The sequence below is a fragment of the Ixodes scapularis genome, unplaced genomic scaffold (genome assembly GCF_016920785.2).
Source record: "Ixodes scapularis isolate PalLabHiFi unplaced genomic scaffold, ASM1692078v2 PGA_scaffold2__306_contigs__length_199485367, whole genome shotgun sequence".
NCBI classification, from domain to species: Eukaryota; Metazoa; Arthropoda; class Arachnida; order Ixodida; family Ixodidae; genus Ixodes; species Ixodes scapularis.
Genome location: NW_024609857.1, coordinates 90,166,249 through 90,227,196, shown reverse-complemented (window position 1 = coordinate 90,227,196; position 60,948 = coordinate 90,166,249). Strand labels below are relative to the sequence as shown.

The following is a 60,948-nucleotide window of genomic DNA, read 5'->3' as shown; positions in this document are numbered from 1 at the left end:
GAGAACCCCTGATCTAGAACTCTGTATCATGTTACTATCACAATACCTTTGGCAGCCAATAATTGCAGAGAAAACATCTTATGGCAAGCTCAGGAATTAGTAATGGATACCATGACCTCTCATTAACACTCAGAATATATTTAAAAAAAAACAACACTTAAACCACCAATTGTACTAACATCAGAACTCATCAGAATATGTTTATCCCATGATAGGATCACATATCCTAAAGGGTTACAGTACTTGACAAAATACTTGCTACAAATACTCTGGAAGAAAACAACAATTTCTTAATAGGTAACACATAAACACACTGCAAACACTGGCCATATTCTTGGAAGGTTCAAACACTGTTTTATCTAACAGGGTTCCAGATGAAAAGGCCCGACATCCTACATGCTCTGCTTGACTTCTTCGAAGCACCAGTCCTAGCATCCAGGCACCGGCCGGGCCTATTTGTCCAACACCTGAAATTGTAAATAGTACATTCTTACGGGATAGATTCTGAAAGATCGGGTCTTGGGAACCTCTTTTCGCAGCCCTGGTCATACCACGTGTGCTTGGGCCTCGGCAGTTCTTCCAACAGGGGCCAGCCAAGAAAGAACCGCTGTTACCTGATGACAATGTTTGATGCACTATACTGTGAAATCCTCTGAGGACGCCCGAGCAAAATGAAGAGATAAATGGTGAAAAACATGGGGCGGGCCATCTTTTGGGATGCGGCAGCAAAACTGTAAAAGAACACAGCGATAAAACACCAAGGCATCCGCTGTAATCCATGTGAAACGGGAATTGATATAGTGAATTGCGGACACGGAAAATTTGCATTTCCCGATGCCATAAACACGCAGGAATTCGCTACAGACTCCTGTGTCACGGCGAACGATAACGTGGATTGCGGATGCAACAGATTCGTCTTACGTGGTGCGAAGGACACGCAGGAGCTTGCCGCGAACTCCCATGTCATGGGGACCGATACCGCGGAGAGCGGACACAGCAGATTTGCATTTGACGATGCAAAAACCCGCGGGGTCTACCCGCGTGTTACGAGAACCAATATCGCACGCGCAGATCGCGGACAAAAATCCTTTGAACCCGCTACAACTCCTTGTCAGACGTACCGGTACCGCAGATTACAAGGTTGATGGGATTCCCGTTGGACGTTGCATGATGTCTGATGAGAATGGGGGGTGGGGGATTTTTCGGAATATTTTTGTTCTAGGGAGGATATTTTATTGAGTGCATGCCTACAGCCCAGTGGCCTGGGCAGCAGCAAAAAGTCATAAATATATACAGTAAGATTAAACAAAAATGTCTTCGACAAGAAAAAAGGCGTTATATGTTTGTTGCAGGCATGTTATAAGCAACTTGGCATTTCACGGTGCGAACTCGCATGTAATGGGAACCGATACCAATACAGTAGATCGGGGGTGGCCAAACCACGGCTCGCAAGCCTCATGCAGCAGGGGCCCAAGCATGGTTCGCGGCTCCCTGGTAAACCTAACCCAATACCAGACATATAGAAAAAAAGGCAGCTCTCACCTTGTCAGCTTTAGGTCATAGTGCGCACATCGGCCAAGGTCATTGTCTTCCAAACGGAGACTCCCAATAACGAAACATACTGAGCAATTGCTTTATGAGTCAAATTTGCCATAGCCACCGATTGAACGGTAAAAAAGATGGAAACAGTTCCCCCCCACCCCACCCACCTTTTTATTGTGGCTCTTCACTTAAAAATGGTCACATTGTATGGCTCTTTCAATTTGTTCACCTGGCCACCCCCATTATAGATATATGGCCAGAAAAATGGGATAAGCAATATCTGGAGGGGAGCTTGCCTTTATGGGATTATACAGTAGTCAGAAAATTTGCCGCCAAAACGGTCTTGAACAATCCCTTGGGTTTGTTTGTTTGTTTGTTTATTTTGAGTGCCCAAAAACAGCCAAAGCCTATACATTGGTGCACTTGTTAGTAACATTTCAGATAGCACATAAACGCAAACAAGAAAAGTATGGTCGCCTCACACAGCTCGAAAGGAAAAACACAGGAATTGAATAGTTGCAAAGCATGAACATTATTTCAATACATGAAGCAAGCACTTCCTAAAATGAGGTTGGTTAGGGTTGAAAATGTCAATGCCATCTGATTCCAGATGATTGAAGTAGTTTTGCAGTCGGCCCGAGGGTGACGTGAAATCGCTGTAATTGACATGGAAAGTGCGACTAGAACGAACATTAAGGGTTAAGTGGAGTATAATAGTAATCAAATAAATGGGTTTGAAACTACTCTGCTAGATTGTTGATTGCTCTCTGGAAGTTGTGTCGATTGTTTGAGTCTGCTAGAGCTGGGTGGTGTTGCTGTGACTGAACAGTTACACTTTCACTTGGCCCTACTAGTAAAAGAAAAAACACTGCGCCATCTGCTTCGTGAAAAATGGGATATATATTGTTGAATCTAATTTTAAACACGAGCAGAAATGTAAACCGAAACTTTGGCTCCGTCCAGCAACATTGGCCTAAGGCCGCCATGAACACGACTAAATGTGGTACGAGATGTCACGTGATCCTCTACGCAACGATAGGCGGGATCGGTGCGGGCGTGTGCCAGGCGCAAGCATCGTCTGCGCTGCACTCTTCACTACATTTTGGTGTCTACGACATTCGGCGACGTCTGCCAACTGTGGCATAAGTCTGCGTGTGTAGTGTCCGTAGTGTGAACAAAACTCCGAGAAACAGTAATCACGAACGGTGAGACAACGACAGTGGTTGTGACGCGGTAGACGGCTGGACAACGGCGAGACGGCTGGACAGCTCCCAAGAAGCGCGCTGCGCAGGCGCGTACGCCAATCACATGGACATCTCTGAGTGCTGAGAGGAGACGTTGCTCTGCATTGAGTTTGTCTTGTAACGAAACTGGTTTATTGAGGTTGCCAGACTGCTCTTTACAGCTGGCTGAAACTGGACATTAACATCAGATCCGATAAATCCTTCTTCCTAAAAAAAAAAAAAAACTTCAAAACACTACAACTTGACTAACATGCTTGGCTGAAGTGTTCATCATAAGTAGGCTTCACTTTCTTCTTCTTTGGTCTTGATGACACTCTAGTGGGAGGTTGCATAGGCACTGGCGCTGGATGGTCTGTAGGACCATCCATTATTTCACTTTCATGGTCACGAGTTTCCTGGTGCTGCACATTGTCCTCGTTGGGCACTTCTGGTGGAACTTCCATGTCCTCAGAGTCAGAGATGGTTTCTTCAAATGCTTCCTACCTGTTCAAACGGCTCACCGCTTTGTTGTTTTCGTGAACGAAAAAACTTGCCGTTTGTATGTTTCATTTTTCTGGGGCATGCAGTACTCTTCAAAACTTCTTCAGTACTGTCTGGTAGTCCTGCTTTTCTTCAAGTGCAAAAGTAAAGGTGTTGTAGACTTCGATGGCATCGGGTACCGCCGCATGAAGCAAGATGGCTGTCCTTTGTTTGTCGGTTCGCATGGTAGTGTCCGTCGCCCTTGGATACAGTTCCACACGTTTGAACCATTACCAGTTCTCCGCTATGTTTCCTGTCAAGTTCAAGCCCTCAGGAGGCTCGAGCACGTTCATGGTTCGGCTTTCTTCTTAGTTTACCGCCCTTTTCCTGGGACGGGTCACTTCTGACACCATACATTGAGTTTGTCTTGTGAGATATGGATATGCGGCTAACCTTTTTTGATCGGGAGATCCCATCTTACTGGATTTAGCCAATTCATCTCTTATTTTTTTCTTGGTTTCTCTTCCACCAGAGGTCTAGTCTTTTTTTGTCCACTCCACCACCGGCATAGGCCTCAGGCCCCTGCCCACGGTGCTGTCGGCACCGTCGTTGCCTCTATCGTCGCTCTCGTCGATTTCCTGGAAGCCCAACGTCACCGCCATTTCTCCACCGCACAGCGATTCTGACTGCAGGCCGACGCACTCCAGGATGACGTCCTGTAGCATTTCTTCTGCCTCTTTTGTGTACAGGGTGCACCGCACGTCAGTGTCCGTTTACTTTGCGCGAACAATGCGCGTTCACAGCATGCCTCCTTGGGCATCGAATAGACATATACTCCACTTGCCGTTGTCCATAAATTCGATCTTCCTCACTTCCTGTTTTTCTCTGGTTTACAAGGCAACTATTGGCTTCTGTCTCGCCTTCCCTGCCCACCCATCATTCTTGGTCTCAGTGACTCTCAAGCAGATGTTTTTTATTTGTTGTTGTGGAGCCGGGTAGGGGAGAGGGCTGCTTAGATGATACCTGAGCGACAGCTGGCGTGTCTGTCACACCCACCCAGTCTAGAGTCTCTTGAGGGCGATGTATTTGAAGGCCTATCTTGCCCACCGCCCGTCCTGCATATGACAGAGGTGTCGTTCGAAGCCCAGCTTGGCCCGGGCCTCTCTAGCATCGAAGCTGGACCAGACCATGTCCCTCTGCACTGCCTCGTTAGGTGTTCCTCGTCTGGCTCCCAGTGCCGCCGGTCCCACTTCTCTCTGGTGCACCTCTCGGCGCACACGCATGCGGGATGACAGGCACAGAACTCCATTTCCAAAGGTGAGGCCCAGCACTGCCACCATCTTTCACACCGCCCGGGAGATCTCGAAACAGTTGTAACCCCAGAGGGCTCTGGCGGTCGATATTCGCTTAGACCTCCTGCCCTTAGCCTGGAGCCTGGTCTCACGGTCTTTGAGGTAGTTTTGGCCCTCCTGAATGTGGGTCCTCAGGTACTTGTATTGTGCTACCCACGGTACTAGTCCTCCCTGGATTCTCAGGTCTTCCACCTCAGTGTTTCCTCTGTCCCCGAAGCCCATGAATGCCGACTTCTTAGCACTGAAACTCGGCCCCAATGCCACCCCCATTCTGTTGCACTCGCTCATGAGGGTATAAATGATTCTTCACTGAACCCCTATATTTGTGAACATGTATAGCTTGACTTAAGATTCTCTTCTCTCTCTCTCTCTTTGTCTCTCTCTAGTGTTGTTGACGGAAGTTGAAGTTCTTTTGTTGGGTCGCCACAGACGTAATGACTGCAACCCCAATTCTGCCTTGGCCAACAGAGATGTAGTGGCAGAGGGACAGCCAAGTGAAGGATACGAATAGATATATGCAATTTATATATACGCACCAACTGATAAATATATGCAATTTATATATATGCACCAACTGATAGATATATGCAATTTATATATACGCACCAACTGATTTATAAATCTGAACTTCAAGTCCCACGAGTCCTATCTGAGTCTGACATCATCTTGTCCCCCCCAATGCTCAGCGTAGCCGTAGACTGCCTTTCTCCCTTGTGCACGCCCCCAAAGTTCCGGGAATTGTCCCCACTTCCCCGGGCGTCTGGTCAGCATCACTGCTCACTTCGTCGGGTCGTTCTGCAACCCTTGGATCTTTCTGACGCAGTGGTAGTTCTCGCCGCCTCCCCACATTTCCAACCCTTGTGCTCGAGCTTTGGGTTACTTTGGAATTCTTTAACTGCCGTCGCGTCTGGGACTCGTAAACATTGCGGGCTGCCTGTTTTCTTTTGAGCACGTCGCAAAAAAACAAACAAAAAAACAACAAGAATATATATAGAACACAGCGTCCCCGAAAGTCCTGGAACCTAACATTCCCCCCAACTGTGTTGATCGGGCTGCAAGAACGAGCAACACACCAAAACAAATGCACATGAAGGCTCAAGGACTAAGACGTGAGGTATCCACATTGCACGAGGGAACGGTGATAAACTCTAACCTTCCCCTGCTACAGAATGAACCTCTACCCTTGCAGTACATCCGTAGTTAAAGCAAACACAAGAAAAACACAATAAGCACCATGCTTTAGCACATAAGATACGATTAGCACAACTCATATGGGAGGCTCCAAAGATCATTGCACTGAATGTCATGTCAGCCCGAACCCATATTTCAGGGCCCACCGTTCTAGGTCACGACTCTGAGCCTAGACAACGCATCTGCGCACTGGTTCATTGATCCCTTAATATGTGAAATACTTATCTCGCAGCACTGGAGCGCAAGCAGCCATCGCGTGAGACGTGCACTGCTTGGGGATGTGAGGGTGAGGTACTTTCGTGGATTGTGGTCTAGGACCACCTTAATTTTAGCCCCAAAAAGCCAGGTTTCGAGTTTTGATAACGCCCACACGATTGCGAACGCCTCTCTGCTCAGGAAAGCTATGGGTTGTTCCCTCCCCTTCTCATCCCCCTGAGAGAGACAAGCACCCTCCACAAAGTCAGACGCATCCATCGTCAGCATGAACTTTTTTGCCATGTTTGGCGCAGCAAGTTGAGGTGCCTCAGCAAGCTTTCCTTTGGCATCATTGAAAGCCGCTTCCGCATTGGCATCCCATGGAATATGGTTTGCCACCCTTTTAGCTGTTAGTTTTGTCAGCGGCAGTGCCAGCTCTGCTAAGTGTGGCACATAGTCACGATGGTTGAAGAGGCGCAACACGCTTCTTAACTCTTTCTTGGTAGTTGGCTGCTCTAGGTTCTGCATCGCGCGTGTAGGCTCTGGGTCTGGAGAATGGGTGCCTGCTCCAATTATATGACCGAGGTATTTCACCTCCCTTTGGCCAAACTGACATTTCTCCAGTCTACGGTGGCACCTGCTTCTCCAATGGTCTCCAGCACCCCTGCAAGATTAATCATATGCTCCTCCCAGGTCTCAGAGAACACTGCCACATCGTCCACGTACGCACACACATACAAAGTATGGGCTGCAAGCAGCTGGTTCATTGCCTTCTGAAACATGGCAGAGGAGTTCCGAAGCTGAAAGGGCATTTCTCTCCACGCACAGAGCCCCCAAGACGTCGCAAAGGCAGTACGTGCCTGTGATTCATAGTCTCCGGAAATCTGTCAATAACCCCCGTCATGTCAAGAACCGAGATAAAGTTCGCTTTGGCTGTCTGCCACACCAGCTCCATTGGCACTCTCATGAAAAATGTGTTTGGTTGAGTCATGGTGTTAGGCATCGATAATCGATGCACATCCTCACTGTGCCGTCTTTCTTTATGACGCACACCACTGGGTGACTGAATGGGCTCTCGACCGGATAAATCAGGTCCCAGCCCAGCAACTGGTCTATCTGTCGTTCTACCTCTGCCCTGAGCTTCATGGGTACCTTATACAAATATACCCGCATGGGTTTTGCCTCTTCGATTATCCTAATTTTGTGGACACCGACCCTGCGCTGCCCAAGTTGTTTTGAAAAAACACCACTGAATTCAGTCTGCAAGCTCGCGAGATTTCCACATTGCTTCTGAGTCAAGTGCTTCGTGTGGCCAATCTCCTGCTCTGCCAGCTTTACCAAGCTCTCACAGGAACGTATTGTATTCCAGTGAGCCAAACGCGTCATCAGCTTCAAAGACCACGCCTACAGTATATGTCCTAGCATAGTACCGTCTCAGTTTTTTTGCGTGGACGAGCCGCTCTCTCTCATCCAGCATCTCCACCAGATAACTGTGGTCTCTTACCTGCTGTTTAATTTTTACTGGGCGAATCCCCCAAGCAGCACAGATTTTGGCCAAGCAATGGCCACTCTCTGGCGATGGTCTTTTGGCCAGTGGCCAGATAGTGGCCATTCAATGGCCAATGCTTGGCCGATGGCTGATGGCCAGTGGCCATTGGCCAATGGCCAGATAAAGGCCAGTCACCGGCCAGTCTCTGGCCACTGTCTGGCCACTTGGCCAAGGACCATTGCCAGCCATTGGCCGATGACTGGCCAACTCTGTGCTGCTTGGGCCATTTACCCTTAAGGGACCATGAAATGACTTTTTTACTTTTTCCAGATAACTTTTACAATAAACCGTCAATGTTCACTGAATGCCGAACAGGCATCCGTTTTCGTCTCGGTTTATTAACTTCTACACAAAAAATTAATGAAATATCGACTTTTTCTTGACCGCAAAACAAGCCGTGACGTACGATGTTTCCGGAACCGGAAGTTCTCTCTGCAGTAGGAGATGGGAGCGTTAGCGAGTTGGGGTGCGCCGGTGGGTTTTACTGCGCCGATGTCACCGACGTATTTTCTGAATCGGCGCCTCTCATCGCCGCATCGCAGCTGAACGAAATTCAATGAGATACGTTGCGCTACAGCGACAGCATGGGACTAGTCCCATACGCCGGTATGCCTGTTGGGAAGTGCAGATGGGAACAATTTGCCGCGGCGTTTTTCGCGGTCTCGGAGATGCAGGAGCGAGCCAACGTTAAAAAAAGATACGTTTGAACTGTCAGCAAGAGCCACGTAAATACCTGTTCACACTCGGAGCGGACGCGCGCGTTTGATGAAGTGCTGTATTCGCGCTGTTGGTAAGCGCTTCGGGACCGATCTTTTACAATTGCAACTCGATACTGACGCGACACTCGGCAAAGAAAGGTTGGACCGGTATTGCACGTATACCTCCCACGAACTGTTACAGCTCGACAGTGACGTGCAGTCTGTCAGAATAAAAATGGCATACCAATAACAAAGTGTACATACCGTGCTACGAAGGTAATCCATACAGCGTTTATTTCAGCTCTATATCACACAAAACAAGGAGAGGATCGACGAGGGTCCCTTTTCGACGAGTGTTCGTCAACACTGCCTCGGAAAACAAGGGGAAGAGATTGACCTCACCTCTTAACCTAAAATTGAGGTCAGCGATCAAACTATAATACGGAAGGGTCCACAAGGGTAGCGCGGGCATATTCCATTCAGTACGCCAGCCGGTCGTAGGCAGACGGTCTTGCGACGAAGCATCGCTGCGCCGAGTCGGAGTGCCTGCTAGGCCTATATTCTGACAGCTTCGTCAGAGCGGGATTTGCGGCTGTTGTCGCTCTTCTCGGGTGTTTGTGGATCCAGCGTTCTTGTTCGTCGTGGTTTGTTTTAAGTACATTTCTTTCTTGCTGCTTGAAGTCGGCACGCGCGAGATGAACACGTAGAAAAATAAACGTTCAGTCAGTCAGAGTTTTGAGAGGAAGGAAACCAAAGGAAATAACCGTTCTGAACTTGTCCCTGCCCTACTGCGCACGCGCAGTAGTTGCTTCGTTTACCACACGATAGATGGCGCTTGGCTCTCAGCATTATCAAATTTGGCAATTTTCGCCACACATCTCTAATTATGCTACAAAATGTGGATCTGAATATTATTTAACAAAACTTTTAGGAAACATTCGCCGGCTATTTATTGTTTACGATCGCGGTGCTGGTGAGGTAGGCTCTTACCCAATAGGCGATGTGGATTCGGCTGACGTGCACCGATTCTGCGTATGCATCGTAGTGAAAAGGCAGAGCTTTCGAAGGAAAGAAGTCGCAAAAGAGTCCAGTTTTCTTTTAAAAGTTCTATAGCAAATAATTTTTTTTGGCTCCCTAGTCTTGTGTTTTTGTGTTCCTTTTCACACCTTTTACGACGTGCGGTGGATGAAATTCGATTTTAAAATCATTTCATGGTCCCTTTAAGCTTACCAGTGGAATCTTTTTCTAGGATCAGCGCCATGCTGCACACTGCAAAGGACTTGTCCCTTGCTTTCAGGTTGTATTGTGATTGCTTAGGCCTGCTGACTGGCCCTGGATTTCTCCTGTGCCACATCAGTGGATTTTCGCATCCTTTGTCTAAGTTGCAGGAGGTATGATTCAGGGGGCAAGTTAAGCCCTATTGGGGCAGCCCATTTCCCCATCCAGTACCTAGTCCATAAAGCAAATGGGCTGCTCGGTGCTCTGCCGAACATCATTTCGAAGAGGTGCACCCCCGTTGTCTCATTCGGCACTTCATGATATGCCCAAAGCAAACAATATAATCAACGAAGATTCTTTGAAATGGTAGCTCGGGTCATGGGAGGGGTACAGTCGGTACTCTGTCAAGTATGTGATCCCTGGACTATATCTGGCATCCATAGCACGACTGACAGTGGGTTGTGACATCTTGAGTCATTGTTGGCCAGAAGAACTCGCTTTTTATTCTTTACTTAGTCGTTTTTTGTGAAAAATGGCATCCTCACGGGGAGTCGTGCGCCAGCTCGAGTGCCTTGTCACGCTTGGACGTTGGCAGCACCACCTGCTCTAGAGGTCGGCCATTAATGTCGTCGCGGTGATATAAGAGCCCCCCCCCCCCCCCATGAACAACCATGCTGTGTGTCTCATCCTCAGCCTCCTTCCAGGCCTACTTCAGGAAACCATCATTGAGTTGCTCTTAAAGACCGACGACCAGTTCGCGCTTTCCACTTTTCCCTTGCTTCCTCCTCTCCCCCCTTCTACTCTGTCCACCGTTGCCTCTTTCCTCCTCCCCCATGGGGAGGAGGGTCTTCTGCCTTGCAGAATCTCGGGTCCGGTCGTCGGCCTTTAACGGAATTCTCTTACGCCTGTACCTTCGTACATCAGTCACTATTTCAGCCTCCTCGTACTCAATTTCCCTTTTCAAGCACGCATCCGGGTCCAAACATCCGGAATCAGCCTCGAACTTGCCCTTGAGCCTCACGAGTTTTTCATAGATGTCGGGTGTTATGAGCGCGTCTATCCCTCTGCCAGCTCATCTGTCACCGGGCAAAGCGACACCACCTGAGGTCCCGTGTCATACTTGTCACAGTTCGCACGTAAAGGTACATAACATCAGGTCCGCAGTCACCGACTTACCGAAGGCCCCATGGAGAACAATGGGCCCCGAAGCTTTCAAGTTTTTAGTTGGAATCTTGCTCCTTCTGATCACAGTGATATCTGCTTCCGAGTTTAACACTCCGCAGAATTTGTTTTGTTCAGACACAAAAGAGACCAACTGGAGCCGTGACTCGGTGGGCGGGTCCCCCGCGATACCCCTCTCGTCAGTCGACACTTTCCGTAGCGGTTCCTTGTGATCACGCTCCACAGCAGCGGCGGTACCACCTTTAGGGACCTTATCCTTAGGCTTCGGGCAGTTAGCCCAAATGTGCCCCACCTTCCCGAAGCAGCTTCTTTTCTCTGTACCAGAAGCCGCGCCTTTAGTTTTAAGACTCGGTTGATTCCCTTTGCGATTTGGGAAAGGTGGCCCCTGCTGAGCCCTCGATCCCTTTTGCATTCGCTCATAGTTGACCGCAAGTTTGGCCACGTCTTCCAGCGGTAACCATTTTCCCTTTTCGCCCAGGTCTACATATGCTCTAGTGCGCTTTAGCTGATCAGCCATCAGCAACTGCCTCAGCGTCTCCAGAGAGGTCACCTTGCTACTTTTAAAATAATATCCAAGGAAGTCGCCCAGCTGGGGCGCAAACCGTCCTCAGGACTCCTTTTCGTCCTTTCTAGTTTTGTAAAACAGCTCCCGCTACTCTGCTGGAGCAAGCTGAAGCTCCTCAAGCATTGCTCCTTTTAAGTCGTCGTACGATGCCATCGCGTCAGCAGTGATTCGGTTTGCGACTGATCTCTTTCTTCCGGCATGTGAAGGCTAATGAACATGGTCTCCAGCCCAGAGAACCACGAGGGCGCCAACGGTTCGGACTCTAGCATATTGGACAATACGCACCTTACAATCCGCGAGTACCCAAGTACCTCGTCTCCCTCCGTTCGGGCAGCGCTGGCTCCTGACGTGGAGTCCTGCGCCCTGGCAAGTCTAGCCACTTCCAGCTCTAGTTTCAGCTTTTCAATCTCCATCTCCATTAGTTCCTTTCGGAGCTGCAAAGCGTTGCTGTCTATATCGGACTCCCCTTTTGCCCCCAGTTCACTACTGCTTTCAGATGTCTGGCCTTTCTTGGCGTTTGATCGCTTAACCGACATGACGCCCAGAGGAGAACGACAACCTCCCACCTGGTTGTTGTGTCCGTCACGGTCTCGGGCCGCTGTTTGTCCCGGATAACTGCAGCAGCCTTGACCGCTGCCGACTTGTCTCCCTTGGGCACTGTGCAGATCAGTTGTCTTGAGGAGCAGCACCTGCAGCAATCACCAGCTGGTTTCCCGTCACACCTACGGCGACGGTCGAACGTCTCGTTTCTCAGCGAGCTCACACGGCTGTTCGTCGCACCTGCGGTGACAGCGGACAACCGATGCTCTCCAATGGTCTCGTTAACATTGCGTCGCAGTTCCACGACGATTGGGTGGCTTGTTTCCGTTTCCATACAGCCCTTCCAGCCCCCATCACCGGCGACAGACGGACTGTCACGGAAGTAGGGAAACTCTTCAATAAATGGAAATAATAGCCCACTCCAAGGCCAACAAAAATTACTTAAAAAAAAAAAGAATAGAAGTGCTAGGTTGGACCGATGGCAGGTGATAGGTCCACGCCCGGTGCAATGTCAGGTAAGGAGGCGACGACACGTAGATGGTCAAAAACAAAACACAAATTTAATAACACTTAACACCAAGCAGTCGGTGGCGCGCGGCGACAAAGTAGGAACAACATAGAAATCACTTAGCGAACTATCCAAAAACCCTCGGGAGTACATGCACTAACATCCCAGTTAGTAACGCTAAAAAAAAAAAAAAAAAAAAAAAAAAAAAACATTCCCGAACAACCCTCGATAAGACAAACTTAAAATTGATCGAACACGTTGGCTCTAGCCAATCGCAACATAAAATAAAAGCCTTATCTGTAGTCCAGACGCTGCCGAAGCCTGTCTTGGAGTCCCTGATCGATGAAGAGGAGTCGTCACGGAGTCCGGAATCTTCACGCTGCTTGCAGGGGACGACCCGACGCACTACACGCGCACGCACACGCACCGCAGTGCAAACACGCCCGAAGGCTAAAATAAGCTCAGGCCCGCAGGCAAACTAGGGTCACAGCCCTACGTACAGAAAATACAATCGCGACTCAAAAACAAGGCAATGACGAGCGGAGTCCCGGCCAGCTCCGGGCACTCCTAACCCCAAAGACGAACCACACTTTTTCCCGCCAGTCCACGTCTTTATATTGAGACTAGCAGCATTTTCAGGGCTTGTAATCTGGCCAATCAGCAATCAGCTTCTTAGCGCCAATCACCGCTCTTCGTTTTAGCAAAGCAACTAAAAATACAAGAGTACAGTACCGAGAAACAATCCGCGAGAGACTTTGCCCGCCTGCGCGGCGGTGAACGCAATTCGAGATGCCCGGTTGTGGGCAGTCTTCGGTCAACAAGCAAAATTAAAATAACAAATTCAACAAACCAATGCTCTCGGTCGGCTTCGACTTTCGAAGAATGGAGACACCATCCAGCGCTCCCATGTCCTCTCTCACCTGTGGAGAGAGTTCTTCCGCCCGGTTTCATAAACACCCGCATGGGAACGGGCACGGCCGAAGGTTGACACCATGCATCTTGCACTGCTGGTGTGCCCGAGAGTTCTTACACAAAGCTTACAAGAAAACCCCGCGATTCGTGACATGACTCCCCACTTTAAAAATATTCACTCGTGAATATTTTCACAATAACAAAGAACGAATCGCAAGAACACGTCTCTAAACTCACAATGGGACACTCTGCTCGCATCAAATTCAAGAAAATGTGCAAGCAACATCTTCAAAGAACACACACTATGGCATAAAAAAGACACAATCACTCTTGTTCTGGGCAACAATCTTAACATATCCAACGATACACGACATAGGCAAATTGTGCTTAGGTACCATTTCTGCAGTCAAAATGCACACAGAATCAACTAAATGTGCCCAAGATCAAATAAAATAAAAGTGTGACGAAAACACCCTGCTCACACGGAGGACAGCTGTAACGTACAAGTTCAAACTATTTCTCACTGTTTACATACGACTCAAATAGTCCGCCCCCACATTTTCACTTCCCTTGATATACTGAACTTTAAAATCATTCTCTTGCAGCTTCAGACTCCAACGCATTACCCGAGCGTTAGCGTGCCGGGTTTGTTTGATGTACTGGAGGGGTTCGTGGTCTGTCTGGAGCACGAATTTTCTCCCGTAGAGGCAGGGCTTAAGTTTGTCGATTTACTGCTAATCCCTCTCGTTCAACGGTTGCGTAGGCTTCCTCCCTCGGAAGAAGTTTCCGGCTGGCGTACGCTATGGGGTGTAGCGTGTCATCATATTCCTGCAGCAGAATTGCGCCGATGCTGTGATCGGACGCATCAGTTCGTAGCACTAACTCCCTCTCGAAGTTGGGCAGCTTCCGAATGGGGGCCTCCGTAAGGCTCTTTTTCAGCTGGTCGAAGGCTCGCTCGTGTTCTGGTGTCCACTTCACGGTGTTCGACTCTCCCTTTTTGGTCAGGTTAGTGAGGGGCGCTGAGATCTCTGCGTGTCCAGGGATCAAATCTCGGTAGTGGCCCGTGAGGCCTAAGAACGCTCGCACCTGATGCTTTGTCTCGGGTCGTTTTGCGTCCCGGATTTTTTCGATGGTTTTCGGAAAGGGGGGCCACTACTCCGCGGCCGATCTGATGTCCTAGAAAAGACACTTCCTCTAGGCCAATCTCGCATTTGGTGGGCCTCACAGTGAACCCCGATTTGCCAATTCTGTCAAACACCTGCCGTAGAGTGCTCAGGTGTTGTTCCCAGGTGTCAGTAGCGATCAGTACGTCGTCGTAGTAGAAACTAACGCCCGGTATGTCTCCCAGCAGGAGCCTCATAAGGTGCGTGAACACTGCCGGCGCCGTCTTCAGTCCGAACGGCATGAACTTGAACTGGTACAGGCCACTGGCCGTGGAAAAGGCAGTCTTTGGTCTTGATTCATCTGTCAAGGGGATCTGTCAATACCCCTTGCTGAGGTCGAGCTTAGAGAAGAACCGTTTCGTCCTGACCTCTGCGAACAAGAGGTCTGCTCGCGGCATAAGTTCTGAGTCGGCGGCCAGCACGTCGTTCAACCGCCGGAAATCGACGCAGAGGCGGTGAGTCTGATTGGGCGTTTTGACCACCAACACAGGGGAATTGTATGCGGAGTCTGCCCGCTCGATAATTCCCATCTGTAACATGCTTCGTATTTCGTCTTCGATGCTGTCGCGCACTGCAAATGTTAACGGATATTGCTTCGTTTGTACCGGCTTGTCCGTTTCCAACTTCAAGTAACACTTGATAAGGTTGGTTCGTCCTGGAACGTCGGAGAAGATGGCCCTGTACTCTTGAACCAAGGCCTCGGCCTCTTTTCGGCACTCCGATGCGAGCCCAGGTGCGAACACGACATCGCTCGCAGTTTCGGTGCTCTGCGATCTCAGCATGGGGAAACCGCCCTCTCCTTCGGACTCCTCCAATGCGACAACCGTACAAGCCGCAGGAACCTCGTCAGGTGCTCGTTCTTCATACTTTTTAAGCATGTTGCCGTGGAATACTTTGATGCCATGCCCCAAGTCCACTTTGTAGTCTGGGGGCCTTTCTGTCCGACTACGGGGTATGGTCCCTTCCATTGCATTAGCAGCTTGTTCTGGTCGGTGGGGAGCAAGATTAGAACTAAATCGCCAACACCAATGTGCCTGTGACGGGCCTTCCGATCGAAGCAACGACGGTAGCGTTCGCTGGCCCGCTCAAGTTCCTCGTGGGCAATCTTACAGGTGTCCTCGAGCTTATTGCGTAACTCGAAGACATACTCATACGTTGTCTTGGTCTCCTCCTCCAGCGCCTCATTCGTCCACAATTCTTTAAGTACAGAGAGGGGACCTCGTACGTTCCTTCCGTAGAGCAGCTCAAAAGGGGAAAATCCCAGGCTGGCCTGAGGAACTTCTCGGTAATCAAACAGCAGCGGTGCCAAGTAGCGATCCCAGTCTGCTGGCTTTTCTTGACACATCCGCTTCAGCATGGTCTTGAGCGTTCCATTGAACTTCTCTACGAGGCCGTTCCCCATTGGGTGGTAGGGCGTCGTGAACAGCTGTCTCATGGAGAGCAGCCGTCCCACCTCTTTCATGACGTCCGACGTAAAGTTGGAACCGCGGTCACTGAGCACTTCTCGGGGAACCCCAGTTCTAGTGAACATCTCCACGAGTGCCTCGGCTACTCGCTCGGTGGAGATATCGGGCAACGCCACAGCGTCTGGATACCGCGTCGCGTAATTGACCATCGTTAAAATATACTTGTTTCCCCTCTTGGTGGTCGGTGAAATGGGGCCCATGATGTCGATGGCCACGCGTTGAAAGGGCGTCTCGATGAGCGGCATACTCCCCAGGGGCATCTTGGCGACCTTTCCTTTCGGCGTCGTGCGCTGGCAGCGGTCGCAGGACTTCACGAAGCGCTTCACGTCTGCTCCGATGCCAGGCCAGAAGAATTCTTCGAGCACTCGGTTTATTGTCTTCTGAGCACCCTGGTGACCTGCCAGAATTCCATCGTGCGCCATTTTAAGGATGGTGGTCCTGAACTTCTTAGGCATCACCAACTGGTGAACTTCTCTTCCGGGTGACGTTCTGTAGGACCGGAACAGGATTTCATTTCTTACCACAAAGACGCAGGAGTGCTTCCGCTTCTTGCCCGTCATAGTTTTCCCGACGTTTTGGAAACACGTCCTCAGGCTCAAGTCGTTTTGTTGTTCACTCTTCAAAGTCTCTGGTGTAACTGCTCCTTCCTGAACCTCCGATACTCTCAACGGTGTAGGCTCCGTGGTCTTGTGTTCAGCCGCCTTCTTTTGGAGTCTTGTTTCGACCGCCGCGGTCACAGTCGGTTCTTCATTCCGTACGTCAGTCTCGGGCCTGCTCTCTTCCGCTGCTGGTAAAGCGTCCCATTCGGGATCGGGATCTGCTGCTGCTCGAACGCCCGGAATGTTGCCTAGTATTATATCATACAGAGGACTTTCCATGCAGAGAGCCGTCACCTCCCCACTGAAGAATGGAGACCGCACCAGCAGCCTCGCCTCCGGCAGCATCTTAACGGTGCCATCAGCAAGGTAGACCGCCTTGGAAGTTCCCGTGAGCTCCTCTTCCGAGATGAGATTCTTCCGAACGACTACCGTTGCAGCCGGTGTCGCGTAGGACGGTGACACTGCGTGTTTCTACCCTGCCGGTTCGCACGGGTACTCCATTCGTCAAATTCGTTTCCTCCTTCTCTATCGTGGAGTTTACCACAGGGAGACGGTCACCGTTCTTGAGTTCCATGTATCCGTCCTGGACGACCACTTCTTTCTTCTTGGTGGGCTCGGCAGCCACACAGCAGGAAGCTTGAGAACGGCCTTTTGATCCTTCTTGACAGGAGTTGGCCGCATGGCCCGTTTGTCCTCACCTCCAGAAAGATGCCTTGGTTGTGACTTTATCCCGACAATCGGTGGCACGGTGCCCAAGCCGGTTACAGAGAAAGCACCGCAGTGGTGGCCGCTGTCCTTTACTTTTCTTGTCGACGGGCCGTGGGCGTTCGGGAGTCGGCTTCTTTTCCTCCACCTTCATCCCAAGCGACTGCGTTCCTTGCGCCTCCAGGTATCGGTCGGCCAAGTCTGCCATGTCTGCCAGTGTTTTGGTTGTTCGCTCTCTGATGAAGAGGGCCAGCTTTGGCGAGCAGCCCTTGAGGAATTGCTCGGCTAGGAGCAGATCCCGAAGAGAGTTGTACTCCTTGGCCGTCTCAGAGAGCTCAACCCAGCGGTCGAAGAGACTGGCTAGACGCGCTGCATATTGGGCCCCGGTCTCTCCTCCTTCAGGTTTGGCGTTCCGGAACTTTTCGCGGAAATCGTCCGCGGTCAATCTGAACCTTCTCATCAAAGCTCTTTTAACGGCATCGTAGTCCACTAACTCCTCTGGGCTCAGACGTCCAACGACCGAGAGCGCCTCACCTTTCAGGCCCAACGCGAGCATCGTCGCCCACTGGTCGCGAGGCCACTGTAGGCCCATGACTAGACGCTCGAACCTGAGGAGGTAGGCGTCCAAGTCGTCTTTTTTCTCATCGAAGGCCGCCATCCAACGCTGCGGACTGGTCAGCACTGCGCTGCTGGCCACCGAACTTTTGTTCGAGGGACTGTTCGCCCTCGCTCTTGCATTTTCGGCTTCCGTCAGCCGAATCTTCTGCTACATCATTTTTAATTCGGCTTGAAGCTCCGCTTCTCTAAGTTGAGCTTGCCTCTCCGACTCTTTTTCTCGAGCTTGCCGCTTTTGTTCGCGAGCGCGCTCCTCTCTGTCCTTATTCTTCTCTTCTTGTTTCCCTGTTCTTATCTATTCGATTCCTTTCTTCTTTAAACAAGGCTTGCAGTTCAGCCCCGCCTAAGCCAAGTTCTTTCCCAAGAGCGTACAAGTCCCCGGGGTCCTTCTCAATACTTTAACAAAACGCGATCATAAAAAAAAAAAAAAAAAAAAAATCGCAAGTCCTCTTAACTTATGCACGCTTGCTATGATTCTCCACGGTGAGGTCGCCTCTCTCCGACATTACACCATCGCCACCAGTCCTGTCGCGGACGCCAGTTTGTCTAGGAAGTGGGGAAACTCTTCAATAAATGAAGATAATAGCCCACTCCGAGGCCAACAAAAATTACTTTAAAAAAAAGAATAGAAGTGCTAGGTTGGACCGATGGCAGGCGATAGGTCCACACCCGGTGCAATGTCAGGTATAGGGGTATCCACACGAAGGAGAACTCCGCGGACGGATGTCGTGAAGTCAGCAACCCGGAAAACTCCGTCCCTGGCTCCGCCGCGTGCACCTGCGAGCTTTCATGCTAACAGCACGAAGCCTCCGCGCCTCCGCCACGGAGGAGAACGGCGCCACGAGGCATCAAAAAGGGACGACGTATGTCTCACGTGATGCGCGCTCCGCGGAGGAAAGGGGCGGATTTCTCCTTCGTGTGGATACACCTTAAGGAGGCGACGACACGTAGATGGTCAAAAACAAAACACAAATTTAATAAGACTTAACACGAAGCTGTCGGTGGCGCGCGGCGACAAAGTAGGAACAACATAGAAATCACTTAGCGAACTATCCAAAAACCCTCGGGAGTACATGCACTAACATCCCGGTTAGTAACGCCAAAAAAAACATTCCCGAACAACCCTCGATAAGGCAAACTTAAAATTGATCGAACACGTTGGAAAGTCTTATCTGTAGTCCAGACGCTGCCGAAGCCTGTCTTGGAGCCCCTGGTCGATGAAGAGGAGTCGTCACGGAGTCCGGAATCTTCACGCTGCTTGCAGGGACGACCCGACGCATTACACGCGCACGCACACGCACCGCAGTGCAAGCACGCCCGAAGGCTAAAATAAGCTCAGACCCGCAGGCAAACTAGGGTCACAGCCCTACATACAGAAAATACAATCGCGACTCAAAAACAAGGCAATGACGAGCGGAGTTTCGGCCAGATCCGGGCACTCCTAACCCCAAAGACGAACCACACTTTTTCCCGCCAGTCCACGTCTTTATATTGAGACCAGCAGCATTTTCAGGGCTCGTAATCTGGCCAATCAGCAATGAGCTTCTTAGGGCCAATCACCGCTTTTCGTTTTAGCAAAGCAACTAAAAATACAAAAGTACAGTACCGAGAAACAATCCGCGAGAGACTTTGCCCGTCTGCGCGGCGGTGAACGCAATTCGAGATGCCTGGTTGTGAGCACTGTCTTCGGTCAACAAGCAAAATTAAAATAACAAATACAACAAAACAATGCTCTCGGTCGGCTTCGACTTTCGAGGAATGGAGACACCATCCAGCGCTCCCATGTCCTCTTTCACCTGGGGAGAGAGTTCTTCCCGCCCGGTTTCATAAACACCCGCATGGGAACGGGTACGGCCGAAAGTTGACACCATGCATCTTGCACTGCTGGTGTGTCCTAGAGTTCTTACACAAAGCTTACAAGAAAACCCCGCGATTCGTGACGCGGACACACGACACTTTTTGACAGTCTTGTTGACTTTCTTCGCAACCCTAGCGACTGCCCGACGTCTTGTGTCCGGCAAGCTCCTGTGGCTTCTGGTCACATCCCGGTGACGGCCGGGCACTCCGCGTCGTCTGGTGTTCTTGACCCTATGTCACACTCACGGCGACGGTCGGACGTTCAAGTGTCTGCTTCCAAGTAGCTCCTGTGGCCACTCACACCTTCGGTGACAGCCAGACAATCGACATCCTTCTGATGTCGCAGCTCATTCGTCATCTTCACCTGGAAAGCTTCACCTGGAAACCCAGTCATTCGTCATCTTCACCTGGAAAGCTCTCGGTGTCCCTTATGGATGATGTAGACAGCTTTCTCCTCCGAAGGGCGGTGGCAAAATCCTTGTCGATTATACCAGTTAAGGGTCCATATCACATGAGCGAATGACGTTTTAGCGAACAGCGACATTTGAGCGAATCGACGTTTTAGCGAATAACGGGGGCGCGCGTTAACCCATCCGCGCTTTGCGGCGACAGTCTGCGGTGGCTCATTACAAAAATGTGAACCCATTTGGCCCACCAGAACACGCCGCTTCGCGGCGTCCGAATATTCGCTAAAGTGTCATTCGGTGAAACGTGGGCGTTCGCTAAAACGTCATTCTATCAAGTGAGTGCCTCCTTTTGTTGGGTTGCCGTAGATGTCATGACTTGGCCAACGGAGATCGATGTGGTGGCAGAGGGACACCCAAGTAAAGGAGACAATTAGATACATGCGATTTATGTACATATATTATGCGCACCAGCTGGTTTACAAATTTGAACTCTGAGCCCCGCGAGTCCTCTCGTAGTCCGACAGCGTCTTGTTTGCTCTGATGCTCATGTGTAAACTACCTTCTCTCCTGCACTCCCCCAAAATTCTGGGAATCGTCCCCACTTCCCCGGACGCCTGGTCAGCATCACTCGTCACTTCGCTCTGTTGTTCAGCACCCGTCGGCAACCCCTGTCAGGGTGTCTAGCGATCAGGAAAACCGGGAGTTGTCAAGGAAATTTTAATTACCGGGAAAAATCGGGGAATTGTCAGGGAAATTGTCAAAAAGCAAGCCCAGTCAGGGAAAATGAGCCGGAAACGCCATCGAGTGCCCTGAGCAAAGACTTGAGAACTTGGGGGCAGAAATATAGGCAATAAATTCTGCTTGGAGTGTTGCGCGGGCTCTGCTCATTCGATGTAGAGTGTGCTACCCGATGGAAAGGGAACAGCCGCCAGATCCAGTCCAACCCTTGGATTGGATTGAGGGCGCGACACTATGCTAGATCCAGTTAGAGCTACTAGATTCAGTAACAAATGGGAGAACCGCAGACCCCAATCAATCCAAGCCTTAAGCCGGAAAGTATCCGAAAGTATGCATCTGGTGGCCATGACTTGGTCATGGTGCCATTCGGTTATTGAAGTCTGTGGTTGAGCGTCGTGTTTTCATCGTGTTTCCGGAAGTGGCCTCTTCACTGACGATGTCGGCGGCAAGAAAGTGCTTGTTTAATCCGGACTGGACGAACCCGAATATTTCGTAATATGCCAGTTGGATCAAGCCCGTGCAAAATGATCCTCACATTGCTCAATGCTCAATGCCTTGTGTTGAAATGGTCTGATATATTTAACCGCCTCTACAGTGGTCGGGGAGTTTCACCTGAAATTGTCAGGGAAAACCTGGAAAAGTAAGGGAATTTCAAATAATAATTTGCTAGACACTCTGCCTGTGCTCGAGGTTGGGGTTACTTCGGAATTCTTTAACTACCGTCGTTGCGTCCGGGACTCATAAACATTGCGAGCTTCGTTTCCTCTTAAACCCGTCACAAAAAAAAAAAAAAAAAAAGCAACAAGGATTTTAGTAGAACACAGTTTCCCCGAAAGTCCTGAAACCTACAGTTTACGAGATCGTTGTTTTTAACACTAGTTTGCATGCTTATTTGTAGAATCATTTTTTGTTAAAGTGAGATTACACATTAAACTTTTGTATTTGTAAATATGTATAGCTTATCGCATTGTTTTTCACCGATTTACTAATTTGTTGATTTTTATTTGTTAATGTGATTACTCATTGAACTCTTGTATTTATGATATGTATAGTTCTTTAATTCATACACGGTAAGTGTAAACAGTCTTGTTATGTACTTGCAAGTGTTAATAAACTGACCCAGTGTTGCTTTGAAACAAATGATGCATGTGCTCACTTCCACAAAATAGGGTGTTTTTGTAGGTCGTTCCGATGCCTCCGATAACGACGCGATGCGTGCGCAAAGGCACTAACGAAGTATCGAGTATTGTTATCGAAGTTTTCGGAGTGGTCTGCTAAAACTCCCTCAAATGTTCGTAAAACCTCAATTGATGGCGCTAGAAGCTGAGTACTAGAGGTAAGGCCCGTATATACTGAAAGTTAGTACAATTCCTTCTCTTCCTGCGCTTTCCTCCTTTACATCGAGGGCGATCCTCCTCGCCCTCCTTGCGTGCCACGCCCCCTGCTGCTATTTTCGTGCGAGGCTCACAAGGCGCGCGCCTGTGCATGCCGGGCCGTACTTGCTTGCTATTGCACTATTGTGTACAACAAACAAGTGTTTTTTTTTCTTTTTTTATGAAGACAGTTATGTTTTTTATATTGAAGAAACTAGCACGAGGACGTCTCGTTCGGCAAACGTAATAACGCGAGTTGAAGTTGGAGTCGTTTGGGTGTGAAGACAAGCTTCTTCAATTTCGCTGAACGTGGACGATTTAAGAGAAGTGCCGATGTGGCCCCGAGTTTTTTTGGGACATCGACACGCTCTGCAAAAATATATTACATTTACCCGTTCGTTGCAGCAAGTGCTGAGGGCGGGCACAATAGAATGCACCTCTTCTTGCGTGTAAACAGACAGTTTTAGTTGATCGTAGGCAAGGACTGCGTTGCTATCAGTAGCTCATGCCCCCGCTTTGAGCGTGTATTGAGCACGCACCCGCAAGGCTCAGCAATCCTTAGCGTACGCTCTACTGAAACTTTCTGTAGACAATTGCAATCATGGTGCCTCACTGGTGCCCTATGCATGCAAACATGTGCAGCGTGCGCGTGAACATAGCGTTGGCAAACAATTGTAAATGTACGCACTTACCAGCACCAGCAGAGACATGGTGGCCGGCCAGATGCCCTACTTGGAATCGTCTGGAGTTGGGTGCAGCGAAGGCATAGGTGCGGGCACGTGGCTGTCAGATTTGCTTTTTTTTCGCAAGTGCTCATAAAAGAAAAACAAATCTGAAAGCCACGTGCTTGCGCCTGTGCCTTTGCCTCTGCTGCACGCAACTCATGAGATGGAGTATAGTATCTTGAACGAAGTGCATTTGTAGACTCGGCATCAGCCGAGTCTGGCAAATAAAAGACAGCACAACCCGTGCAAGCCCAGGTCTTTTCGGTAGTTTTTAGCATTACCGATCGTTTTGCCAAACCAGCAGCCTGGATTACTTCATCTACATTTTATAGACATTGAATACTACCTGCAACTTTGCACATCCGCACGGAGGAATATGCGACGTCTACTATTTACGTGCCTCGTGCATTTAACTACTCTCAAATATACTCATCTCCTTCGGAGGCAATCAAAACGTTTCCGACCGATGTGGTGGAGTTATTGTCTTCGTTTCTGAAGATATTTTTCCCGTCGGGACGGTAAACAGCTTCTCCCCCTTCACAACAAGATTGGCTCAAGTGCAGCAAAATGGCATAACGTTGCCGCCACAATCGTAATAAAAAAAAAAAAAAAAAAAAAAAAAACGGTGGGGCAATGCAGCCATTGCCATGCGTCGCACGAAAATGGCACCGATTCAGAGCAGACCACAACATTGCGTGGGATCATGGGAAAGTAACGGTCGCGTGTCGTGCCCGGTCCAATTGAAGCGAGGGCAAGGAGGCATTTCTCTTCCCCATTTCAAAAAGTGGTTTGCGCTACCTTTCAGTATATAGAGACCTTAAATAGAGGGCCACTTATTGAGCTTTTTCCCCGCAGGGGGCACCTGTGAAAGCAGGTGTTTGGAGAGTGGCGTCTCCACGGACCCCGAGCTCCGCAGGGGGCGCCTGCACATTAGGTGCTAGGTGCTTGGTGAGTAGCGTCACCACGGACCCCAGCCAGATTGGCGACACCACAGACCCTGAGTAGAAAGTGGCCAAAACCCACCCACGTCTGGCTGTGCGTGGCGAGCCCGTGTCCGGGGAAAAGGGCATCCTGGTGGTTGAGCCGAACCCGGGGTAGGTTTGGACCCTTCGGGGCCCCCCGGGTGAGGAACACACCACTTTGGCCCCCGCTTCTCGTAGACGGGAGTCCTGGTAAGGCCCGGCCAGGATGATTCAGTCTAGTCGCCTTTCCTTCTACTATCCCCTCCGATCTTTCACTTTTACCTTTCCTGTTTCTTTTTCTTCTCTCTCATTTCTCTTACTCCCTTTTCACCCCTCTTTGGCGGCAAGGGCTAACCTTGGGTGGAAACAGGTCCTGTCCCTGCAACCACACTAGGGTATAGTGCCCGGGCAGCACTGGTAGAGTAATTGTGTCAGCCAAGCCCTTCTTGCTATGGCACATTACCTACCCCCTTGTTGGGCTCCGTGGTGGGCGGTGCACCCGGGCACTGAACTCCCTTTCCCATCTTTATGAAGTCCAAGCTAAACAAAAACTCTGATCGGGCTCTGAAAAGGGCCCGCACCGAGGACAAACTTCTTAAAAATCGTACCACGGCGCCGGAAACTTTTCCAAAATTTTTGGTTATGCACTCAGACAACGAGGACAAACCGCTGGCAAAACTTTCTCCTTTCCTAGTCGCAAAGACTTTGGAAATGGTAGTTGGAAAAAATTTCAAAGCAAGGAAGCTTTTTTTCTGGTGACCTCCTTGTTGAAGTCCATACTGCAGAACAGAGTACTGCATTACTTGCCCTCAACGAAATCCAAGACTATGCCGTTTCTGTTACCATTCACCGCTCTCTCAATAGCACGCAGGGCGTCATCTCCGAGGATGATCTACTTGGAAGCCCGAATGAAGAGACCCTTGAAGGTCTTAAAGATCGGGGAGTCATCGCTGTTCGACGGATCACTCTTCGTCGTGATGGCCAGGAAAGGGACACTAAACATATAGTTTTAACGTTCAACTCAACAAGTCTCCCCTCCGCAGTCAAGGCTGGCTACCTTAACTGCAAAGTGAGGCCCTACATCCCCGATCCAAGACGTTGCTTCCGCTGCCAACGTTTTGGCCATGGGTCAACCACGTGCAGAGGAAAAAACGACATGTGCCAAATGTGCAAGCAACGATCACCCCACAGACAACTGTTCTAGTGACTCACACACCTGCTTGAATTGCCGAGGACCTCACCCGGCATACTCTCGTTCGTGCCCTAAATTCAAACTGGAAAAGGAAATAATAACTCTAAAGACAAAGGAAAACTTAACTCACCAGGAAGCACGTAAGCGTCTCTCCTTCCTGCAAGGAGGCACGTATGCTGAGGCGGCAGCCAGGGGGGCTGCTCCGCCAAAGACCTCTGTGGGTACACAATGGCCCCATTTAGCCCCCCTTTCCTTGCAAAACCAAGGGTGGATAACACACCCTTACAGACTCCCATGACGCAAACAACCGACACGTCGGTGCGTCTCAGTGGTCTCTCGCAACCCCGACGGCGTGCAGAGGAGGCACCTCGGGGCTCCCCATCCTCCTCTTCTCATCATTCTGGGAGCGCTGCCAGCACATCGGCCACTCCCAACGCCAAGGTTCAGGAGAAGGTGAAATCTAACAAATCACCTTCATTTGGACGCTCCCAAAAGGTTGTGTTCAACCTTCCCATACTACATGAAAAACAACATAGTACACCTCAATCAAATGCTCTGGATGCATCCGAGTGTAATCGTGGTGCATCCTGCTCGCATCATGAAGCCCCTGGTGTACAAGGAGGGATGGCTGAATCCTGCACTGATCCTGCAGATCAGGCTACCCCTATGGAAGTTGATAAGCAACCAGAAAAAGAAACAGAGCCCTCGCATAACAGGACCGCCCTAGCATAATGCCAGTGAATATTGTGCAGTGGAACTGCAGAGGAGCACGCTCAAACATTGAAGATTTAAAGGATCTGATGCAGGCCCTAGACCCAGAGGTGACCTGTCTTCAGGAAACCTTCCTTTCCGAGTCGGCCTCGTTCAGATTTGGCAGATGTGCAGTATATCGTAAAGACCGTCCTCCGGATGTGAGAGGTGGAGGAGTGGCTCTCATTGTACAGCCATCGTGTCCTTCAGAGCAGATTCCTTTAACCTCAAACTTGGAAGCAGTTGCTGCACGTATTTACATCGGTATCACGGTAACTGTATGCTCTCTTTATCTTCCACCTAATGAACAGATCACGTTGACAGAACTAGAACAGCTTGTAAATGAACTCCCAAGCCCTTACCTGCTTCTTGGAGACTTCAATGCTCACAATAGACTACGGGGAAGTCAATTGGATGACTCTAGAGGCAAAGTGGTGGAGAATTTTTTGCTCAAAAATTCACTGAATCTTTTAAATGACAAGTCTCCTACGCATATTACCCTAAGCTTACCTGTAAAATACTCTGCCATAGACTTATCATTTTGTTCAGCTTCTCTTTTTACGAAATTGTCCTGGCGTGTTCACCACAATCCATATAACAGTGATCACTTTCCCATTGTCATCCAACAGTCGTGCGCTACTCCTTGTGTTACGAAAAGAGTGCCTCGGTGGGTCATTGAGAAGGCAGACTGGACGAAATTCAGTGAACAGGCCCAGATTCCCGAGGATGGTTTCACCGCACTTAATATCGATGAGGCCACGTCTGCTTTGACAACTGTCATAATTGACGCAGCAACAGTTTCATTTCCAAAAACATCATCACGGTTTCCAAAATACCCAAAACCCTGGTGGTCTCCAGAATGCACAGAAGCCAAGAAAAATAAAAATAAGTATTGGGGAAAGTTCAAGAGGTATCCCACTTCTGAGTGGTTGATCGCCCTTAAAAGAAGCAAAGCTGAGCTCCGCCGCATAATCAGAAGCCAGAAGAAAAACTCCTGGTGCAAGTACACTTCGGAGGTTACCCAGGACACATCAACAAAAGAAATCAGGGATAAAGTTCGGAAGATGGAGGGCTTATATAATGATACCCGACTCTCTATTCTCAAAGATGGAACAGTTCAAGTGTGCTCTCCCATAGACCAGGCAAATCTGCTGGGACATACTTTTTCAGTAGTATCCAGCAAGTCTTCATACCAAAAACCTTTTCTAGCTTATTGCACGCAAGTAGAAAGAAAACCACTGCCAATAAAACTCAGTAGCGAGGAACCTTACAACAAACCTTTATCTTTTCGAGAGCTGGAGCTATCGACCTTGCATTGCCGGAATTCTGCAGTTGGCTTAGACAACATGCACTATAAAATGATTGCTAACTTATCCCACGATTCCAAACTTGCTCTTCTGAAGTTCTATAACAATATGGGAAACGGGGGTGTTCCCAACATCCTGGAGGAAAGCAGTCGTTATAGCCATTCCAAAGTTAGGCAAAGATCACACAAATCCTCAGAACTACAGACCAATAGCTCTCACCATCTGCCTCTGCAAGGTGCTGGAACGTATGGTAAATTCAAGGCTTGTTTTTTGCCTAGAGGCAAAAAACTTATTATCACGAGCTCAGTGTGGTTTCCGCAAAAACCGCTCCACCCTCGATCATCTTGCGTCTCTGGAGATGGAGGTTCGCTCGGCCTTTGCGAGGCGTGACCATCTGGTGGCAGTTTTCTTCGATCTTGCTAAGGCATATAATACAACATGGAGGCATGGTATTCTTAGTAACCTGGTGTCAATGGGTTTTAATGGTAACATGATGGTGTTCATTAAGAACTTCTTAACAGATCGCACTTTTCAGGTGCGCCGGGGAGCTGTTCTTTCTGACGAGTTTATGCAGGAAACGGGCGTTCCCCAGGGCTGCATTTTAAGTGTGTGGGGATTCCTCTGGTCTCCCTTCCCCGATGGCTGTGATAACGGCCGCGGGTCGGAACGCTAGGCCTTTTTCGCACTGAGCTCCGACCCGTTCGTGAGGCGGAGGGCCGCCTGGCTTGGGGGGCTCTCCTCTCACTCTCTCCCGGGGGGACCGATTTCCGTTCCCCCGCTCGGATGCGGATCACTGCTGACAGGCGAGGGGGTTTCGTCTCTTGTTTTCCCGCTTTCGGGAAAGGGACTCGTCCGGGTGACCGCGAAAGAGATAGGACGTGTGTCGGCGACTTCTCCGACGCTTCCCCGGTCTTGGCTCTCCGGAACCCCGCGTCTGGCCAGGTAAGGACCTTTTCTTACCTTGCCGGCGCGGGGGGCATTTTGGATGGGGACATTGTAGTTCATTTTAAGAGTGTTCTAATAAATGCTCTTGGACTCTGTCCTTACTCTGGTACGTGTGTCTTCTCTTCCGCTATATTCGAGAGAGTGAGACAAAGTAGACGATCATTGGCACCGACGGTGGTAATTAATCGAACCGACCCGCGGTAATGTGGCCCTAAACGTTCGTCTATATTGCCGCGATGTGGGGACCGCGCTACTAGGTTTGACGTCTCCTTTGAGATATCGCCGCTGTTGAGACAATCCTTTGGTTACTCTATTGGTACCTGTGTTGGTAGCAACATCCCACAAGTGTCACATTATTTTTGGTTCAGATAAATTCGCTCTCCCGTGAAATTTCTCGCCCCATCGAACACTCTTATTATGCCGATGACCTTAAAATTTCTATCAGGACTTCATCTCTGCGAGTTGCCGAGCGACAACTCCAGCTCTGCATAAACAAACTGGGCAAGTGGTGTTTTCGAAACGGATTTCAGTTCTCGGCAGAAAAAAGTGCCATTGTACATTTCACGCGGAAACGTGGACTGTACCCCAATCCCGAACTGTCACTAAATGGTACACAACTTACTTGTAAGGACTCTCAAAAATTTCTTGGAGTCATTTTTGACCGAAAACTGACATTTGGAGAGCATATTGCCTATCTTCGCAAAAACTGCCTAAAAAACTAAATATTCTTAAAGTGCTTGCACACACATCTTGGGGAGGACACGTGGAGTCCCTTCTGCATATTTACCGGGCTACAGTGCGTTCAAAACTGGATTATGGTAGCTTTATTTATGGATCGGCTAGACAAAGCACAATTCGACAGCTTGATCCTGTTCATCACCAGGCAATTCGTTTGTGCACGGGAGCTTTTCGAACATCACCAGTGGAGAGCCTATACATAACAGCCCATGAACAGCCCCTATGTCTTAGGAGAGAATTGCTAGGTCTATCACTCATGTCCTAGCCCCATCTTTCACTGAGCTGTTTGCTCGACGCCCGTCAGTCGCCCAACCATTTGGAATTCGTGTGCAGCAAGTTTTGTCGGACACTAGGTTTTCAATAAGCAAGGTTTCAACTTTTCGTCCACCACTACCCCCTTGGTATGACCCAAGCATTTCCTGTGATCTGCGGTTAACTAAGTTCCAAAAGCCATGTACTGCGCCTCTGGTGTACCAACAGTGTTTTTTAGAAATTCTTAAAGAGTTCAAGGACTACCGGGCATTTTACACTGATGGTTCTAAGATGGGCGATGCTGTTGGAGCGGCCTTTGTTTCTGGGACCACCAGAAATGCTTTCCAGTTGTCTCCAATAGCATCTGTCTTCACATCTGAATTATATGCAATTATTGCTTCGCTTAAGCACATCAGAAAGTCCCGGATCAAGAAATCACTGATATGCTCCGACTCTTTAAGTGCACTTATGTCCATCTGTGCTATAGAGCCTAAAAAACACCCGTTTATTATAGATATTCATACGCTGTTACGAGAAATCCAGTCAATAGGCGGACACGTTCGGTTCCTCTGGGTTCCAGGGCATAGTGGCATCACTGGAAACGAGCTTGCCGACAAAACTGCCCGACAAGGTCCGTTCGAAGACAGAACACAGATGCCTTTGCCCTTAAGTGACATTCGCCGTGAGATGTCCAAGAGTGTCGCAACAAAATGGTTGCGGCAATGGAAGAAATGTGAAGGTAACAAGCTTCATACCCTTCACCCTACTACAGATAAATTTCAGGACCATCGTCACCTCTCGCGTCATGACAGTGTATTGTTAACACGACCGCGCATTGGACATACACGCTTAACACACTCACATCTCTTAATGGGCAATGAACCACCTACCTGCGAAATATGTGACTCAGACCTTACAGTAATGCATCCGTTTGTTTGCAGGAAGCTGGAACCTTTCCTTAAACCACTTTTAGCACCACTAAGAAGATTAAACATTCCATTTCATCCGTGTTTGGTGTTAGGTCCTGAACCTCAGATTCCACTCAAAGACTTATTCACGTTCCTTCAAAAAAGTGCTTGGGCCAGTGCGACAGGCACGGCAATTATGCCCAGCACCATTACAAGTTGGCCTCCTTTGGTTTTGATTGTAGGTTGACCTCTGATCTTAAAGATCTGTGCCGAACAAGAATTAAAAATGCGCGTCTGTATTTAAATAGATACGGTAGTCAAGGGAGTTTCCATACAGCAGTCGATTGAAAGAGCTGCAAAATTTTACTTAATCCGGTATGTTTTCATAATATTTGTGGGTAGTTGCGTCGGCAGTTTAGGATATTAGGGTCTTGAGTTTAGTAGGTTCATGAAACTTCCAGAACAGATTTTTATTGATCGACGTTTTAGGGGATATGCTGGTTTTGACGGAATTTTACAGAAATTATATTTACCGGCTAAATAAACTACCAGGTAAAAAGTGTGAGGGGAGAACACAAAATCATAGCACTTCCCAACTGAAATGTTGCGCTATGATTATTTTTTAAAATATTTTTTGAATACCCATTGTAAATGCAACGTTCCTACTCTGACTAGAGCCTCTTTCTGAAAAGAAGGCTATGTGTTCGTTTCGCACCCTATTATTATTATAAAATGTAATAAGTATAATGCTCTAGTATCAAAGACGAACACCCTATCATTATCAAAGATGGACTCATTTAGCGATGCAATCACGTTTTCATTGTGTTGTGCTAACAGATGTTGGCATCTGCTCCAAAGCGTCAATGGCTGCCCCAGACCAATATTTTGCTGGCTACAAAAGGTTGAATGCTGCTTCCATCACTGCATTAGCTGCCTGAAAAGTTAAATATTTTTCGTACATTCTTCCTTTAACATGGTTACCAAACCGAAGCTTTGAATGTATCGGGTAACATTGGTTCCGTGCTGTGAACTGTTGCACCCATGCAGTCACGGAAGTGCGCCATCCACCATGTGAACGGGTGCAGCTCAAGTGTTGCCTGCCTTCACAAGCATCCACACCACTGTGGCCTGAGCGCTTGTCATTCAGGCACACTGCCGAAGTTTGCAAGCAAAACATTATTGGGGTTAACGGGATCGACTGCTAGCGGGTATGGGTCGTTCACAATGTTGTGTCCAATACGCACAGCAACCCACGGAGTGCAGGTCGCGCCGCTGGCGCCATCTGTAGTCTTTGCCTTGAAAAGAAAAAACAGCTAGGTATATAAGTAATGACATTTCCAACATGCTTACGACAGAGACGTCGACCACCAGATTTAACAGATTTCGGTGATCTGGTGCATCTCGAACTCTGCTGTCCATTTCAATAAACATTTATTAGACGATTGTAATTTTTCACTGGATTTTTTGGGTGCTGTAAAGAGAGACAGAACTGCCAAGGACTTTTTTAGATGCATGGATAGGGTATACGGATGTCACAGAATAAACTTTCCCTGAAAAAGAAATGGAGGAGGAGGAAGCCCGACAGAAGTAGGAAAAAGGAACAGCTCAATATGAAATTCACCAACGAGCAGGATTGTATAACTAATTGGTTATAGCTAAGATTATTGATTTGGTATAACTAGGTAAGATCATTAATGAATTGAAGTTGTTTTCTTCATTAAGTATGGATGGAATAAACTCCAAGTTTTTAAAAAAATACTAAAATGTGCGTTCTAATTCTTACTAAATTGTTTGGACATTCGCTTGGAGATGGTGTTTTATCCTCTGATTGGAGAGTAGGGAAAGCGGTTCCTATTCCGAAGGGTGGCGATAAAGATTCTCCCAACAACTACCATCCCATCTCATTAACCGACATCCCATCAGTCAACTTTCCAAGGGAGGGTAGAGGGGGCCGGTCAGTCAGGATGGTGACGACCGATGATGATATTCACCCGATGCAAGTCCCCCGGAAAGTCGAATAAGAAAAAAAAAACACTGAAAGTTGTTCGATCCCGCTGGACACATTACGACGTTGGTAGGTTTATAATGGCCGGTGTGGCCACGTTTATTTTAAAACAAAACGACAAGTCAACGGTAATATACAAAACTTCCAAAATTAAAACCCCATACTTTAGTCCCCAGTCTCAAGAGCCGAATTTAGCATCCTCTCGGCAGCCCTTTTCTAGACTCGTAGAGGCCTCCTTTCCCTCCAGAGATGGACCAATCACTTCAAATTTCACCACTCCCACGTGGTACACTGTCGCCCAATGGTCGACGAGCTGTCAGCCTGACGCTCTAACCGCCAAATCCAAATTCCGTGTAGAGTTGGTCTGTGCAGTTTTCTCAGACTAGCTGGCGGCAACAGCTAAATTATTACATCGCGCGAAAAGCGACAATTTTACACTAAGTGGCAAAACCCTCTATATACAGGCACACTCGGTTAAAAGCCGGAAGCAGCCCCGAACACGTGTTCTCCGCGCACCGCCTCTCGAAACCCGAGACGTTTCTTAACGACCAGGGTCCGACCCTTCTCCCCCGAGCTCCGCGGCTGCTCGAAGCCGCCCGCGCGTGGGGGCGGAAGACGCCCAAAAATGCAGACACAAACATAGGCAGATAAAAAAAAAACACTGCCGACGCAACTGTAGAAAGGTAGACTTTTCTAAAACAAATCTTACTTATTTTTAACAAAATCTTTCGTTACATAACACCATCCCATATAAACTTCTCGAGCACATTATCTATTTTTACCTCGTGAGCTTTTTGGAGAAACAATTTCTTCACCACAGCACAACATGGATTTTGTGAATCATTGTCATGTGAAACTCAGCTTGTAACTTTCACCCATGACATTCATTCTATCTTTGTCCGAGGCCCCCGAGTATACCGAATTTTCCTAGACTTTGTTAAATCATTCGATAAGGTGTGTGACTAGGTTTTGCTACTAAAGCTGGGTAAACTCAACATCGACCCTAACATTCTTGAATGAATCTAATATTTTCTGACTAATCATTCGCAATTTGTTACAGTCCATAACAGCATGTCTCCACTTGCGTCTGTTAATTCTGGTGTTCCTCAGGGGCCAGTCTTAGCCCGCTTACTATTTTTATTTTATTTTAACGATTTGCCTATCAATGTGTCTTCGTCTATCTGTTTTTTTTTTTTTTTTTTGCCGATGATAGTGTAATTTACCGTGAAATTCAAGATATTTATGATTCGTTTGCACTTCATACCGACATTAACTCTTTCTCTTGTTGGTGGGAGTCGTGGCTAACGAAACTAACCACTAATGAATCTAAACACATGAGAGTGCCCTGTAAACCTAGCGTCAGTTTTTGTTATTACCATGATCATGGGCGTCGGCAGGGGGGTGCAAAAGGGACACAGCCCCCCCCCCCCCCCTCCCTTCCCCAGCTCTCTCGGGTACGGGGGATCGAATGACGTCGCGCCATAGCTTTCCTAGCAAGCGGAGAAACCGAAAGGAATCCTAAAAATAAAATCCACGCACGTTTGTTTCCTTGGATCCTTCAGCAATAAACACAAAAAAGAATAAAATCTCCTCTCGGTCAGTTGCAATCAGCCGCGCCCTCTAACCACATAGGGAGGGGCATTTACTTCCGAGAACACCGCAGTCCTGTCTTGCGATGAATCACAGGCATTCGGGTGAGTCACTTAAATTCCCCCAAAACAGAGCGTCTTCTACTCAGAGCGGGTTTCTTCCAAAAACCCCCACAGAAATCGGCGTAGCTACTATTTGAGATAGTCCGCGCTCCCCCTTCGCTCCGCGCACCTCCTAAAACTGACTGCGTAAGGAGTGGAGCGAGCGGGCCCCGGGGGGAAGAGGTGGGGGGGGGGGGGGGGGGGGGGGGGGGTTAGCTTAGGCATTTTGGAGGGGTTTCGACCCCCCAAACCACCCCCGTCTACGCCACTGCTCACGCCAGTGCTCTATTTTGTATATGTGCCTTTGGGGTTTTTCTTCTCCTTTGCCCGTAGCATGTTGCGGCCATGGGAAAGGAGAAGAGGGGGTCAAAATCGAGACCAGGCGTCCTCTTTTGGGCAATGAGTTCTGCGAAACTCTGTTCGCACCATGTCAACAGCGATACTCCCCCGGGCCATAACTCACGCGGGAGAGGCGTGTCGGACCGTCCTCTTTGCCACCATCGTGTTCACACACGTGAAACCGTCGAATATCTGTGACAGGGTGGCACACTTCGCTGTTGCTGGCTCTCTCTTTCTTGCCCAGTTGCTTGAAAGGGCCACATTCCGCACCCAATCCCACTTTTGTTTATATAACCGTGGGCTGATATGGGTCAGGAGTGAAAATGGACATCAGAAGCTTTTTAAACGGAATGCTGACAGTGATAATAAAAATTAATCTAGTGCAACGGAAAACCGCGTGACCTCAGAGCTGTGTCATGACCTGCAATCTATCGACCGTCACTCCTGAGCATCCTCCGGCTTTAAAGAGCCAGCTGAACATTGGCTTTGCCCTCAAATCGACTCTCAGAGGTATGCCAAACTCGTCTTTAACTGTGGGAGTATTCGTGCAAAGCTGAGCTTGATCAGATATGTAACAACCAATATAAAGATAAGAGGGCTAAAATTTTACTTCAGTTTCGAAATGAGACAGAGCGAGCATGGCAAGCTAAGGGAACGCGCGTCGAGGAAATACGGAAAGTTACAATGGCAACTAACCCTCCGGCGGTAGCCCCGCCGTGCCAGCTTTCCAACACAGCTAACGCAACTTTCAGATGTCTTCCACGGACCACAACCCGGGAAATGCTTCTAATTAATGTTTCGAGGGAAGACAAACTTGGGGTAGTTTTTAAAAAAAACTTGTATAAACGTCCGAGCAGAATTCGTGATGTGACAAACTTTTTTGCTACGTATTCGATGCGAGAGGAGCTAAGCGTACACTCTAAAAAAAAAAGGGTGTCATGGGGTACACCCATAGGGGCTGTAAGTGCTTGTCACATATACTACACCCTTTGGGGGAATACAAGTGCACCCCAAAAATGGGAGTACGTGTAAACCCGTTGGTGTGGTGCACATGTACACCTTTTTCTGCAGAAATCACGCTCGAAGGGAACACAGGTGCACCCCATTCGATGGTGTACGGCTACACCTCTTTCTACACCCGCTTCACTCAAAGGGAACACAGATGCACCCGATTCGATGGTGTACTATTGCACCTCTTCATACACCCGCTTCACTCAAAGGGAACACAGACGCACCCCGCTCAATAGTGTACCATTACTCCCCTTTCTACACCTACTGCTCTCAAAGGGAACACAGGAGCACCCCGTTCAATAGTGTACTGTTACACCTCTTTCTACACTCGCTGAATTCGAAGAGAACACAGATGCACCCGATTCAAAGGTGCATGGTTACACCACTTTATGCACCCGTTTCATAACTTCATAAACCTATTTAAGACATCGAGGAAAACAGTAAAAAATGTATGCGCCCCGGTGATTGCAAAAAGGCAGGTAAACGGACACACGGTGTCCGTTTACCTGCCTTTTCTTATACAAATCTCATAGGAGTTTATTAGACAGCCTATTCCGTAAACAAGTACAAACTTGCAAGCAATCCGTGATATCTGAAGACGTACAAAGAAGATTTTACACAACTGAAAAGATTACTAAGCAAACAAGAACCGGGGGTGACTCTTAGGTAGTGTCCATTCTGCCAGCAGCCCGTAGATTTATTTCCACAAATATCCACCGGCAGTCGCCGTTAATTCATCGAACGACGTTTCATCGACAGCTCAGATTAGCTTTCCTATTTTAGCTTCTCTCCTTTCTTTTCTTGTAATGAGCCGCCCCAGAATGTATCCGCGAAGTGACGTGTATGGGTTGGACAGGTGGGCTAACATTTTTGTAATGAGCCGCCGCAGACTGTCGCCACGAAGCGGCACGAACGGGTCGGCTGGGTCGGTGAACACGCACCTCAGAGACACTCGCGCGACAAAATGTCCCTACAGCGTGCATTTTGCCTAACGAGTGACGATGAAACGTTAATGTCGATGAAACGTGTCTACAAAACGTGTATCGACAAAAACATGTTTTCACAAAACGCCAGGAGAATAAGAAAGTCAGTATTCCACCTGCAGTTGTCACATGATTGTATACAGCTAATGGCAGGCGACTGCCGATAGAATTTCGGGAAAATTATTCTCCCGGCTGATAGAAAATAGACACTGCCTAATTCTAGAGGTAATCCGGAACAGAACGGTCAGTTGTTGCAAAGGAGTAGGTTGCAGTGCACTTACGATGAAAATACCGGACTTGAAATATGTAATCCGATATATATGTCGACACGGGCACTGCAGAACCACACAAACACAAAAACGAAAAGAAAGGGGTCCGTGAAGATTCAACACGATGTGGCCGAAGCAGTAATTTGCCGAACCGAACACTAAACACATCACATAACTTCCTTGGGCTTTTTTGAAGAAATCCCCTGTTGCCGACACACGCGTAGGACTTTTCAAACACTGGAAATCTTGGTACACTCGAATACGTTGTCGCGGGCGAAATCTACGGCAGCCTCGCTGGTCGCAGCACAGCACACAAGCAACTAGGCCGGGAAGCAGACATTCCGAGGTCGAAAAAAGCTACTACGTCATCCGTGAAACCTTTACCACATGATCACGCTCCTGCCGTATCCGCGCTCAGACAGAGGAGTCGAGGGATAAAAAAAGCCTTCGGTTCTTTGGTCCGGTAACTGCGCGCCTTCTTCCATGCTTTCAGCTTAGAGAGAGAAAGAAAAAGAAATGAGTATGAAAATTGCAGCTCCTTCAAGGCCAAAAGGGGCCACCCTCTCAAAGGCTTATCTTCAGGGGCAACCCAACAATGAAAGGATTTGTCGCTTATATCCTCTTAAAAGTTCGACCCAAAGTTAATAGTGCAGTGGATGCTATCCGTGGCCTTGGCCTTGAGGCTGGTGCCGTGCTCTGCCTTATATCTAGCTTGGAGACTGTAGTCACGTGATCCTACCCGGAGACCCGATTGGCCTAAAACAAGCATAGCGTCCACTATGCTGTCAATACCAAGGGAACACGATAGTTCCATACTTCCTAAGAAACTGCCCATCCCAAAGAGTGACCCCCATGGGGGAATGTAAGCACAAGCTGATCGGAGCGCGTGGCTAGCGTGGCGGTGCATCGGTACACCTAGATGTTTTTAAGGGAGAGGGGGGTGCTCATTGTCGGTGTACGAGCACACTGGCTGGGCAACGGAGGGTGCGTCTTTCAGGAAAAGGGTGCATGAGCGCCTGATGCACCCGACTACACCCTTTTTTTCTTAGAGTGTAAAGGCCCGTTCACACTCTTGCGACTGCTTGCGACCTCTTAAACCTGGGTTCCTTAAAACTTCTTAAACCAGAGAACACACTGGCGCCATCTATTGGGAAGCAGTCTAAACTCGGCGGTCCGGCATATTTTTTTTTTATTTCTCGCACAATATCCTTTCTTTTTTGGCTCGAAAAACTTTTGTCAATGTTATAAACGAGCCTTTCTATGGGTATTACGCACATTTGACCTCGGAAATCCCGCAAAACCTTCGCTTTTGTGAAATGCAGTTCTAGGGTCACCGCATAGATGGCGCCACAATGTCAGTGTGTTCCCTCATTCTAGAAACATTTAAGAAGTTGTAAGAGATCTCGTCTCTCTCAGTCGTACTCGGTCGCAAGAGTGTGAACGGGCCTTAAGGCTCTCACGACCATTTGCTCGTCAGCATCTGTCGAGTCACACTTGGATAGAAGCGTCGATATCGGCAAGCTCAATGTATATGCTAAAAAAAATGTGTGGTACTTTGCAACACCTTTGTGCGCGCGTGCAAAGCTAAGAAAGACAGCACGTCATTTACTCTCGTGAATGCAAACCTTTTTCTACAGCAGCCTCCACAGATAAGAAAGGAAAAAAAGAAGAATCGGGGAGGCTGTGAAGAGCCCTGCCGCACGTCGCTCGAGCTGTAATGTGAAGCTCCAGGCCTGTTTTTGAACATTTTAAGGTGTCTTTAAAATAAAAAGCAACTTCGAGGCGCTGTTATTCATTCAAAAGATCAATGATAAAAACGTCATACACGTTTCTTTAACAAATAAACCTTTTCTAATCGGCATGGACGCCAACTAACATATATCCACTCCGTGCTTTCACATAGCGCGTCGTCTGCTCGCATCCAACCAGATCCGTCACAGGAGGGCACCCGCGACGTGGCGTTACGAAAAAAAACTTCAAAAGTATTCCAACGTAAACAGAAACAAATAATGCCGGAACTTCCTGTGGCCTAGTTAACTTCCGGTTGACCAGCTTCTAATGTATGTTTCAGTGTGTAAGAATGAGCAGTACGTCTTCGGCGGAAAATTTGAAAAGGTATATCGTTAACCGAACGTAAGATAGCATGTGTGTTTCTGGACCATACGGCTCCAAGAAAAGTTGCTGCAGAAGCCATATGGACCAGACACACACAATGGGTTTTTCTGGATCATACGGCGCCAAGAAAAGTTGCTGCAGAAGCCACTATTGTTGGTTTTCTCCGAATTGCGGTAGTATTCGTCGTGAGACTCACAGCGCAGCTCACTGTGATTGCGACGATGCAAATTTTAAGTGAGCACTTTATTTAATGAGTGGTTTACGATTCAATAGTTGACGTCAGCGAGACCGCAGTGCGCCTCTTCGAAATTGAGTGATTGCTTAGTCTCTGGGTAATCGTTTAATCTTCTGTCGCTGTGAAATCGTTCAAAGTTCAAGATGTTTCCCCACGATCATTGCAGCTTTGTGTGTGGGTGTCGTCGTGTCTCTCTGTAATCATCTAATGTTCATGCTGTTTCACCACCGTCATATGCATGAACCAACCAGCTCAACATAAGCCAATAATTGCCTCGTAGCTTGGCCGCAAATGTCAATGTGTGCTTACTGCCGCTCTGCGTATGCGTATAGCAGAGGACGACATCAAAGACTACGTCTAGGACGACCTCTAGGACGGCCTGTAGGGCGATTTTAGGACGACTTCTTGGGCGACCTCAAGGACACCGTCTAGGACGACGCCGAGACCAACGTCTCAGAGGAAGACGTCAAAGAAGACGTCTAGAACGATTTCTAGGACTGCCGCTAGGTCAATCTCAAGGACGGCGTCTAGGACGACGTCCCAAAGGATGACGTCAGAAACGACGTCAAGGAAGATATGTAGGGCGTTCCCAAGGGCAACCTTAAGAACGACGTCGAGGACGACGCCCGCATAAGCGCGCCGAAATTACGAAGCACGCAATTGATATCAAGGCCAGAGAGCGTATCGCTAAACCGGGTGAAGTAGCTTAAAGGGACCATGAAATGACCTTTTTACTTTTTCCAGATAACTTTTACATTAAACCGTCAATGTTCACTGAATGCCGAACAGGCATCCGTTTTCGTCTCGGTTTATTAACTTTTACACAAAAAATTATTGAAATATCGACTTTTTCATTCTCTCCAACTGACCGCAAAAGAAGCCGTGACGTAGACCGTTTCCGGAACCGGAAGTTCTCTCGGCAGTAGGAGAATTGGAGTGTTAGCGGCAACGAGTTGGGGTGCGCCGGTAGGTTTTACTGCGCTGATGTCACCGACGTATTTCCTGAATCGGCGCCTCTCATCGCCGCATCGCAGCTGAGCGAAATTCAATGAGATATGTTGCGCTACAGCGACAGCAGGGACTAGTCCCATACGCCGGTATGCCTGTTGGGAAGTGCAGCGAGTCTTGTCACCACCCCGTCATTGTTGGCAGAAGGGCCGGCCCGTGTCAGTCGTTTGCAAAGCGACGTAGATGGCGTTTTTCGCGGCCTCGGAGATGCAGGAGCGAGCCGACGTTAAAAAAGATACGTTTGAACTACGAGTGTCAGCAAGAGCCACATAAATACCTGCTTACACTCGGAGCGGACGCGCGCGCTTGGTGGAAGTCTTGTATTCGCGCTGTTGGTAAGCGCTTCGGGACCGTTCTTTTACGATTGCAACTCGATACTGACGCGACACTCGGCAAAGAAAGGTTGGACCGGGGTCGACAGTGACGTGCAGTCTGTCAGAATAAAAATGGCATACCAATAACAAAGTGTACACATCGCGACACTGTTAGCGCGAACAGTCGACAGCATGGAGAATAGAAGGGTAGGAGAGGGCATGACGTCGGCCGCGTAGCCTCCGCAAGCCATGCTCCCTTGACGCCTCGCCTCTTTCTCATTTTCCTCCTTACTCTCCTCACTTACCTTGCCAACGTCGCCAACGTGACCACATCACGTGACCGTAGCTCGCCTTCGTCTTGCTATGGGGTACTAGAATACACCACAGTCTAGACTTCGATCTGATAAAACCTACCGGACGGAGCGCGCGCAAGCCTGCGAGGAGTCCTTCTACAATCAACCATCCATCTCACACGTGACATGTCACGCGCACCAATCGCCAGAGAGATCTGCGGTCACGCTGGGCACAAAATCGTTTAAACTTTTTATGACTAGGCTCACCAATATTGCAACGTGCCCCCTCCTAGTACTTCTAACCTCCTTGGTCGACAGGCGTCAGATTCGTACCGGTGGCGCCACCTAGCGGCCTCTGATGGCGAACCTCGCGCATGCGCAGAAACGTCATAGGGTTCGAGAGTATAACGACCTACTCCAAAACAATGTTCAGACCGGCTCATTTGAGGAACTTAAGTTTGTTTTTCTCGCGATTTTGTATTTTTATAGCGGCGCGCCGTCTGCATTCTAATAGAGTGTCTCGTCTGCTTTCACGTTCTTCGTCCGCGCGCCCACCACGTCTGCGTTGTCGGTGTTTCCGTTCTGTGCGTCCTTACCAACGTCTGCTTCGGGTTCCGCCGCACTACTCCGAGGTGAATTTCGTCGAGGTGTCCGCGTCGGCTAGCGGTCGTGGGGGTTCTTTTGGCGTCCGCATCGCCATTTTCGGCTTGTCGGCGCAGTTTCTTGACGTCGCGTCTCTCCGAAGGGAATGTCGTCGAAGTGCTCGCGTCGGCCAGCGGTCGTAGGGGTTTTTTTGGCGTCCGCATCGGCGTGTTCGGTTTATCGGCGCAGTTTCTTGACGTCGCGTCTCTCCGAAGGGAATGTCGTCGAAGTGCTCGCGTCGGCCAGCGGTCGTAGGGGTTTTTTTGGCGTCCGCATCGGCGTGTTCGGTTTATCGGCGCAGTTTCTTGACGTCGCGTCTCTCCGAAGGGAATGTCGTCGAAGTGCTCGCGTCGGCCAGCGGTCGTAGGGGACTTTTTGGCGTCCGCATCGGCGTTTTCGGTTTGTCGGCGCAGTTTCTTGACGTCACGTCTCTCCGAAGGGAATGTCGTCGAAGTGCTCACGTCGGCCAGCGGTCGTAGGGGACTTTTTGGCGTCCGCATCGGTGTTTTCGGTTTGTCGGCGCAGTTTCTTGACGTCGCGTCTCTCCGAAGGGAATGTCGTCGAAGTGCTCGCGTCGGCCAGCGGTCGTAGGGGACCTTTTGGCGTCCGCATCGGCGTTTTAGGTTTGTCGGCGCAGTTTCTTGACGTCGCGTCTCTCCGAAGGGAATGTCGTCGAAGTGCTCGCGTCGGCCAGCGGTCGTAGGGGACTTTTTGGCGTCCGCATCGGTGTTTTCGGTTTGTCGGCGCAGTTTCTTGACGTCACGTCTCTCCGAAGGGAATGTCGTCGAAGTGCTCGCGTCGGCCAGCGGTCGTAGGGGACCTTTTGGCGTCCGCATCGGTGTTTTCGGTTTGTCGGCGCAGTTTCTTGACGTCACGTCTCTCCGAAGGGAATGTCGTCGAAGTGCTCACGTCGGCCAGCGGTCGTAGGGGACCTTTTGGCGTCCGCATCGGCGTTTTCGGTTTGTCGGCGCAGTTTCTTGACGTCACGTCTCTCCGAAGGGAATGTCGTCGAAGTGCTCACGTCGGCCAGCGGTCGTAGGGGACTTTTTGGCGTCCGCATCGGCGTTTTCGGTTTGTCGGCGCAGTTTCTTGACGTCACGTCTCTCCGAAGGGAATGTCGTCGAAGTGCTCACGTCGGCCAGCGGTCGTAGGGGACTTTTTGGCGTCCGCATCGGCGTTTTCGGTTTGTCGGCGCAGTTTCTTGACGTCGCGTCTCTCCGAAGGGAATGTCGTCGAAGTGCTCGCGTCGGCCAGCGGTCGTAGGGGACCTTTTGGCGTCCGCATCGGTGTTTTCGGTTTGTCGGCGCAGTTTCTTGACGTCACGTCTCTCCGAAGGGAATGTCGTCGAAGTGCTCGCGTCGGCCAGCGGTCGTAGGGGACTTTTTGGCGTCCGCATCGGCGTTTTCGGTTTGTCGGCGCAGTTTCTTGACGTCGCGTCTCTCCGAAGGGAATGTCGTCGAAGTGCTCGCGTCGGCCAGCGGTCGTAGGGGGCTTTTAGGCGTCCTGTTTGGCGTTTTCGGCTTTTCGGCGCGGTTTCTTCACGTCGCGTCTCTCTGAGGTGAATGTCGTCGAAGTGCTCACGACGGCTAGCGGTCGCAGCGGCCCTCTGGCGTCCGCTTCGGCGTTTTCGGCTCGTCGGTGCTATGTTTGCTTACGTCGCGCCTTTCCAAGTGGAATGCCATCTAAGTGCTCGCGACGGCTAGAGGTCATAGCGGTCTTCGTCACGTGTGCTTCGGCGTTTTCGGCTCGTCGGTATGTTTCTTGACGTCGCTTCCCTCCGAGGGGAATGTCGTCGAAGTGCTCGCATCGCCTAGCGGTCGAAGTGGTCTTCGTGAAGTCCCCTTCGGCGTCTACGGGTTGCTGGCGCTGCATATCTTGACGTCTTTTCCTCCGCGGCGAATGTCGTCAACGTGCTCGTGCTGTCTTTGTTCCCCGCCATTGTGTTTGCGTTCGGCTGGCAGCTTTGTCCCTCCAGACAAAACATGTGAAATGTAAGAACTCAAAGAAATTGCCAGACAGGTTTAGAACTGCTCGTCAAATTTATTCAATAAACGTGAAAAATAAAATGCACGGGTAGATCGTCACCTGGTTCCTTTATGTAATAAACATACACGTTAAACTGCATGTTTCGCTCACGCTGTAGTTAGCAGCGTCATTAAATACACTAGATACTAAGCGGATCCCGTATAAGCGCATAGTGCGTGGCTAAATACGAATACATAACTGTTTCCACTCCCGTGTTCTTTATTTTGATCGAACTCAGAAGTTGCGTGCACCGTCTCGGAAGCTACAAATGTCCTAAAGCGATAAGGATGGCGTCCCCTATATTAAAAAAAAAGAAGAAAATAATAAAAAACAGCGCACAGTCACTTTTGCGTTATTTTTCGTGTTGACGTTGCATTATCTACATTCGATGATCGCACAAATTAACTTCAGGTGTATGTCAGCGCCGTTGTTCGTCTACCTTCTCGTTATTGTCCGTGTCTTTGAGCAGTTTTTAAGTTTTTAACCATGAAATACCAATTCTCTCAGACGTCAAGCTTAGTTAACTTCAGTTTTCGAGATTGTGTTCCTCGGCGCGTTGTCGTCTGCTTGCGTATTTGGTTATTGTATTACATTTTGTCTACTTCTCGACTACGCTTGCACTGTACCCAGTTTCATAAATGGTGTGCACCGCAGGCGAAGGCTAGAGTGTGACCAGGCTACCTCTTGCACAGCAAGGAATAGTTCCAATAAAAAAAAAAAAAAGCCGTTTGTGTTGATATGCTACAACAGCACACATTTCATATATCTGTACTTTTCCGATCGATTTCCCCTGAAAGGACATTTATTTGATTAATTTATACTGTAGGCATTTCTGCTAAATTCTGTGGTCTCGTTAGGCTCGAACAGCTAAAGCCAGGCCGAACCGCTTTCGAAAACAGCGCAGCAGCGTCCTCGCGACTGCGAGTTCTAGTACAGTACGACATTACATTTTTACCAGAGGTGATTTCCACAAACTATAATGAACACACATTAAGGCGGGCAGTGATCACCGGCCACTTAGTGCTTGCGATAGGCAAAATCTTCTCGATGAGAGTAGATGATCGACCGCTCGGGCGGAAACGATGTGAACGGACATGACGGGAGATCGTCGTGGCAGCCGATTGAGAGGGAGTGAAAAATGTTATTTTCGACAAAACGTTTTTTTCTTGAGTCAAGACATTCCGCATATACGATAAATGCAGAAACTATATTTTTGTGGCGCTCGTTTGCCTTTTGTGTTGCGCCGGAAAGACGCTATTCTAAGACTAGCCTTTTTTTTTTGCCCAAGCTTATAATTTCTAGTGATTTTTCCCCCCACTTCAAAAATTTGTTTTCCTCTTTTCTGTAAGTAAAGAGCGTATCCTCTTGCGATTCTTCCTTGGACTCACCCTCACAATCCGACGATGGCTACCGCGGCATCACCAGTGCCGTGCACCTCCAAACCATCGTATTATCCTCAAAAGGCGAAACGAATTTCTATGCATGTGCTAGGAGCTTTGATGAAGGAGTCGGAAAAATCTGGGGCACGAGGAGCGTCATTCAAAATACGATAGAGCTAACAGGTGTGCGTAGACCAGGGGCGGATCCAAGGGGGGGGGGGGGGGGGGGGGGGGGGAGAGAAGGGGCGACGGGGGCGGCCGCCCCCCCCCCCCCTCCCCCTTCTCGGAGGGCAATTTGACATGGGTGAACCTCCCGGTGCATAAAAAAGAATGGGAGAATAGTATCCTTACAAATTGTCCGCCCCCCCCCCCCCCTTAAAACGGAGTTCTGGATCCGCTTTGCGTAGCCGCTGCAATTCCAAGACTGTATGTGCGGGTTGCGCAAGCAGACGACAACGCGCGGAGGAAAACAATCTCGGAAACTGAAGTTGACTAACCTTGACGTCTGGGACAATTGGTATTTCATGGTTAAAAACTTAAAAACTACTCAAAGACACGAACAATCACGAGAAGGTAGACGAACAACGGAGCTGACATGCACCTAAAGTTAATTTGTGCGATCATCGAATGTAGATAATGCAACCTCAACACGAAAAATAACGCAAAAGTGACTGTGCGCTGTTTTTAATTTTTTTTTTAGTATAGGGGACGCCATCCTTATCGCTTTAGAACATTTGTAGCTTCCACGACGGTGCACGCAACTTCTGAGTTCGATCAAAATAAAGAACACGGGAGTTGAAACAGTTATGTATTTGTATTTAGACACGCACTATGCGCTCGTACAGGATCCGCTTTGTATCTAGTGTATTTAATGACGCTGTTAACTACAGCGTGAGCGAAACATGCAGTTTCACGTGTATGTTTATTACATAAAGGAACCAGGTGACGATCTACCCGTGCATTTTATTTTTCACGTTTATTGAATAAATTTCACTAACAGTTCTAAACCTGTCTGGCAATTTCTTTGAGTTCTTACATTTTACATGTTTTGTCTGGAGGGACAAAGCTGCCAGCCGAACGCAAACACAATGGCGGGGAACAAAGACAGCACGAGCACGTTGACGACATTCGCCACGGAGGAAAAGACGTCAAGATATGCAGCGCCAGCAACCCGAAGACGCCGAAGGGGACTTCACGAAGACCACTTCGACCGCTAGGCGAAGCGAGCACTTCGACGACAGTCCCTTCGGAGGGAAGCGACGTCAAGAAACATACCGACGAGCCGAAAACGCCGAAGCACACGTGACGAAGACCGCTATGACCTCTAGCCGTCGCGAGCACTTCGATGGCATTCCACTTGGAAAGACGCGACGTAAACAAACATAGCACCGACGAGCCGAAAACGCCGAAGCGGACGCCAAAGGGCCGCTGCGACCACTAGCCGTCGTGAGCACTTCGACGACATTCACCTCAGAGAGACGCGACGTGAAGAAACCGCGCCGAAAAGCCGAAAACGCTGAACAGGACGCCTAAAAGCCCCCTACGACCGCTGGCCGATGCGAGCACTTCGACGACATTCCCTTCGGAGAGACGCGACGTCAAGAAACTGCGCCGACAAACCGAAAACGCCGATGCGGACGCCAAAAGGTCCCCTACGACCGCTGGCCGACGCGAGCACTTCGACGACATTCCCTTCGGAGAGACGTGACGTCAAGAAACTGCGCCGACAAACCGAAAACACCGATGCGGACGCCAAGAAGTCCCCTACGACCGCTGGCCGACACGAGCACTTCGACGACATTCCCTTCGGAGAGACGCGACGTCAAGAAACTGCGCCGACAAACCGAAAACGCCGATGCGGACGCCAAAAGGCCCCCTACGACCGCTGGCCGACGCGAGCACTTCGACGACATTCTCTTCGGAGAGACGCGACGTCAAGAAACTGCGCCGACAAACCGAAAACGCCGATGCGGACGCCAAAAGGTCCCCTACGACCGCTGGCCGACGCGAGCACTTCGACGACATTCCCTTCGGAGAGACGCGACGTCAAGAAACTGCGCCGACAAACCGAAAACACCGATGCGGACGCCAAGAAGTCCCCTACGACCGCTGGCCGACGCGAGCACTTCGACGACATTCCCTTCGGAGAGACGTGACGTCAAGAAACTGCGCCGACAAACCGAAAACGCCGATGCGGACGCCAAAAAGTCCCCTACGACCGCTGGCCGACGCGAGCACTTCGACGACATTCCCTTCGGAGAGACGCGACGTCAAGAAACTGCGCCGACAAACCGAAAACACCGATGCGGACGCCAAAAGGTCCCCTACGACCGCTGGCCGACGCGAGCACTTCGACGACATTCCCTTCGGAGAGACGCGACGTCAAGAAACTGCGCCGACAAACCGAAAACGCCGATGCGGACGCCAAAAGGTCCCCTACGACCGCTGGCCGACGCGAGCACTTCGACGACATTCCCTTCGGAGAGACGCGACGTCAAGAAACTGCGCCGACAAACCGAAAACGCCGATGCGGACGCCAAAAAGTCCCCTACGACCGCTGGCCGACGTGAGCACTTCGACGACATTCCCTTCGGAGAGACGTGACGTCAAGAAACTGCGCCGACAAACCGAAAACGCCGATGCGGACGCCAAAAAGTCCCCTACGACCGCTGGCCGACGTGAGCACTTCGACGACATTCCCTTCGGAGAGACGTGACGTCAAGAAACTGCGCCGACAAACCGAAAACGCCGATGCGGACGCCAAAAAGTCCCCTACGACCGCTGGCCGACGCGAGCACTTCGACGACATTCCCTTCGGAGAGACGCGACGTCAAGAAACTGCGCCGACAAACCGAAAACACCGATGGGACGCCAAGAAGTCCCCTACGACCGCTGGCCGACGTGAGCACTTCGACGACATTCCCTTCGGAGAGACGTGACGTCAAGAAACTGCGCCGACAAACCGAAAACGCCGATGCGGACGCCAAAAAGTCCCCTACGACCGCTGGCCGACGTGAGCACTTCGACGACATTCCCTTCGGAGAGACGTGACGTCAAGAAACTGCGCCGACAAACCGAAAACACCGATGCGGACGCCAAAAAGTCCCCTACGACCGCTGGCCGACGCGAGCACTTCGACGACATTCCCTTCGGAGAGACGCGACGTCAAGAAACTGCGCCGATAAACCGAACACGCCGATGCGGACGCCAAAAAAACCCCTACGACCGCTGGCCGACGCGAGCACTTCGACGACATTCCCTTCGGAGAGACGCGACGTCAAGAAACTGCGCCGACAAGCCGAAAATGGCGGTGCGGACGCCAAAAGAACCCCCACGACCGCTAGCCGACGCGGACACCTCGACGAAATTCACCTCGGAGTAGTGCGGCGGAACCCGAAGCAGACGTTGGTAAGGACGCACAGAACGGAAACACCGACAACGCAGACGTGGTGGGCGCGCGGACGAAGAACGTGAAAGCAGACGAGACACTCTATTAGAATGCAGACGGCGCGCCGCTATAAAAATACAAAATCGCGAGAAAAACAAACTTAAGTTCCTCAAATGAGCCGGTCTGAACATTGTTTTGGAGTAGGTCGTTATACTCTCGAACCCTATGACGTTTCTGCGCATGCGCGAGGTTCGCCATCAGAGGCCGCTAGGTGGCGCCACCGGTACGAATCTGACGCCTGTCGACTGTTCGCGCTAACAGTGTCGCGATGTGTACATACCGTGTTACGAAGGCAATCCATACGGCGTTTATTTCAGCTCTATATCACACAAAACAAGAAGATAGAATCGACGAGAGTCCCTTTTCGACGAGTGTTCGTCAACACTGCCTCGGAAAACAAGGGGAAGAGATTGACCTCCTCACCTCTTAATCAAACTATAATACGGGAAGGGTCCACAAGGGTCGCGCGGGCATATTCCATTTAGCACGCCAGCCGGTCGTAGGCAGACGGTCTTGCGACGAAGCAACGCAGCGCCGAGTCGGAATGCCTGGTAGGCCTATACGCTTCGTCGGAGTCGGTGAATCCAGCGTTCTTGTTCGTCGTGGTCTGTTTTAAGTACTGTTTTCTTGCTGCTTGAAGTCGGCACGCGCGGGAAGAACACGTAGAAAAATAAACGTTCAGTCAGTCAGAGTTTTGAGAGGAAGGAAAACAAAGAAAATAAATGTTCGTCGGACGCCGTCACCCAAGTAACTGGCGGCCCTGCCCAGAGCCTCCTATATAAGTGTACAATGCCCGTCAGCTCGTGGCTCCGGCAATGCAAAGGCGGCCGGCAAAAAGTGCGTGTGGTTCCCGCGTGGCGGCGCCAGCTAGGCGTACATGTTGTGTTGTGCGGTGAAGCCCATGGCCCTTCCCGAAGGGAGCAGAAGATTCGCCGGACGTGCTCGGCGGCCAAATGGCCAAATATCGGCGTGCACGGCGGCAACTCGGTGAGAACCCCATGAGCCGCTGTGATTGGACTCGAACCCCGGATGAGGAGCAGTATCTGGGTTACAACGCAATCTTAACCTGAGTTGTGCGTAAGTAGGAAAAGCGCTGCGGTATTAATAATTTCCGCCAGCAGGGTTTGCAAGCTCGAACGTCGGAAAAGAGCAAAATTAAGGTCAGGCAAGGCAGTGAAACGTCGGTCGAGAGTTCGGCTTTCTATATTACGGAGTCGCGCTGATCAAAGGCTGTCCATATAATAATATTGCATCGTGTCTAAATTTTCAGCATGTTGAATTATCTAAATGAAAAAAAAAAAAATGTTACGTCGTGAGCAGTGATAAGCAAGAATCGAACTGTGTCTAAATAAGGGACAGCAGTTCTGCTGAAAGAAGTTTTGCAACAACATTTTGTCTCCCTTTTATATAATTGATGCGTTTCAACGCATTAAAACAAACCCTAGCAACACAAAACATTGCTGTAGTGTTGTGCTATGTTACCGGTGGAACGTGATCGAGTCACGTTGCAGTGACGAGTGCTGGAAATCCGACCAAATTTAAGGGAAAACCGACTTGTAGCAGGTGCTGGATTTATTAGCGGGAGTAAAGGCACCCAGTAAACTCATTGGAAACAAATATAATCTTTATACATATATCATATAATTTGCGCAGAAAGACCAACTCTGACACAAAATCACTAAATGCCAAGGCCAAATAAAATACATATGAACAGAGTTCCGCTTGACTAAAGGTAGAAAAAGAAAAAAAAAACACTGCTTTAATCTACCTTTGCGTGCACTCTACCTCACCTTCTGAAACTTCCGAGATAGAGGCTTTCGTGCAAACATCTTAAATCTATCGTTCCTGTCTGTGTGACAGAAAGCATAGTTAACAAGGAGCGGTCTGAAGAACTTTGTGCAGACAAGATGGATCAGTTCACGGCGATGAGCCTTGTTGTTCGTTGGGCAGAGCAGCAAAGGAGAGTCATACACTGCTGGCAGTGCAAACTTCACAAGAGTTTCGAGGGGCTGCCAATTCCTGAGGTTGTACGACAACACATCCGCTGCAAACATCCTGAGGACATTGAGAAGGTGGGCAAGTTCATCTGAGGGATACAAAAGGCCTCCCCGGTCCAGGTGGTTTGTGATCCCTTGCAAGGCACTGTTTGTCTTCGGCTTTGTAAGAAGAGGTATGCAGAAGAAGCATGAAAAGTGTTCTTGTACAACACGGGCAATGTAGCCCCCAACGTGCGCTGTCGCCGACAGCTCGAGGCTTGGCAGGTATTGTACATTGGGATCTGACAGCTTTTCTAAGATTTCCGCTGCACTCTGTGGAAGTTGGAATAGCGTGGCAGCTGACACTGCTGGTGGTATGCACCGAATTGCTGAAGTCATACCCGATGAGGTCGAGGCAGCATGTGACACATTGCTCTGCTGGGAAGCTGTGATGAGACCAGTCTTCAGGATCTTTTCAATTCCTGAGGTTGCAGCCCGAACGCTAAGCTGGTCATTGCACCCTTGAGATCGTCTCAATGAGCCAAACAGGGACTCAATGGCGTCGCTGCTGAACTTCCTGGTCAGTACAAATCCAAACTCTTCCTTGGTGAGAAGGTGTTGTACACATGCAACTGTCGAGTATGTTGTCAAGAGAAGGGCTTCGTAGGTTTCTGTCGTCAGGAACTGTGATGGGCTTGCCGTGCTCTTGATCTGCTCGAGATAGGCTGGGAATGAAAACTCGAGCCATTCCAGACGAGGGTCGTCTGGGTGATCATACTGGCGCACATCTGGGTAGCGTTGGTGTATGTGTTGTGTGCAGTTACTGGTATCATGCAAAATGAACCAGCGGTACACAGAGTCCATGAAGAAGATGGTTGGTCCTGCGTCCGCATACAGTAGGTCACTCGTATGGCCAGCTTGTTCCTGGAGGTGCTTGAGCACAGCTGTCACTTCAGGGGAGAAGAGCTGGACTGCTCTCTTGGCATTCATTTTCTCTATGTTGCTAGGGAAAAGATGTTTGCGACTCGGGAACCTGACTGGCTTGACAGCCGCCTCTCTCTGGAGCTCGTACAACTTCTTGAGGTAGAAGGACTTGATCTCATTGTCCTTTCCAAAGTTGCGTTCCAGGAATTGGGACCGTATATTCTTCAAGATGTGAACATAGTCAAAGCTAAGAAACAGAATCCTCTCCGGGTCATTTGGGTGCAGGATATGATGTGTAAGGAGTCCCCCACAAAGCTGCTTCATTGCATTGACATTCACTCGGTGATTGTCAGTTACAATCCGGAGTACTTTGAAGCCAACGTCTTCCACCTTGCCCAAGACATGAAGCAGAAGCTTGGCCAGTTCGGTCCCTGTTAACCCTTTGGTAAAAAAGTAGGCAACAGGGATCCGGTATGGAATGCTGAGCCCATTCATGAGAAAGCACAGCAGCGAATTTGCCAGGATGGGCTGCTTGGTCTTTTCAGTCAATGGTCCCAGGTCTACTTGGCCCACAAAGACATCCTGCTGCTTGTTGTACTGCAAGCTCTGTTTGATCTGCATTTCATCAATAATGAGAGAGCATGTCCTTGATTGTGTGTTTGCCAGGTTGTGTAGTTCTGTTTGAAGCCGAGCCTTCGCCAAGTCGCTGAAGCCAGTTTGACCTGAGGCAGCTCCAATGTAGCTTTGCAGAGTGTTCCTGCTGGGAAGTTTAAAAAGCTCTTCAGACCTTATGTGTTCATAGGCCTTCGTAGAAATGTGTCTCAGCAAAATGCAGTGACGGATGGTATGTTCTGTCCACCTTGGGCTTTTCTTGTGGTAGTTCTTTACTTGGTCGACTAGAAACATAGCCGATATGTTCTTTTCCTTTGCTTGTTCACGGATGTTAAGAAAATTTGTGACATCATCTTCTTCCCTCAGGTTTCGCAACTTTTCCAAGTCTTTTTTGTATCTGTCAACCGTGTTCTTGAGTCTCTCCACTTGGTTTCGCAGGGTGGTGACTCGTCGGGTCCATCTACGTTTCTCTACGGTTAGTTGTGCTGACATTTTTCGAACGTTTGCCTGTGTTCCTTGATGGGTGAACAGCACTGGCTGTTGGCATGGCCTGCTATCTGGCACTTCTGATGCCTGCCTGTTTTGAGGCTCCAAGGTGCTCGCTGGAGATGTCCAGATGATTTGGATTCGTTCAGCACCTTCATTGCACAGAAAGGAGGTCGGTGGAGTGTCCAGTGTAGAGCTTGATGTCGCATCAGTCACTTGCGAACTGCCTGTGTCCAGGCATTGCCTCTTCTTGGGAACTTCTGATGAATATGGAGTGCTGCACTTCCTTCTGATAGCGTCCTTCATCTTAGTGATATTTGAAGGCGGCATGCTCCAAAAGATGCTTGGGATAGCGCCTTTCTTCAGCTTTCGGCGTTTGCCCTCAACATAGTCGGATGGCACAAAGTGCCGACTGCAAACCATGGAGTAGGTTGATGGCAGCCAGTCATCTCTCTTGATTGCTTGTAGCCAGCTCGCTCGTTCATCCGGGTCCGATGGTATTTCGTGGAGTGCAAAGTTCCTTTCTTGACCTGGCTTCCGTCTGCTTGAACCACAATGTGGTATGCAGCAGGTCATGCCTGAAATAGGACGTCATGATTAGGGCCAAACCATCCTTTTCTCTTCCTTATCTGAATATAATAGTGATCACTCGTGTATCTGCAATTAAATGCTTTGTCATCTTCTGTGTGTAACATTCTTTACATATGTGAACTTCGACTGATAAACTGAGCGCATTGTTGTAAAAGGAGTATGTTCAGTGTTTATTTGTAACATATTTGGGGTTCTGCGTATTGGATTTCATTTCTGAGCAAAATGCATGCAGAGTTTTTCGGAGTTTTAGTTTGTGGTACATGAAATTCAGAGTGGCTTTTCTAGCCGAAGTGAATGAAAGGTAGAAAGCAGCAGTTTCCAAATTTAGTAAAGGAGCCTTTTCATGTGTGAAACATATTCGATTGTGGTTGTAGGGAGGTAGCTTATTTTTATTACAAAAGACTAAACAGCAATTTTGTGACACCTACAATTGGAAATTGACACTAAAAACGAAGTGAATCGTAAGCTGGCTCGCGGAACCACGGTGATATAAAGGCCTGTTGGGTTTATTAAAGCTGGCAGACCCAAAAAATTTCGAGTTTTTACGACAAATCTAAATTGACAAAATTTATAAATAACAAAATTTTTTATCGGCAAGTGTTTTCTGGTTTTTATTGGCTTTATTCAAAAACGCAGAACCTATTGCAGGTTTCAAGGGACACTGACAGTGTATTTATGCTAGCCAAGGTCTTTATTTCTACGTACATTACATATGAGAGCCCAACTACCCGGAAAACGATTCGCTGCTCAAAATTTGTTTTCTTTCCGATCGAGAACTGCTTTTACTCTCTTCTCTGTGGCCATATGCCGTTCTTTATGGTTTAGACACAACCACCAAAGATCAGAGTCGTACGTCATCGAAGGAAGGCACACAATATTAGAAATGGAAAAGACATATGATGCCCATTATTTGTGGCTTCTAAAAAGCTGCAAATACGTTGTTTTAAGGGGGAAAGAAGTATCACAGCCACCTCTCTCCTCTTCCTATATTTCTTCTTCCTCCCCAGTTCATTAAAACTTGTTGGCCTAGTTGCTTCATGATGCAGTCTAGTAGTGTTTGCGCGACAAAAGGAAGTAGAGGGGCTTGTCCGTGTCTACTCACTTATTGTCCCTTGTGTCACACAAAAACTTCTAGACTCCCCAGTCCAGTTTCGGTTTCGGTTTCAAGCAGTTGTGTTTTTTTTTTTTTTTTTTAACTTTATTAAAAATATACGTGACGCTGTAGCAACATATTGATTCGATAGTCTTCTGATACCATAATAAATCGCCTGGCAAAAAAATAAAAAAATAAAATTTGGGGGGTGTCAGTGTTCTTTTGTTTTATTGCGAAGTACAAAAATGTTTGTGAATAAATGCTTCGAAACTCAAGCTGGATTTTCTCGGTTGATTTTTCAGAATGGTAACGTGTTAGCTACTGGACCACTTCCTTAAACTATCTCCCAGGAGTTTGTTTTTCGGCACGTATATGTGTTTGTAGTCATATATATTAGCAAGTATGCTAGCGCTAAATGACGCTGATTTATTTCAATATGATGACCTGCCTATGGAGATACTATGTAAATGATGCCTAGCACGTACCAGTGCTGATATATGCACTATTTTCGCTCCAAACAGGCTTCTAAAAGTACGAAATGTCACCACATCTGTAATAAAGCTAAATTAATCCTCATACTGATATGTGGTCTACGTGTCAGATGAGGCCTAAATAAATCGCAAAAAATTCGTATTTGCGAGCTACAACACTGTAATTTATCACGCAAGTTCGGCTAGGTGGTGAATTTAGTTACTTAAAATATCAAGAAAAATACTTCCCTCAGTCAAAAGTTACAAGGGAAAATCAATAAATTACCACGTATCTCGATCTAAAAAAAAAAAAAAAAAAAAGAAAGAAACCGTGGTTGTAGGCCATTGGGGTGCTTGATTTAACAAAAGCGTGGACGACAGCCTTGATATTGTCCCCCGTTTTTGTCTACCAAACGTCCCAGTGGCCCACAAGATTGTGGCTTCACCTTATGTCGGCCCATAGAACTTTGCTTGTTTTTTTTGAGTGGGTCAAGTCTTTCCTTTTTTTTATTTTCAGAAATAAAATCCACTACCGAGGCGAACTTCTGCGGGCAATTACACTGTCGTAGCTTGCAAATCCGATTTTTTAAAGATTTATCTAGGTCTCGTCTGACATCTGGACCACGTGCGCTGTATAAATTTCGGTAATGTACGAAGCGCAAGAAAATGATTTCTTTTTTTATGTGCTACTGGCAACTGATGAAAGCAGGCGAGACATAGACATGAAACCGATATAAGACATGAGATGTTTTGACGAGGGGAGAGAATGGCAGATTTTATATTTTCTCAAGAGCCGAGCTGGTATATGTGCAATTTTAAAATGACAGTTGAACCACCAAAATATAGCATTCCGTAGTTTTCTTATACAGGCGTGCTATAAAATTATTTGAGACATACGCTACTTCTCTGGAAAATTGTTTGCCGGAACATTAGGACGTTTTCGCGTCTAGAATGCTCTGTTTTGGGGTCGCGCATGCAGTTGCGCCGCTATTTACCGGGCTTGTGAGAGCACTAAATGGTAGCTTCGCGGTGATTATTTGCGTTCATGTTCATTATATTATTTAGAGTTATTCTGTCACTCACCTGCTAACAGTCGTTGCACGCCGTTTCCGTCGCCGCCCGAGAAAGCGCCGAAATTCCGTTTTAGCAGACGAAGCGTTCGGCGGTCGCGCCGCACCAGCGCCTCCTGGCTACACTTACCTTGGTTTAGCACAGAAGTCGTTTGATGGCGCCACTTACCCGTACACGGCACGTGTACCGCCCTGAAAGCGGAGCTGACAGGCATAGTACACTTATCTAGGAGGCTCTGCCCTGCCCTACTGCGCGAGCGCAGTAGTTGCTTCGTTTACCACACGATAGATGGCGCTTGGCTCTCAGCATTATCAAATTTGGCAATTTTCGCCACACATCTCTAATTATGCTACAAAATGTGGATCTGAATATTATTTAACAAAACTTTTAGGAAACATTCGCCGGCTATTTATTGTTTACAATCGCGGTGCTGGTGAGGTAGGCTCTTACCCAATAGGCGATGTGGATTCGGCTGACGTGCACCGATTCTGCGTATGCATCGTAGTGAACAGGCGAAGGAAGGAAGGCGCAAAAGAGTCCAGTTTTTTTTTAAAAGTTCTATAGCAAATAATTTTTTTGGGCTCCCTATTTTTGTGTTTTTGTGTTTCTTTTCACACCTTTTACGACGTGCGGTGAATGAAACTCGATTTTAAAATCATTTCATGGTCCCTTTAAGAATGCTATCACATTAAAGCGCATCGCATCTTGTTTTATTTGGCCTCCGTGGTGAAAGTTACGTGGCCCTACCTGACGTCCCAGTGGAAACTTGTGTACACGTGAGTCATTCAACAGAGTTTGACGCCCACAAAACAAATCAGCCGAGACACGTAATTGTTTCGTGTTTTTCGGTCACGAAAGAACGTGTGCGAGCACAACATTGTTTAGTCAGCTGTGCGCGGTCGCCGTGAGCATCCGAGCTGGCCAAGGTGAAACTATGCTACACCTATCGGACGTATACATAGTTGAAAGAGGGTGTAAAGGATTGTGCCACTCATGCTCGATCGTGCCCAGGAAAAAGCGAGTGGTGCGTTTTCGACGACGAGTAGAGATATCGTGAGTGGGGCAAAGCTGTCGCAGTGTGTACGATCGCGCCGCTCGTTCCCTGCAAATAAACAAAAACAAGCAGCGTACGTGTTTTTGATGACGAGTGGAGATATTGTGATTGTGACAACGTATACCGCAGCGATCTCGTGAATGATATTCACGTGGATACACTTGCAGACGGGGACGTCAAAAGGCTATTTTACATTTCAGAACCCAGGCGATGTGGTAAGCAAACTAGTCTCACGTCCGATTTGTTTTCTCCCCTGGCCACCAGGAATTTTCCTATAGTCCGCGCCTGAACCAACGAACAGGAAGTCTTTAGCCGCTCCTTACACACGACGCCGCGACTCATCTTGGCTACCCCGTACAGTGGCTCTATGAAGCCGGCTCCCATCTGACCACACTAGAACTTCCCCCCAACGACGACGACCTCAAGATTGTAATGAGGGCTGCCCTACGTGCAGACGTGCAGTACCAGTGTTGACTCACGAACTGACCTGTGAACTATGAACATTACAACCCAGGCTGTGCCCGCAGGCCTTTTAGTGTGGGCACACTGCCTTCTGCGGCCCTTGCAAGCCATGGATTGATTGATTGAACATGTTTTATTAATAAAAAAGAAGTAAAACGCGTACGACTCTCTCTAATCAATTGTCCACTGACATCGGAGAGAGAAGGGGGTGGGGGAATGGGGTGTGGATAGGTGGGGGGGTACCAGAAATGTCTCTATTCAGATGGAGTCCTGGATGCTTGCTGTCGCGACAAAGTCAAGAAGCGAGTCTAATATGGCTTTGCGGTGCTGCGGTGCGCCCCTCGGGTGTATCCAGTCCCGAAGGCACGCCGGCCGCAGCTTAGGTTGCAGTTCTCGGATGGCTTCTTCCCGCGTCCGGCTGAGCTCTACACAGTCCCATAAGAGATGGGCACTTGTGGCTTGTTGTCCAGCTGCGCATCGTCTGCATGATACATCGTCGGCGTGTTCTCTTTCTAGATCTGTCTTGAACGCACATCTCTCGAACTTAGCCCGGACTGCTGGGGAGACGGCCGTTCCGGTTCGGAGTCTCCGAAGACGCACTGTAGCCCACCGACCGTACCCGTTTGGCAGTGGGTCATCGTCTTCAGGTAGCTTATTGCACAGGACCCTTCTCCGCTCGAGGCGGGCAAGGGTCGCCTCCTCGTCCCAGTCAGGCTCCTCTTCGTCATCAGAGTCGTCTTGAATAAGTGCGGGCGGAGGGTTGTCGAGAATTGCACTTTGGCCTGTTGCGGGGGGGGGGGGGGGGGGGGGGGGGGTAGGGAGAAGGAATGAGCTCCCGCGCGGCTTCGTGTGCTCTCTCGTTCCCCTCGATCCCGGCATGGCCCGGGACCCAGGAGATGGTGATTTTAACTCCTCTGGATTTGAGGGTCTTTGCTCTAGCTTTTATTTTTTTTACCGTTTTGCTGGGGGAGTTTCGCTTCCGGCAAGTGGCTAGGGCCTCTTTCGAATCCGTGTACACCCGTAGGTGCTTGGACCCCTCTGGAGTCAGGGACTCGTCTTCCACGGCGAATAATATGGCTCTTAGCTCTGCTTCTTTGGTCGAGTGTTTCTTGTGAAACGCAAAGTTTGCCTTAGATTCTGTATTAAGACAAAACCATGCAATGGCTGTGCCGCCTCCGTCTTCTGTGACAGCTGCGTCGGTGTAGACGTGTACTGTTTCGGAGCCGGGACGGACGTCCTGTACGGATTCCGCGTGTTTTTTGGCTGCGTTGTTCCTTCTGCCCTTCTGGTCTTTGTCTACGTTCTGCTTCATGGGGCGATGGTCCACCACTGCCTCGTCCTCCCACGGGGGTGAAGGGGGAGAGATCGCGGGGCGGCCCATTAGCTGATACCCAAGCAGCTGGAGAATGGCCCTTCCGAGTCTGGTTCGCTCGAGTCTCTGGACTTGTGCGATGCGATGGATTTCGGCCCTATCTTCCAGAGTATTGATTTTGGAGTGTTTGTGGAGCTCCTCAATTGGGGCAAATCTGGGGAGGCCGGTGACCACCCTCATTGCCTCCCTGTTCAGCACCTCTAGTTTGCGCTTTTGTGCTCCTGTGACAGGTAGTTTATACCGTACATTGCCTTGGACGTGAGGAGGGCATGTACTAACATGCGGAGGGTGCATTCGTTTGCCCCCCACGATTTGGAGGTGGCCCTTCTGATGAGTCCCAGGGTCTGTCTCCACGTTTTGGTGACTTGTGCAAGCCAGGTGCTCGCTCCGCCGTCCTCGTCGATGGGGAGTCCTAAAACACGGATGCTGTGTTGACATTGAATGGGACGGCCGTCGAGGCATAGGTTGAAGAGGTTCTTCACGCCCTTTTTCCTGTTACTTGCGTCCGCCACCACAACGTAGGTCGTCTTTTCGGGAGAGGGAGTCATTCCGACTTCTCTGAGATAATCCGCCACGGTGTTCAAGCCATCCTGCAGGGCTTGTTCCTGGGCGCCTGGTGGGCCGCCTGAAGTCCAAAGCGTAATATCGTCGGCGTATATGGTGAAGCCGATACTCTCAATTTCGGCCAACCTCGCTGGAAGGCCTGCCATCGCGAGGTTGAATAGCATCGGTGATAGAACGGCCCCTTGCGGGACTCCTATGCCGTTCGTCATTGTTGGGCCCAACGTAGAGCCCACTCTGACTCTATAGTGACGTCCATCGAGGAACGAGCGAATGAATGCGATGACTCTGCCGCTGAGACCGCTTTTTCGTGCTCCTTCGATTATCGAGTGGTGCGGCACCGAATCAAAAGCTTTCTTAACGTCGACTGTGACGACTACCTTCGGATCTAGTTTGGGCTTCTTTGCTAGGACGTCCTGATGCAACAGAAGAAGGCTGTCCTGGGTGGAGAGGTGGGGTCTGAAACCCGTCTGGCGTGGGTCCAGGACGTTATTTGCCTCAACGTACCACTGGATACGGTCCAAGACAAGCCGCTCCATTAACTTGCACAGGTTTGATGTGAGAGATATGGGCCGCATGTTGGCGAGCTCCGTAGGGGGCTTTCTGGGCTTTGGTATAGGCACAACCCAGGACTCCTTCCACTCCTCTGGAACCCGGCCTGTCTCCCAGATTTCGTTTATCCAGTCCAGGAGCTCATGTTTCCGGTCTTCGGGTAGGTTTCGAAGGGCCATATTTGAGATCCCATCTGGTCCAGGGGTTCCTCCAGCCTTGGCCTCATGGATAGCCGAGAGCAACTCCCCGAGCGTGAAGGGGGAATCCATGGGCGAGCGTCCGGAAACTGCACCGCCCTCCGGTCTTTCAGCCTCGATGTCCGGTCCCGGTGCTCCCCTGTTGGTGCCACTTGGTTGTGGGAAGAAGTGCGCTCCCGCTACGATGGCTAGCTCTTCTTCCGTAAGGCCCATTCGGATTGCCAAGTTCTGTCCTGCCGTGCGTGTCTTGCCACGATTTTGCATTCCTCGGAAGGTGCCCCAAAGTCGAGCAAGTCCGGTCTTGACTCCAAAGGAGGTGCAGTGTTTTCTCCACCTTCGTCGGCATAGCTCGAGGGTGTACCTTTTCGCTTTCGCCGTGGCGCAGTTTAGTTTGACTCGTAGCGGCAATGTCTTACCGTTGTTGCGGTACCGCTGCAGGGCTTGTAATCTTGACGCCCAGAGGTTTAATAGGTGTAAGTCGGGGGTCGGCGTGCCCACCTTGATTTCCCGGGTTTTTGTCGCGAGGCCAACAGCTGCTTGTATCCGTATTGTGAGGCTGGGCTGTTCGTGCTCCCGCTGATCCTTTTGCAGTGCTTCCCGAAACAAGTCCCAATTGATTATATAAGTCGCTCGTTTCGGCGCCTGGGACCTGCGCAATGCGTTGAAGGTGACTTCAATGGGTAGATGATCGCTACCCATAGAGTCTGGTAGCACCTTCCAGGTTCCCTGGAGCTTCGATGAGGCCCATGAGAGGTCCGGGGAAGTGTCATGTTGCTTGTTGTGCGTTCCAATCCTGGTACAAACGTCATACTCGTTTAGTAGCTTGAGCTTGGCTTCTGATGCGGCTCGCGCCAGGTTGACTCCCCTAGGAGTATCCCGAACGTAACCCCACATAGTGTGGGCGGCGTTAAAATCACCCCCTATATAAATGTGTTCATCCAAGGGGATCGCTGAGCAGAGGTCCCGGAGCCAGTCCGCTTTTTCGCACTGCTTAACCCCGGGTTTACAGTACACTGATACAAGATTAATCTTCGTCTTCCCAACACTACCTCCCTGCCCGGATTGCAAAAGGGGGCTGTGTCCAGTTGTGCGTGAGGTACGTCTTTATCCACGAAGATTGCCGCCTGGCCCTTGATATCTTTAACCGGTGGTGTTCCTTTTCTGCGAACCCCTCTTCGGGTTCTGGCTATCGTAGGTGCAGTGTAGGTGTAATACCCTTGCAGTTTCATGGCGTCATTGTCCGTCTCTTGGAGGAGGAGAGCGAGGGGTCTGCCCTTCGGTGTCTTGCTTGCTCTGTCGAGGCGGAGTCGAATTTCGGCGAGGCGGCCGGTGAAGCCCCTGCAGTTCCATTGCAGAATCCACGTGGACTTCCCTACGCCACCTCGCCTGCGCCTTCCCATTTTGCTACACTGCGCCGTGGTGTTGGTTGTTTCTCGGGTTACTGTCACCACCGCTGTGACGGCGGGCGAATGCCATTTGCTTTCGCGTGAGGTTCCCCGTGATGGCCTGACTTGTTCCCGATAGGCGGGTTATTATCAGAGCTTGCTGTTCAATCAGCTGCTGCTGTGTCTGTACTTGCTGCTGCATTATCGCCTGTTGATCTCGGAGTGCGGAAACCTCTCCCAGAAGCTTTTCGATGGCGATCGTGAGGTCTCGTAGAGAGGGCTGACACCTGGTCCCCTCTGGAGGGGAACTATCCTTTGGGGGCCCCTTTCGCCGTGCTGAGGATTTGACCTTTTTGGCATATGTCTGGTCCCTCGCCGCTTTGTTGTGCTCGGCAACTACTGAGCCGAGCGTGGGCGCCCTCTCCGAATCTGGACGTCCAGAGTCGAGTGCGGGAAAGTCCTCCGCACCAAGTAGGGGGGGCGGCAACGTTTTTTCTTTCGGACGGTGTCGACCTTGAAAACCCGACG

At 49.4% G+C, this 60,948-nt stretch overlaps 1 protein-coding gene across 1 annotated transcript; it reads right to left on the bottom strand.

Moving 5' to 3' along the window:
• Positions 1-13,682: 13,682 nt before the first annotated feature.
• On the bottom strand, positions 13,683-17,644 carry LOC121836549. Its single transcript, XM_042291476.1, has 5 exons — positions 17,185-17,644; positions 16,859-17,076; positions 15,353-16,758; positions 14,924-15,263; positions 13,683-13,835 (listed from the first exon to the last, which is right to left on the bottom strand). The coding sequence occupies exons 1-5, from the start codon at positions 17,642-17,644 to the stop codon at positions 13,683-13,685; spliced, it is 2,577 nt and encodes an 858-aa protein (XP_042147410.1).
• Between the last annotated feature and the right edge of the window lie 43,304 nt (positions 17,645-60,948).

Coding starts and splice junctions, on each gene's coding strand:
- LOC121836549 (XM_042291476.1), bottom strand. CDS start 17,644: ATGCTCGCGTTGGGCCTGAAAGGTGAGGCGCTCTCGGTCGTTGGACGT. Junction 17,077..17,184: donor ACGGCCCGTCGACAAGAAAA/GTAAAGGACAGC, acceptor TCTGGAGGTGAG/GACAAACGGGCCATGCGGCC. Junction 15,264..15,352: donor GATCGGAAGGCCCGTCACAG/GCACATTGGTGT, acceptor CATACCCCGTAG/TCGGACAGAAAGGCCCCCAG.